General features: G+C 34.7%; 5 protein-coding genes and 2 pseudogenes across 7 annotated transcripts; 4 read left to right on the top strand and 3 right to left on the bottom strand.

The window, feature by feature from the left end:
- Positions 1-4,269: 4,269 nt before the first annotated feature.
- LOC120133997 (transcription factor GTE7-like) lies at positions 4,270-37,636 on the top strand. Of its 2 annotated transcripts, XM_039150481.1 has the most exons (4): positions 4,270-5,930; positions 6,026-6,272; positions 30,536-30,541; positions 37,625-37,636. In XM_039150481.1, exons 1-2 carry the CDS (start codon positions 4,488-4,490, stop codon positions 6,257-6,259), a joined length of 1,677 nt encoding a protein of 558 aa, XP_039006412.1. In that variant the 5' UTR covers positions 4,270-4,487; the 3' UTR covers positions 6,260-6,272; positions 30,536-30,541; positions 37,625-37,636. The 2 variants fall into 2 exon arrangements, with proteins under 2 accessions (XP_039006412.1, XP_039006411.1); XM_039150480.1 differs by lacking the exons at positions 30,536-30,541; positions 37,625-37,636 and adding an exon at positions 6,324-6,689 and having other exon boundaries at positions 6,026-6,230.
- On the bottom strand, positions 10,472-16,294 carry LOC120133852 (annotated as a pseudogene).
- On the bottom strand, positions 17,135-19,222 carry LOC120133851 (zinc transport protein ZntB-like). The gene is made up of 4 exons (XM_039150355.1): positions 18,472-19,222; positions 18,253-18,332; positions 17,431-17,695; positions 17,135-17,346 (listed from the first exon to the last, which is right to left on the bottom strand). The coding sequence occupies exons 1-4, from the start codon at positions 19,220-19,222 to the stop codon at positions 17,135-17,137; spliced, it is 1,308 nt and encodes a 435-aa protein (XP_039006286.1).
- On the bottom strand, positions 22,092-24,209 carry LOC120133996 (L-type lectin-domain containing receptor kinase IX.1-like). Of its 2 annotated transcripts, XM_039150479.1 has the most exons (2): positions 23,777-24,209; positions 22,092-23,686 (listed from the first exon to the last, which is right to left on the bottom strand). In XM_039150479.1, the coding sequence occupies exons 1-2, from the start codon at positions 24,186-24,188 to the stop codon at positions 22,122-22,124; spliced, it is 1,977 nt and encodes a 658-aa protein (XP_039006410.1). In that variant the 5' UTR covers positions 24,189-24,209; the 3' UTR covers positions 22,092-22,121. The 2 variants fall into 2 exon arrangements, with proteins under 2 accessions (XP_039006410.1, XP_039006409.1); XM_039150478.1 differs by having other exon boundaries at positions 22,092-24,209.
- On the top strand, positions 32,442-45,434 carry LOC120133850. The gene is made up of 4 exons (XM_039150354.1): positions 32,442-32,894; positions 33,972-34,142; positions 35,492-35,745; positions 44,999-45,434. The coding sequence occupies exons 1-4, from the start codon at positions 32,442-32,444 to the stop codon at positions 45,432-45,434; spliced, it is 1,314 nt and encodes a 437-aa protein (XP_039006285.1).
- Positions 45,435-51,052: 5,618 nt separating this feature from the next.
- Positions 51,053-52,568, top strand: LOC120134397 (protein FLOURY 1-like). Its single transcript, XM_039150829.1, has one exon. The coding sequence runs from the start codon at positions 51,342-51,344 to the stop codon at positions 52,239-52,241; it is 900 nt and encodes a 299-aa protein (XP_039006760.1). The 5' UTR covers positions 51,053-51,341; the 3' UTR covers positions 52,242-52,568.
- A 2,979-nt stretch (positions 52,569-55,547) lies between these two features.
- Positions 55,548-60,226, top strand: LOC120133847 (annotated as a pseudogene).
- Positions 60,227-60,948: the final 722 nt, after the last annotated feature.

Genomic DNA, 60,948 nt, shown 5'->3' with positions numbered 1-60,948 from the left:
GGATTATAACTAAGTAAAAGAAATTATGGATTATTTTTGAGTGTGTCATAAAATATCTTAAAAAACCTATGAAAATCTTAAAATCTCTGTACGGAAAAACAACAATAAAAATATATACATATATAAAAAAGGTGATATCAAAAATATAATTTACGAAAGAAATATAACACCATTAAAAAAATACAATTTTATGATTAGATTTTTCCTCCCAAAAAGCTAGCTTCTCATCTGTATAATAAAAACATAATATGAAGTTTCCCCATTCAAAGCACTTGCACTAATGAACTTTTTTTTACATAAATAATAATAATAATGAACTTAATAAAATATTAATCAATGCCATTATATAAAGTTCATACAGCAAAGTCTTTTTCTGACATAAATAATAATAATAATAATACTCTTTTTGGGGGTTAAAACACAAACCTTTAGAATGTAGTATTTTTTATTTTACTTGTTACGAAGCCTTATACACATTTTTTATTTTTTTATTAATATGATGTAAGTAAAATATAGTATTTGTCTAAAGATAATTCTAATCCATTTAAAATTAATCGCTCGTACCATTGACATTGTCGGTGCTCAAATGCAATACCTCAAAGAACAACAACAATTCATTCACCACTGAGATCACAGCGGTTCATGCCACAATTTTTATTTAAATATACATATGATATCTCTCGAGTTATCATTTAAAAAGGCTTAAATATACAAAATGTGCCCAACTTATGCTCGTTTTTTTTATTTAGTGTCTAACGTTTATTTCGTTCTAGTTTGGTGTCTAACATTTCATTTTGTTACTCAAAATGGGTAAACCCGTAACAGACCGTTAGTTTTCTCCGTTAAGTGACACATATCACAATCTCGCAATTTTAAAATTTGTTTTTTTAATATTAAAAATATTATTATATTTATAAAAAGCTTCATTTCTTTTAAATTACAAAAAAAAACTCAAATCCATAAAATTCTCAAATCCTAATACTAACCCCCGACTGCCGCTCTTTCCGGCCACGATCACCGTCGTCAACGTAATCCTTATCATCATCCTAGTTATAAGTCATTGTAGTTGTCGTCGATTGGTCGTCAAAATCGCTTGGGATTGCGATTTTCACCATACGGTTCGCGGGGTATAAAATGTCGATTCACTGTTGATCGATCGTTTATCGGTCACAATTTCAAAGGGATTTTGGTCACTGAGTTGAGGTAAGGTCGGGTGGAGCTTCGTCGATGGCAAAGGGCAGTGGTCGGTGTGGATTTAGGGGTTGAACTGAAGGTTTTCAAAGTTTTGGGGTTACTTCAAAATTTATGTGTTTTTTTCTATATAATATATAATTTTATTTTTTAAATTTTATATACTTTTTTTTAAAATTATTATATTTTGACATGTTTCACTTAACGGAAGAAGTTAATGGTCCATCACGACTTAAACTATCTTGATTAATGGAATAAAATATTATATACTAAACTGAAACGAAATAAACGTTAGACACTAAATTAAAAAAAAAGCATAGATTAAGCACCTTAACGGATTAAATTAATAATCCATCGGCTCCAATTTGACAATTTATTAGTATTTCTCACGTGCAATGTAATAAAAATTTGAACACTTGAGATCGTAACGCGGATAAAATTCCTGATTTACCCTTCCAAAGTTTAGTTTCCGCCAATTGCAATGTTGATCCCCACCAAAATCAACCTTGGGACCCACCAGTTTTGCCCTTACTCTCTACTAATTGCTTGTCAATTCGGTGTCGTTTTGCACCCTAAAATGTCATTTCTAAATTATTATACAACTACTTTAATTCATACATAACATTTAATAATTATGTGATTAATATTTTAGGTAAAGTATACAAATGATATCTCAACTATATGACATTATTTTATTGAGTTTTTTAACTATTAAAAGTAACAAAATAGTTCATCAATTAGATGATGTTGTTTTGTTGAGTCACTGACTATTAAAAGTTATAAAATGGTAACCTAACTATTTATATGTTCCAAACTAATCATTTTTCTTTAAAAATTGACGGTCGTCTAAGTTGAATGTTAACTTGTTGATTAGGATATGATAAAATTATATTTTAATGATGTTTATTGTAACCGTTGTTGCTTCAAAGCACTGACTTGACGACATAATGTTTCAAGTACTATCTCAACATCATAATATAAACGAAGAGACGATCTACAAAATATAACTCAAACGGTTTTGAGATCTGATTTTATCATATCATAGTTAACAAATTAACGTCCAACTCAAACAACCGTCAATTTATTAATAAAAAATGAAGAATTTGGAATATATGAATAGTCAACTAGCCATTTTATAACTTTTAATAATCGAGTGACTCAATAAAACAACACTATAATCAGATGGTCATTTTATAACTTATAATAGTCGATGACTCAACAAAATAACACCATATAGTGATGAGACCATTTATATACTTTATCCTAATTTTTTTTATGATTTATCTTTATTTTAGGGTTTATATATAAAATTCATCGCAATCACTCTAAATATATCATATCCAAAATACTATATAATTAATATAATATATGTCGGTTCTTATTTTATACACCAATAATAAAATAAAAAATTATAATCTTATTATGCATCTCTTAATTTATTAAATTTTTTAAAAATGAACCATATTATGACATCACAATCTCACTTGTCAATTTTTTTTATCTCAATGTCAATACATAAAATAAAATTTTATTACATGTTTTAAATTTTTGATACATTATGAAACTACTCTTCACTCATAAATAAAAAATATTATGCGTTTAAATATTTTCATTTCACATTCTCTTATATATTATACTAATAGTAATACAATTAAATTATATATAATATCAAAGAATTATAATTTAAGTTATAACATTAACATAATTAAAATTGACTGTAAGTGATTGAGAAATAATTCTCAAAGAATTTTTTGGTAGCAAAAATTTAAAATTTAAAATACAAATTTAACTTGTGACTTGAGTTTAGTCAGTGAATTTGAGTTTAGTAAATAAATTTTAATATAACTATATATATAAAAAAATAATGGAAAAGAAAAAAAATATTAATTTTAGTTTAAAAATATTAATAAAATTTTAGTTTTTTGGTATAACAATCAATATCCAATTTATTAATCGATTAATCCAGATTGAGTATTATAGAGACAATGATGACCCTTCTATATACAATTAATATATATATATATATATATATGATTTAGGTACAATTTTACTTTTAATCTTATATTAATTACAATTTAAAATATATATAAAATTTATTCAATTAAAACTTAATTATTAGATTTGATTTGGTGATTTAGGTATTCTTATACTCTCCAATTGACTTGGATTCGAATTTACCCTTGCTCATTTTTATATTTTTGATCTCCTGTTATTAACAACACAATGAGATATATAAATATATATAATATTATAATCGACATCAAAAATATAAGATTTGGCCTAGTAGTAAGTGTGCTCTATCCTCCTTCAGGTTCTAGGTCTGATCGGACGAAAATTCATAAAGTTAAATTAAGAGTAAAATCAAATTAATAGAATATCTAAATAATAAGAACTAAAAATATAATTATTTTAATTTTATTTGTTATAACGTTAATTTTTTCATTAAATATCAATAATAGATAATTGATTGGGATCATTTAAATAATTAAATAATTTAATTAATAAAATTAAAAGATCACTTATTAAATTAAAATCTCCTTACAATTAAATAATTACAACTATAATTTACCTTAAAATATTTAAGAAAAAGGTATTTTTGGAAACTCGGAGAGTAGTTGAACACCTGATTCGAAGACATTTTTAGGGAATGGGGCCGTCTGATTTGCTTAATATAATGATCATCTATCAATTAACATATATATAATAGGTATTTACAATATTACCCTTCATTTTTGGAAAACACACATGCCGTGTGGCTTCCGGCTAAAGCCGGATGGTAGGGGGCCGCACCCTCCACTTCAAAACCCTAAATTCACTCCACATGCACCCCAAATTCACCCACAAATCTACGATCCCCATCCACGGTTTATCTCCTTACACGTGTACACATCTCCCCATCCCCACCGTTCACGCCAGACTACACGGGCAGGTCCCTTGTCACCTTTCAAGCCACTAGCAACCCTTTGATCAACAGAAGGATTTTATCTAACGCTCAGAACATTGCCCTAAACTCAAACGGGCAGACCTCATCGCCTTTAAGAACCGAGCCTAGGCTTCCATAGTTCCTCACTCGGGTAGATCCCAAACCTAATCTTTACATATTTTTCTCCTTTTCTCCAAGAGAAAAAATAATTTACAGGCTTTTTTCGTTTCAAATTCCTGGCCACACTACTTCAGTCGGCGCGTGGCAGTTATTCAGGTGTCGCGTGTTGGTAACGCTATTCCTTTCATGGTTTTGCTCTGTCGATCCGAATCGGGAATCCCTCGCCGGAACTCTACCGGCTCCCGATAATTTGATGGCATCCGCCATTTTAGTGAATCGAAGCGATTCAAATTGGCCATCGCAGCCGAAAGGGAGTATCGCCAAATTCATGGGCAAGGTTCCCTCAAAAGGAACAAAACCAAACCATAACCCTAAATTCAACAAGAAGCGTCAATTTCACCATCATTTGGCTCCACCCGATGACGTTGCTGGCCATGTCGTCGATGATTCTCCAGCCGTGACCCAATTCATAGCTTCTGATGATGCATCGTCAATTAATCGGAAGCTGAGCGATTTTAACTCCGGCGTCTACGTCAGCTTCCGTGTCAGCTCTTATTCGAGGAAAGAGTTGATTGATCTGAAAATTCAGTTGGTTACCGAGTTGGAGCAGATTCGTGAATTGAGGAATCAAATTGAGTCGAATGATTCTTGTGTTAGATCCAGCTCCAACAAGAAAGCGTTATCCAAGAAGAACATTTCTGGAAACAAACGGCCTTTCCCTTCAAATTTCAGCAAAGAATTGCAGAGATTAGACCCTCAAGAGAATGGGAAAGTATCAACGGGTCAATTGATGAAAAGTTGTTCCCAAATCTTGAACAAATTGATGAAAAACAAGCATGGGTACATCTTTAATTCGCCGGTGGATGTGGTCGGAATGGGTCTTCATGATTATTACAATATAATCAAGAAACCGATGGATCTAGGCACGGTGAAATCGAGGATGGGAAAGAATTTTTACGAGTCTCCATTGGAATTTGCGGCGGATGTGAGGCTCACTTTCAATAACGCCATGTTGTATAACCCTAAGGGACACGAGGTTTATGCGTTGGCTGAGCAATTACTTGCAAGATTTGAGGAGTTGTTTCGGCCGTTGAGCTTGAAATTGGAGCAGCAAGACGAGCCACACAAAAGGGATTATTACGAGGAAAAGTTGCAGGCGAGTTCTTGGGATCATGATGAAGCCGATTGGTTGAAGAGAGATGGGGAAATGGAGGATGAGGGGATAATGGTTGATCGAGCAGATTCAGCTAATTTTGTTGCAAGATCTGATAGAAATGGAGGGTTTCCTGGATTTGTTTCAAGCTCGAATCCACCACCGCCACCTCAGTTGCAACTGCAGGCGCCAGCCAGGGTGGCTTCACCGGTAAGGCCGCCACCGTTGAAGCCATTGAAGCAGCCGAAGCCAAAGGCCAAGGATCCAAACAAGAGGGAAATGAGTACGGAGGAGAAGCAAAAGTTGGGGATGGGATTGCAGAGTTTACCGCAGGAGAAGATGGATAATATAGTTCAGATTATAAGGAAAAGGAATGGGCATTTGAGGCAGGACGGTGATGAGATTGAACTTGATATTGAGGCAATGGATACAGAGACGTTGTGGGAGTTGGACCGGTTTGTCACTAATTACAAGAAGATGGTCAGCAAGATGAAGCGGCAAGCATTGATGGCAAACAATGCAGTATCTAATGACAGCCATAGGGTAAGCACTAAGCACATTGTGATTGCTTGATGAGTACACAAACAATTTTTTACTTTATGGTACGAATTTATGGTTGTTCTGATCTGAAAATGCAGGAAGAGGCAACTACCGAGAAGATTGAGGTTCCAATGGAGATGAAGAAGCCAAAGAAAGTTGACGCCGGAGAGGAAGATGTCGATATTGGGGATGAAATGCCAACGAGTAGTTTCCCACCCGTGGAGATTGAGAAGGATAATGTTGGTGCTAGTAGTAGTTCTAGCAGCTCCAGTAGTTCGAGTAGTGATTCGTCATCTTCAAGTGGTATGTCTCTACACGTCTGGAGGTTTTAGAATGAGTGTTCATGGATAAAGGAATAAAAGAGGAAATCCTTATCTTGTAATGTTATTTTTACAGGTTCAGATTCTGGGAGTTCTTCAGGAAGTGAATCGGATGCCGATGATGCTCGATCTTAGAAGGATGAGCTATTGATTTTGAAGCTTGTGAAGTGAGATTTTGGGGGCAATCAAGGGTTGGGGGTGTAGATGAGGGTAGAGTTGGCTAACATACTGAAAAGAATAGATGTGGATTCCAAATAGTGTTGAATGCCTGCAGAATTGAACCATTTCCCCCTTATATTTTTTTGTGGATGTACAGGGTTGGGGGGTCGTTTTAATGTCGTGTGAATTGTAATGGTTGCTCTCTTTAGTGGGGGGAATTGCAGTGAAGAGAGTTTGGTGGAATATGGGTAGCATTGGCATTAACCCTGAAAAAGGGGGGGGGGGATACATGATTCTCGGCATCAAACAATAGAGGCAATTCTACAATTGAATCAATGGTTGTTGGCAAGCATGCTTTGTATAGTTTTGGCAACTCTCAGGCCCTTTTTTCTAAAACATATTTGCAATGGAGGATTGGGATATGACAGATTGTGAAGATTTTGATCATATCTGGAAAGTAATCGATGAACTGCCATCTCAATAGGCTAAATGTGGGACTTCGCCTATGGCAAAATCCATGATTGCAACTTCCACCGAATTCTTACATAAATTTAAAAAGCTGAAATATTTAAATAGCTTCTAATTATAAAATAATAATATGATCATTCCATTTATAAAAACATAAGCATATAGTAATCAATAAAATTCATATATTATTAAATTTTATATTTTAGTTTAGTTTAATTTTAATCTTTTACCCACCAACAACTTGACAACCTTTTAAAGTTGAAACACTGTTATCTGGTACATTTGGGGCTTATAATGTGATGGAAAAAAAGAATTTATCATCTGAGGTATGGGAGGAGTTATTTTCTCAAATAGGATGTTTTGACTTTTAAACAATAACATAAGAAAAATGAATGGAGCAGATGGACCGCATTATCTCCACAATTTTTACCCTCTCATCTCCTTTTTTTTTTCAACACGTTGGTGCTGGGATTTCTATTATTTATTCATTTTCTAAGGAATCGATTTCCTTTTCCTCTTACAGGCATCGTTTTGGACACAGGTCTATCGAGAAATTGAAGATTGATTCTAAGGAATACCAGGTCTTGCATTCTTTGACAGGAACAGACTTAAAACCCCACACTGTTTCTTTTCGAAACCTGAATTTCATTCTAGTGATGAATTCTTAGTGCTCTAAGATCCATTAACTTTGATGAATTAGTTACCCGAAAGCTTACAAGAACCCATAAATGGATTCATTCAAGCCATTAAAACATGAAAATCCAGCGACTTTCTCAGCAAATCTAGTGTCAGTAGAAAATGATGCCAAAGTTGAATGATTAGGCAAATTCACCTTTAAAAGATTCAGCTTTGGAGGTGAATTCGATGGAATACTATTGAAAGATACATTAACACTGCTTTTTCTCCATAATAATCTCTTGGCGTTTTCATTAAAAAAAGGTGCAAAATGTAGAAGATTGCTTAACACCCAGATCAATAATCACAATGAAAACTGAGAATCAAGGAACAAATCCATATTTTTTAAGAGAGAACCAAAAGAAAACAACTTCTTTCTTTTTTTCAGAAAAAAATGAGTGAAAAGAAGTGTTCTTAAACAATGACATGAACTGAAGAAGATTCAAACTAGAAAAATCCATTAATAAATTCAGATAATCTGAATACGATACAACTGGAGAGTTGAACCGATGAGCCTGCTCTCAAGAGATGAAAATGGATTGGAAAGCGGTGATAGAGACAATTTATTGAAAGCCAAGTCAGAAACAAAAGATGCAGCTATCGTTGATTAAGCAGATAAGTTACAGAAAAAGGATGAACAAAATAGCTGAGTTTATCGGGTAAATTAACAACAAAATGCAAAAACTAATTGACAAATTTTGAATCTCACCAGTGGCAATAGTTGGGTTACTATAAGAACAAGCACCATAGAAGGCAAAAGCCAAAATCAGGAATCCTTGGTAAGCTGTTTCCACAAATATTGGTTTACCTTGATAGCTGCCTCTCTCATTTGAGATTCTTCAACTTGCAAGCAGAAACGGTGTCGGGTGTCAAACATTTCAGAAAAGCCTTGGTCAAGTCTACTGATCTTTTCACAACATTTTCTACACTTCTTTTCGGGCATTCTCGTCACCAATGTCTCTGAAAGATGACCCACACTCTGTGAATATCCATCAACCGTACACAAAAAGACAATATATAAATATATATGCTTTGTGTATGATTGTTATATGAAATAAACAACAGCTGTGTATAAAACAGTCAAAATTATTGGGTCAGCCGAAGTGGTTGGGTAGGTGGGTAGGTGGACACCGCAACATAATGTTAGAAAATAAATGAATTTTATTGATGAATTTAATATTTAAATTAAATTTATGTATCTTTTGAATATTATAAATTAAAAGATAATTTTAATTTAAATATTAATAAGATATTTATTCTTTGAATATATCACATTTAAAGGTATTTGTTACCTATTTAAATTTAAATATTAAAATTAATTATATCCTTTTGAATATTTTAAATTAAAATAATATCTATTTAAATTTGTATAGTAAAATGAATTTATATCTTTTGAATATTTTAAATTAAAAGATGTCATTATATGTTTAAATTTGAATATTGAAAGATATTAGTCGGAGGCAAGGATAATTTGTGATCTCTAAGCTGATCATCTAGTTGTTGTATCTTGGGAGACAGGATACCAACGATCTCGAGCACCAAGTGGCCGAAAATATGTCTTAAGGAAACTGTGTAGTGACATGCCTCAACTGTTTCTGATCAAAATATCAATCAAGAAAAGAGTATTTTTCTTTCAAGTAATTTTTATTTATTTATAAAATAATGATATTTGATATTATTTATCACTATTATATTCTTCATATTATTCTCGGAGTTAACGATATTGCTAACATACTGAAAAAAAATAGACTTGGATTCCAAATAGTCTTTAGATGGTAAGAAATGAAGCTTTTTTCCCCCTTGTATTTTTGTGTTGATGTACAGGGTGTGGTGGCGGGGGGGGGTGGCTCTTGTGTGAATTGTAATGGTTGCGCTCTTGGTTGAAAGGAGGATTTGAGTGAAAAAGAGGTTGGGGGTTTGGTGGAATATAGATGGTGGGGGAAATACTTTTGTGTTGGCATTAACCCTGAAAAAGGGGATACATGATTCTCAGCAGCAGCAGCAACAATAGAGGCAATTTTACGATTGAATCAATGGTGGTTGGGAAGCATTCTTTGTATGGCATGGCAACTCACTCAAATTCCGGACCTTTTCTTGAAAAAAAAAAACAAGGGAGATTTCGTAACATGCAAGGGAGGTTGGGAAATGATGGATGACAGATTGAAAGTGAAACCTATACAGATTTTGATCATATCTGGAAAGTAATTGATGAACTGCCAACTCAAAAGCTATAAGACAGGGACTTTGCCCAGGCCATAAATCATGATTGCAAGTTCCACCGAATTCTGATTTTTTTTAAAAGGTGAAATATTTAAATAGCTTCTAATTATAAAAAAAAAATGTCATAAAATGTGATCGTTCGATATAAAAATATAAATTAAATGATTTTTTTTATTAAAAGAATCCTTATAATCTTCACGTTAACATCAATAGACGTTGGAGATGGGATTTCTTCAACTTTTTTCTTCTTCTGAGAAATCAATTTCCTTTTCCTATTAGATCTATCGAGAAATTGTTCTTGAAAAACCAGATTTTGACAAGGAGGACCTTAAAACCCCACACTTTTTTTCTTATCGAAACCTTAATTCCATTCTAGTGATGAATTCTTAATGCTCTAAGATCTACTAGTGATGAATAATATCTCTGCAAGCCTAATTGTTTTTGTTGTACATAAGTTTCCTGTATTATACGCATGGAGACGTGTTTCAGCAGAACATATAAATAAAGAAAAGGAGGATGCTCAAGAAAGTCCCTCAGTTTATTGGGAAAATTAAGCCTGCATGTCAACAAATTATCACCCACTGTGACCAATAATGCTAAAACTATTTCACAATTTTTGAATCTCACCTATCTATGGGGCTTCAACAGCAAATAAGCCATACGGAGTTGCATGGCTACTGTGATAACAAGCACCACAGGAAAGCCAAAGCCAAAATCAGGATTCCTTGGTAACCTGTTTCCACAAATATTGATTTATCTGATAGCTGCCTCTCTCATTTGAGATTCGTCAACTTGAGAAAAACGGAACCGAGTTGAGACTCGCAAGCAGAAAAGGTGTCGGGTCCCAAACATTTCAGAAAAGCCTTGGTTAAGTCTACTGATGTTATCATCTGGAACATCTTTTCATAACATTTATGCACTTCGGTTTTTCTAGACTTCTTTTCGGGCATTTTCGTCACCAATGTCTCTAAAAGATGACCCAGACTCTGCAATACTTCAATCACCAAATCAAGAGCCTCGACCCGTCGGAAGTCCGATTCTGCATTGCCACAGTTTTCTAACAGAAAGCCTAAGAGTTGATGACCAATCCTAGGATTTCTTCTAAATATTTCTTTCAAGAACCCAGTATGTTGAAACTTTTTACTCTCAAAATACCCTTCTGGAATTGTTTGTAAGAGACCAAAAACTCCCTGCAACTTTGCATCTGATAAATTTCTTGCTTCAATGATCTTCAATATCCAGTATGTTGAATTCTGAGCAAGCGAAACAACCATTTTGTATCTGTTCAAAGAGGCTGTCAGCTTCTTCTTGGATACAGTGCTTGCGGATTTCTTTCTCTTGAATGGTTTTGATGCCAACTTCAAGTTTTTCTCCAACAGAGATTCAAGAGTAGACAGCGGCACGGATTCATTCTTCGGCAACTTCTTTTCTTTGAATACCTTTCTTTGAATAATTCCCCATATACGCTGTCCGAGTTGTTCACTGCCTTCTGTAGTATGTGGATTCACAAATGCCTGAGCCAGGTTCGAGTAGACTGTCAGGACCTGAGGCTTACCTGAATTGGAAAGATCATAAACATACAATTCTAAGAATATTGTACATAAAAAAAAGAAACACTTCTTGAATGAAGTTCAGATCACAAAAATTAAAATTTCTAAGCTCGCACAATAACAAATAGACGAAACCGATAGAAAATGCCACATAATGAACTTGGCAGCAAATAATCATCATAGGAGGCATCTCACAGTTCACAAAAGGTAAAGTGGTAACACTTGCCTCGATTTTCATGCAAAATTTCCAGAAGTGAAAGAACTCGGAGTTTGAAGAGGACAAGCTGGGACTGAGCAGTTTCTCTACCTGCCTGATTCTTTTTCTCTTTAAAGATCTGAGCAAGATAAGTGTCCATGCGGAACATAGCATCATCATCCATTACTCCATCAGACTCATCAGAATCTTCAGGAGGATCTTTATCATCCTCCTCACCGCCATCTACTGCCTCAGAGTCTTCCGATTGTTCGTCAATGTCAGCTGTTTCATCAGTCTCAGCTTCATCTTCTTCAATTCCGGGAAGGTCGTCATCATCATCGTCATCATCGTCACTGCCTGCTTCCGGATGTCTACCAGGTTTTAAGTCTTTCTTAATTATCCGCAACATCCTCAGCAGTCCATCATCAGTAACATCGCAACAGAAACATCTGAAAACCTATATATAATACATGCCAAATAAAATATAAGTGATTTTTTGTTAAGACACTTACGAGAAGAAAAAGGAGAAAACTCCAAGTTGCTCTAATAAAATGAAGATAAAATATTATGAATAGAGTCAACAAGTGGCAGCAACAAAGATTGAAGGGTGAAATAAAAAAATTAATGAATTGCAAAACCAAATAAAGCTGGCATTGATGATCTTTGACATCACTTAAAAGTGACTTGAATAAGTTATTGTTGCGCACTTGTTCAATAGCAGAACGCATAGGGGCCGATGACTGTGGCAGCAAGGAAAGTAAAGAATCCACAAGAACATCCATCAATTCTGGTGCTGCATCACCATTTGACTCGTCTTCTCCAGATGAGTTCGGGATCATCAGGAGCTGCAGAAGCTTTCTTACAACATATGATAAGCTCAGAGGCTGCATCGCACAATTCTCCAGGTCGGAGAAGCACTTGGAGTATAAATAGGATGAGCAAGCACCTCAATGCATGCAATTTACTTGCATCATTGCCGAGACCGCAATTCCTTTCCTGCCATTATTTAAGCATTTAGAAACAGTATATAATTGCAAAAGTAGGAAACAAGTTCATAACTAAAGTTACAGATTCATTACACACAAGATCAACAGTTAAAGAAGCATTCCTATTGTAATTCACCAAGGATAAAGCCATTTTCCTCCACATCAATATACCACAAACCAAAGTGCTAAAAATATATTTACAAGGGAGTAACAACACTTACCTAACCGTTGCGAGACACCACAAGAAGGTATAATACAAATCGTTTGAGAACTTGGATCTATTAAAGAAAATAACCTCAAAATTGGGAACATGCCAAAAGCATTTCTTTTTTTTATCGTAAATGATGAGATCACGCTTACCTCTTTATAAAGTTTACTCTCCATTTCTAGCAATTTTGTGACTGACAGTTTATCCTCATCACTCAAAGTTCGAAATAAAAAAACTGAAGGAATATTGCTTAATGTGCTAAGGAACCGCATGAAGTAGGAACCAAGGTCATTTGGCTCAAGTGCATTAGCCAAAGATCGTAGCTCTTCTACCTTTCGAACGCTTGCCAGCAGTGATTGGAGTTGTTCTATGCAAATTTTGCAAAGAGCAATTGAGGTTGTTGTTTTCGGCCATCTAAATTTCTCCTGTAGTTCAAATGAAGTAACTTCATTACCAAGAGATGCAGAGAATAGACCATGTACAGATAGAAACTTCAACATTTCCCTTTGCAGTCGGAATTTTGCTTCAGGGTCCTTTAAATGTTTCAGAACACTGGGAAGTGACTCTATGACCCAGCCTTTCAAAAAATCAGCATTCCCCACAATTCCAACAGAATCCTTGTCCTCAATTGAACCAATCTCAGAATTCTCATCGGTTGTTTAACTCTGATCTGAAGGCTCCTCGGAAGCATGATCTTCATCCAAAAACAAGTTAATCAAGTTCTGAACAAACAGCATGCAACCAGTCTCTGTTTTGAACTCCGCCATCATATCTTTGATTGTTTTTGTTTTCGTAATGCAATCAAATTTTCCACTGCTGTGGCAACAGTAACAGCTGCTCGTCTGACATCGTCATTCCTAACCCAGTCTAATAATTCTTTAAGAAAATGCTGCGCAACTTTATAAAGCCAGGAATATTTTGTTTAAAGTATATCCATCAAGCACTGAATAACTTTGGAGAACAAAACAATCGGTATAAAAGAAGACGGTAATCTAGGCAGGAGAAGAAGCAGAATATCAAATGCTAAGTGTTTACGATCATGAGATGACAATAGGAGGGATCTTTCAATAACAATATCACAGAATGTTTGGACATTATTTGCAATTTCTTCTTCAGAAGGGCTAGATTTGCGACCCTTTTTGTGTTTTTTAAGGAACTAGAAGCACATGCTGCATCTTCGGCCTGCAGAACAGTATTAGGTAGGAGTATATTTACCAGAACAGGCGACAAACTATGGACCCGGGGTTGACAAAATGTAGATTCCTGTCATGTTACATACCAAAAAAACTTTAGAACATATTTAAACCTTAATTTTCTCAATAACGATGTATAGATGCATAAAAAATTACCTTCAAGCAGTTACTAATTGAGGATAAATAGTCAGCAGAGAAAAGTCTGCTTGGACTGAATGGAATTGGAAAAAGTTTGCTGAATTTGTCAATGGATGTTTTTTCATGAATTCTACCAAAAAAACTTTAGAACATATTTAAACCTTAATTTTCTCAATAACGATGTATAGATGCATAAAAAATTACCTTCAAGCAGTTACTAATTGAGGATAAATAGTCAGCAGAGAAAAGTCTGCTTGGACTGAATGGAATTGGAAAAAGTTTGCTGAATTTGTCAATGGATGTTTTTTCATGAATTTTTAAAGCTAACAGCAAAGCATCAGGATTTCCAACATCAACAGCTTCTTCAAACCACTGAGGAACTCCGGGAGCTTCAAGAATATGATCCAACAATGCTTCAACAGGCAGCTGCAACATGTAGAAGTGTTCCATAAAGACTGAAACATATACTTAACACATTGAACGCATTCATAAATTGCAATAACAGTTTCGATACTGTAAATGAACCTTGACAAGACATACATACAAATGAGAATACTTGGAACCACCAGTATGATGATCGGTAACCAACAGATGTATACAGTTCTTGGAGGTTATAAAGACAAAATAAATGAACTAGCAAGAGCATAAAAAAAAAAAACAAAAGCAAGGGTATTAGAAGGCCTTGGCACAACATCCATCCAAAAGAGTAAAAGAAATTATTTATAATGATGCACTTAGAAGCCATTGCAACCAGCACATAGTATTAATTTTGGCATAAAATTAAAAATAAAGAATAAATAAACCCCCGACATCAAACTAGGAAAAATATTAAGTTAGCAAAGGTTCAGAATTATTACAGATCCCCCACATCCTGGCAGAAAAAAGTATGAACATCACGACGAAAAACTCTTATCACTTAATCAGAAAATACCTTTTCAACAATTTCTAAACTGATGGAAACTGAAGACTCCTGCAAGTAAGGGAGATAAGAGCACTCATAAATTCACTCATAAATTCCTTGATGATACGAGTATCTTACCAGAAAACCACTCTTTAGTGAGTCTGCCAGATCGGGTAATAGCACCATATGCAAATAAGCAACCCAGAAGGCAATCCCTTACTTCCTACAGAATCAAAGCTAGTTATTGAGCGCAAGGCTCTTAACCTTGTGGTCGTGGGATCGAGTCCCACGGTGGGCAATTCATAATTCTGATTGCCGGAGGTCTCCCACGGAAGCTGCTCTCAACCTGACGTTGGGGCAGCCTACTATCCTACCTCCCATTACCCCATTACACATGGGAATAGGGTCAGCTAATTAAAAAAATTATTGAGGAAAGCAAGCCTACCTGACCCTTCATTGATGACGAGACCTCCAATAAATTAACTATAAGTTTCAACAAGGAGTCCACTTTGATGCTAGGAATTGTAGCTACCAAAGCAGTCAAACCCAATGCAAAACCCTGTTTAACACACTGCAAAACAAGTTGAAAAACATAATATCAGCCACAAGCCAATTTAAGTTATTTTATTGATGACCAATTATACTGTGCAAGATAACAAGTACACTTCAGGTGCTGGATGTCAGACTATATTCAAAAGATAACTTAGGTGACACAAGGAAAGCATATTTAAGTTGATTGTTCGAAGTGTTCTAGGTAAGGTTGCTGTATTTTTCAGACATGGGTAAAGCAAAGCAGCTAAATGCAAATTGAAAAAAATAGGAAAGCTATGACTTCCACAGTTTCAAAACACCCTCAGCCAAGTCCTTATTCTCGAGCCTATCATATGCCTTCTGAACCTCCTGCAACTTTGACACCATTGTTCGGGGACATGTTCGGGGATATGGAACTCCTGCTGAGGCCAAGTCCTTAAAAACGCTGATATGGAACTCAGGCAAACTACTACTAGGTGAAGAGGCCACATGTTCGGGGACATCATTCCCTTTCGATTCAACAACCACTTGTTTTGCCCGAGCCCCGAGGCTCCTCATTTTCTAAAACCGAATGCCTCCTCTCCTTGTCCATTTGTTTCCTCTTCTTTTTCCTCTCCATTGGCTTAATGGAACCAGCAGCAGCAGAAGATGAAGCAACCACATCTCCCATATCTGCATCTTTTTTGTTATCCATGTTAATTTTCTTACCAGAATGCACCAAAACCGTATTATCCGTAGCTAAATAAGTTTGACCCTCAAGAGCTTCTACCTCAGATTGAGTACTTCTTTTCTTGCTACACATTAAGAACCCAATATCTGAAAACCGACCGGAATTATAACATGGGAGACTCGAATATGTGAGTTTGAGTCTAAGACAGCTCGTGCTTCGATCAGATGAAACCAGGCCACCGAAAGAAAGATCAAGACTCGATGAAGTAATTGGCGAACGAGATTTGCATTGTCGCCCTCGACAAGAACATTAGGCACAATTACAAACTAATAATAAATTAAATGCATAAAGTAACTTCAGTGGTAAGAGAGTGTTATTATTCCTTTTGTATTTGAGCAGTTGCGTCCATCTAATGTATGTATTATCAATAATTAAAAAAATTATAAATAGATATACTTTATAATAACCTCATATTACTAGAAAAAAAGAAGAAGATAACAGTACACAGAAAAAACATCAAATATACAAAACAACCGAAATGATAATTCACAATTAGCATCGAATTTAAATTGCAATAAGCCTTAAAAAAGTTATTTGTACAGTTAATTTTTTTTAATTTAAAAATCACATTTACAGTTAAACTTTCAAAAGAAAAACGTCGTGGCATAGGCATACAACAGAACCGGGTTTCATGATTTCATCACCTCTAAGCTTAGTTTGCATAAGGTTACACTTAACAAAAAAACACCACTTTTTTTTTTTGGTCAGCTCCCGAGTCAACAGCCTCTTTCATGGATTCCGACGGTTGTCCACATAAATGATGTTAGGTAGGGATGGGCAGAAGAGATTTTAGGGAATATAATCGTACTTTCAGAAATTTTAAATTACCACGTATTTTGGATATATTTTTTAAAATTTTCTGCTGTTTGCATTCATGAAATATTGTAATTTTGTATCTCTATAATTTTAATATAAATTTCTAAATTCATACCCTAACATAAAATACTGCGTCTGTTCATATATGATTTGAAGTCCCGTTTCTTATACCAAGTCGTTACTTTGGTATAGAGAGGCGGAAAAAGGAAGCATAGCAGCACCAAGAGCAACACTACTACACAAAGAATCATGACATTGATGAAACCGTCTTTTACTTCGGGCTTATTCTGCATGGTCCACGGAACTCCACCCACATTCATTCCGAACACTGAAAAATATTCAACGGAACGCAATGAATTCAACTCGTATGTAGATTGTCAGGGAGTAATGTGGATAAAAATCGAGGTATTACCTCCGGTGATGACTGATAAAGGAAGGAATACGATGGAAAGGAAAGAGAGATAATAGAGTTTTTTGTTGATTTGCTCCGACTGCCATGTATCCAAACCAGTCTGAATCGTGGTGACACGGTTCGATAAAAATCCGACGTTCTCTTTCAGCCTCCTCAACCGTTCAATCAGCCCTTCGAGGGACTTGATGTCTTGGCTTAAAAACCATGGTTTGGACCAACATTTTTCCTTCAATAGGGGAAATACTTGCACCCCGTGGACAATCACCTGAAATTTGGAGAAACAAATATCAACGAAGAGAATAGCGGTGTAAATGAATCGAGTTTTAACTAATAAGATTGTCTTTGTGTTTGTATATTTATTTATGAAGGTGTTTATGTTTTGTTAGTGTTTGTTGGTTTATTTTTTAAGGTATTCATATCCGTTCGTTTAACATTCACGTACATGTTCATTTAACGTTTGTGAATATGTTCGTTTAACGTTTATCATGTGTTTGATTTAGTTCAAACATTCACCAATATTTAAAATATAAAAATAAAAAGAAAATGAGAACTAATTAAATGAACCAATAAATAAGCTTGTAATCGAGCCAATGAATGAGCTTTGAAAAAAAAACTTGTTCGTGAATATAAACGAATCGAACACATATTTGTTTGTGTTTGTTTATTAAATGAGCATCAAAATTTTGTTCATTATCATTTATTTAACTTAATAAACGAACAATTAACGAATAATTTATTGAACACTTCGATTATTTACGCCCATAAACGAGAGTTTAATTGCACAACCGTGGATTCTCATAGAAAGAGGCAAAGATAAATTACCTGCAGGAGACGTTGCAAATTTAGATGCATTTTGGGGAATCGTCTATCGTCTAGCATCTCTATCTTCAAAGCAAATCCACCTGAGATTAAGCAGATCTTCATCTACAGATAGCTTCTTTGCCAAGATAAAATGTGCAGTACATATTTGACATGAAAGGAATCATGCAAGTATTTATTCGAATAAGGGGTTGAACAAATTCTGTTTATACAAAATTTTACCTCTATCCAACTCAAGCTCCACTGCTTCTAGCTCCATCTCGAGTTTCGTAACAACATCCTGTAGGTGATCGACGTGCGTGTCGATGATGTGAACCACAAGGTTCGAGATGGATTTTGGAACTGGATTATCGGCCTCCTCGGAGTGATTCATTGTGAATAAGAACTCTAGTACATGTTCTTTAATAACAATCCCACTCCCTCCCTTCTCTCTTCTATTATTATATGAATTTTCCACACAAGGAATCTCCGAGAGAAGAGATTGACCTGTCGGCGAGAAGCCTAGTCTCGGAACACGTCCCAGGGACACGGTGATCACGGAATTCTCGGTGATCCTCGCGGCTATTCTAAATGTAAAACTACTGCAAGCAGGGCCAGGTGAATTAACCCGAAAGACGAGTGCTCCGTTGACATGTCCGCAAAATGGGCCATTGCTAACGAGTGAGAGAATGTCTTGGAGGTTTAAAGGTGGACAAAGAACATCTATAAGGTATTGTGCGGATAGAGAACACTTTTGTTTCACTTTCAGTAGTTCTACATGGTACCAACAAAACTCATTGCCTTCACCCTCGGTAAGATCCCAGTCCTTGTCGAAATAATTCCCGAGACCGTCGAAAAAATACGCCTTCTGTCTCACCATACCGGGAAAATGTGTCGGAAGCTTGTCCAAGACTGGAAGAGCAGTAGAAGATGACTGCCTAACCAATCCCACCGTTTCTCCATCCCCAGACGGTACTTCCTCAGCTAAATCCATAACTTTTGGCCAATGAAGTTTACAGAATACAATGAATTAAATCAATATTGCACAACTCAGAGAATTTCTAATGCAACCCAATGGGGGGCTTCAGATCATTCAAAGAAAAAACTGCTTCTTGAAGGTAAAATGTAGATTTTTCTTTCTTTCAAGTTTCAAAAAAAGGGTGATACTGATGGCAGAAAATTGAAAAAAGAACAGTTTGAAAAGAACAAAGGAGTAAAGAAAATCTGCCAATACTAATCACAATTATGCTTTAGTCGTGATTAGTACAGGCAAATTAGATAAGAATGAGAAGAAAATTTCAGAGATTAAAGAAGGAAAGAAAGATCTATGCCAAGAACAAATGAGAAGCGGGAAAGAAATAGATAATTCATGATGACGAAACAGGGGAGAGAGCTATATTCATGGGAACTCGATGATTGATTGAGTTATTGCTTTTATTATCTCCTTCTTCTTCTAGTTTTAGACCTTTATGTATGTTTTGACCCAGCAATTTGCAATGGGAGGGTCAGAAACACTCAAGATTTGCCACAAGTTCCGAACTGTTTTTTTTTATGCGGCGAACCGTTCTTTCTTGAATTTCGTGATTTATTTTCATGACGCTTGTAAATATAACGAAAATATAAACTATTTCAAATACCATCAAACTTTAAATGCTGACTCATCTATAAAAGAATTTCTTACACAAAATAACGTCATTTTGAGCATTTTAACATTAAAATAATTGCATTAAAATAACGTCATTTTAGTGAGGTAGCTACAACAATAATAGTTAGTTATGTCACGGTGTACACCTGCCATGTCATCATTTCGTTAAATTATTAACAACGAAATGAAATAATTAAATGTAAAACTATAAGTTAATATTAAAATTGACAAAATTAAAAGTTTGATTGTATAAGCAAGTTTGCACTCAAAATTTGATAGTATCTACAATAATTTCCCTTTAAATTATAAAATATATTTTTATGTGGCATATTTACCTATAATAATTCACATTTATAATAATCAACATATAAATGATCTTATATATGTGACGAGATATTGTTATTAACATATATTATTTCCGCTCAAATCATAATACTAAACTAAAATTTTAGAAAAATATTAATTATTTATTACACATCATATGTAATAATTAAATTGAAAAAAATTCTGAGTCATTCACCAAAAACCCTTGTCATCTGATATTTTAAATGAACTTCAAATATTGTTCAATGATCTAATAGTTAAAAACCTGGATAGTACAATAGGCCCAATTAAGACTTGAGAGGATCAACATATTAATCCATTGATCTTATGATGACATTGACTCAGCTCATTAAAGTAAACACTTTGTCTCGCACAAACGTGATTCTTAAATATTTGATACATAATAAAATTAACATGGGATAAAGAATTTGTAATTCTAGATTAATTTAAAAATAATATTTTATATAAATGTGAATAGTATGATTATATGGTAATGAATTATGTTTAGTATAGTTATATGTGATATAAAAATGTATGACATCGGTAATAATGATTGATATTTATATGAAATTAAAAATGTATTCATTTTTATTAATTTGACCTTATAAATATGATTAATTTGTATATCTCTTTTTTTCATGGTCACTGCCATTTTCTTTTCTTCTTTATCTTTGTGGTCGACGGCGATACTAGTCTTGGTACTGATTGCCGACAGTCGATATTCATTATTTTCCATTTGTTTTATTATAGCGTATCTTTGTTTTTTTATTCTTAATAATCATGCATTTTTGACACGTATTCTTCTGCCTTTATGACGCGTTTTTCTCTACCTATATGGCAAATTTTCAGTTTTCTTTTCTCTGTCGTTGTTTTCGTTTATTTTTTTAGGGTTAGATTTGACATCGCCACGATTGATCAAGATGATGCTTATTTATTATCATGATGATCTTCCCTATTTTGGACCATCGAATTGAATTTGGATATGCGATTTGTGTTAATGGATAGTATTTTCACATCGTTCAATTCTGATTTGTGGTATGTTTATGGTCTTTCAATAGTTTTATTTTTTTTGGTTCGTTTGCCGATGCAATCAAATTTATTTGTATTTATCTCTTGTTCGAGTTTATTTGGTTAGATTTTTTAACATTTTCCTTGTACGATCAGTTTTCTTGTGTTTAGGAAAATATTCTTATTATATATTTAGTTTATAGTTGTGTTGTAAACCTTCATTATAATTTGTATATTTTTAATCTTTATTAAAATTGCCATCTTCTCTAAAAAAAATAATTAATTTGTCTTTGTGTATATATGTTACATTCATATATTATTTATAATTATATATTTTTTAAAATATTTATTTTTAACAATTAACAATTTATTATTTTATAGTTTGTTATATTTTTTAATTTTTAATCTTGTTTTAGTGTTTTTAATAGATATACAATTTTTAATAATTTAATAATTATTTTTTTAGTATTTTTATATTTACCTTTTCTGTTTGAATATTTTTATATTTAAAATTTAAAATTTAAAATAATTTATTTCTAAAAAAATTAAATAAGTCTTTGAAGTTTCTAAAAAAATCAATTAGCCACTGAAACTAGATCAAAAAATTAATTTAGTTCTTCTGTCATGTCATCATCCATCGAGGACTATACGTCGGCACCTTGAATTGTCACATCAGTATTATAATGATCAACGTTAAGTTATATTAGTTAAAGAGTTAAATTGATGTATTTTTTTCAGTTTAAAGGTCACATTGAATAAAAAAAATAAGGATCATATTTATTTTTTTAAAAAAAATTGAGGATCTCAGGTACAATTAAACCTATAATAAACTATATATAAAAAAAACACTTTTATTATTATTCACATTTAGGAGAAACATAAAACTTTTACAACAAGCAAATGAAATGAAATTTAATCAATCTCGAGGAGCAAACAAAAGAGATGCAGATGGAGAAGAACTCGAGGTTGAAGTAATCTGTGATGAATTGGTGCTACCGCTATAACTGCTGTGGCTTGAAAATTGGTTTAATGGGGGAACATTAAATGGAGGAGCGTAATACGTCGGCACCGGCATCTTCGACGGAAGAATCGGCAATGGAGCTTCAAAATTAAGTGCATGAATCGCTTGCTGTATTGACGGCCTCGAATTCTCATCTGGGTGCGCGCACCAAAGCCCAGCGACCATCAATTGCTCCATTTCTTGCTTTGCAAATTCTCCTTTAAGCCTTGGGTCGCAAGCTTCGAGCAATTGGGCTTTTCCATAAAGATCCCAAACCCACTCCACCAAATTCACTTTACCCTCACTGGCTTTCGGTTCGATCGGTTTCCGTCCGCAAGCGAGCTCCAAAGCAACGACGCCGTAGCTATAAACATCTGATTGTTTGCTAGCTTTTCCAGCCATATGACATTCTGGGGCAAGGTACCCCATTGTGCCAGCCAACACGGTGGTTTGCGACCCTTTCGAATGATCCACGAGCCTTGCGAGACCGAAATCTCCGAGCTTGGCGTTGAAATCAGAGTCCAACAAGACGTTGCTTGATTTGATATCTCTATGCACCACACATTGTTGCCACCCTTGGTGTAAGTAAAGCAGTCCTGAGGCTAGTCCTTGAGCGATTCTGAACCTTAATTCCCATGGCAATAAGCTGTTATAGTGGAAAAGGTGAGAATCTAGGCTACCATTGGGCATGAATTCGTAGACGAGGAGGAGCTCTTTGTTTTCGTGGCACCAGCCGATGAGTTGAACTAGATTTCGATGCCTTAATCGGCTTATGATCTTTACTTCAGAAGCATATTCCTTTATACCCTGTTTTGATCCACTTGAGACTCTTTTGATAGCAACATAGGAGCTTGTGTCCTTTAAAAATCCTTTATAAACACCCCCAAATCCTCCTTGCCCGAGTTTCCCGACATCTTGGAAATCATCAGTCGCATGAACCAGTTCCTTGTATGAAAACTTCCTCGGTCCGGTCCCTCTCTCGAATTCATCATCTATTTCCTCATCAATGGCATCACCATTGTCTTTATCTTTCGAAATCTTGTTCCTATAAACAACAGCAAGCCAAACTAAAACCATCCCAACAACAGAAGCACCGGTGATCCCAAGCCCCACGGCCAAACCTGTTCTGCTTTTCCTTCTTTTGCGGTTATGTTCCGGTCCCGGTGGTGCAGTAGTAGTCGTATCAATAACAATATCCGAGCTTGAACTGAAATCCCAAGAAGAAATTTTATGTATGGAGGATGCATTTCCCGTGGCCGCTGAGAATCCGAAAGTTACCTTTTCAGGCAAGTAAAGTCTTAAATCGATGATAGCACTAAGGTGTTGCATGACTGTAGTATTATTTCTGAATCCAGTGAAGGAAACGCTTAAATTATGAGTCCTAGAATCATAAATAATCCAGGCTTCATTTGTTCTCCCTCCCCTGATATCGCTCCACCATGTTACATTAGTCACTGATTTCATGGAATTGACATCGATACCTACATGTTCATGCTTCGGATCAAAAGCATTCTGATAAATATCGAACTCCACCGCTACGAATCTATTGACAGTTGTGTTTAGCTGCATACCGTCACTTGCAAGGCCGAGATTTCCACCTTTCGTGACATTATCGGGGATCCTCGAACCTTCGGGTGCAAGAAAGAATGCAATCCCATCTCCATAAGAAGATCCGTTTTGTGAATTGATGACGAAGGTGAAATGGGTATTGAAATCCGTGAGATTCCTAGAGGCTTCATCCCATAGGAGCAACGGTTCGTGGTACGTAGCTCGGCCAACACTCGCGGTCATCTGAATATCTCTCTGGTTCGCTGTAAGCTGAATGACCTGGCTAGCAGGGTAAGCATTTTCGTAACTTATGTTGTTGTTGTTGGTAGCGAAACTCGTGAAGTTGAAGGATATTGCGTTCGAGAATGGATGAATCAGGGAAAATAAAACGGCGATGATCGAGAGCTTTACGGTTTTCGAGCTGCCGGTGGCCATTAGTTGCAGGAAATTAAAGTTGTAAGGTCTCCTACTTCACCTAGTATTGTAATCTGTTGAAGAACAAGTCGTGGTATCAATTTGTCTCTTTTATTTATTAAAATAACCACTAGTCTTCGTACCTAAATCTGTGGTCATTTTCATTAAGACAAAATGATCGTGTTCTTCGATGTTCAAAAGTCAATTTCCGTGTGCTACCATTATGATGGTTGATGCAACTGATTCAGAAAATATAAAACAATGGGTGGTCTTATTGCATGTTTGATGAATGGTGATTGTGAAGGACCCGTGAAAATAAATGTATATTATGTGTCGGTGGGGTCTAGAAGGACAACTTCAAAGCCTTATTCCAAAAGAAAAGAAGAAGAAGAATTGCAAAGGCAAGCATAACAGGAGGGTAGATCCAGAAGATTGTTCAAAGAAGGAGGGCTCTATATGATCAACGCATAAGAACAAATCTTACAACTTTCCGAATTGGTATGCTAAGCAAGAGAGTACAATATTACAAGTAGCCTTTTACCTTTAAAACATACAAAATGTATGAATTTGAAGAGGAGGCTAACAATTTATAAAAAAGAAAAAATGGATACCTTTCGATCACAAGAGAGTTTATTTATGCAATTCAGATCCATTAATGATTTTATCTTTATAGAATCTTGTTCAAAGAGATATTCACTGTCATACTTTAGGTACAAAAGACATGAATCTGCAATCTAACTACAACACTAATCGCAGGTACTCCAAATACAATATTTCCTTTTTAAGTAATCTCCATTGATTATTTAGCATTTACTGTAAACATAATCTTCAAATCTCTCAACACAACATACAATGATTTTCAAATATTTCGATTTGCGTGTGTTGGGAAAGAATAAAATAATTAAATAAAATTGATCTAATTTATAATAAGACATGTCATTTGGTGAATAGATTTATTATAATAAGTAATGTGATTTGATGAATAGATTTATTTTTTAGTTTAAAGTTGCAGTCATCCAGTTATACTTATTAATTTTCATCAATGTTTTTTTATAAAAAAGGTTTTAACTCTTCCTCAAAAGATCTTAACCTTTTGATTCATTTCTCCTCCTCTATAAATAGGTTAATTGAGACACAAATCTTAGACACAAGTTTAGAACTTTGGAATATGAAAACATAGAAAACTCCTTCCAAATTGGTTTTTTTCATTGACAGAGAAATCTAAGATTGTGTTCAATTGATCACTACTGTTGTGATCATTTGTTGTTGTATCTTGGGACACCGACGTCCAACGTTACTTAAAACACTGAGGCGATGACGGATTTGTCTTAAATAAATTATTCATACAGATCTTAATATAATTCCTCTTTTGTTTATATGACTCTACTCATGTGACTCCATATCTAAATACGAGTAAACAAGTTCATTTACTTTAATTTTGTATTTATTTTGCTTCATTCAATTTATATAATAATTTATCATTATTATTCTATTTCTCGGATTAATATTTTGTCTACTAATCTTTATATATATTATATTATTTTGTGATTTTAATCTGAAATGATCAAAGTCTTTTTTTAATATTTCAAGTCGATTATGTTTATAATATCAAATATTATTCATAATTAAATCTTAAATCATTATTTCTCAATATAAAATTTCAGCATTCTAATAAACTACCCCTAAATGACCCAAAACCATATAAACCCTAAAAAACAAACGAACATACCATAAACACCTAAACCCTTAGAAACCCTAACCCTCATAACCTTAAACCATCCAAAACCTCTAATTTAAAATAAAAACAGAATGAGGTAAATTTGAGAAAGACATTTTTAGCCAAACATGTATTTCCTCTTTTCTAATTGTTTAGGTTACATAAGACGAATAGACGCTCAGTTAAATGATTTTCTTCGAAATATATGGTTGATAAAGCACATATTTATACTGCATATAGCGATGAACAGAGGAGGTATCGGAACGATTGCACTCTTTGAAAAATTTAAATTCTCATATAGTTTAGATATTTTTTATATAATTTGTATTGATGATCTAATTCCGTACTCATAGAATTTTATAATTGTACACTCCTAAATTTCTAATATAATTTTTGAAATTTTTTACTTCTATCATAAAGTCATATGTTTGTCTCTGCTTATGATATAATATTATTTTAATAAAAATATCTTTAAAAGATGCCATGTTCATAAAAAATGATATATTTTTTATGCAAATAAAAACCATGTCAATTTTATTAAAAAAAAGAAATATTCAAAATTACAATGAAAGTTTACAACTAAACATAAACTAAACACATAATTAGGATATATCCTATAACCATTGACATAAAAAACTAGTCACTTGTGATCATACATGGATCATATATAGAAAAAGTTAAAAATCTATAAAAAAAAAATTGAACAAAATATAGATACAAACTTATCTGACTGCATCAACAAACAAATTGCAACATGAAATCAAATTACTGAAATACACCGACAATAAAAAAAATCAGAATCGAGAGCGTTGTGAGGAAACTATCTCCAAACACAAGTTGCATATCACAATCTAATATGAGAGTCTAAAGTATGAAAGATCAATATATTGATAATTAAACATCATCTTAATCAATAGATACGACATCAAATTCGATCATGAGGAAATTAAGTAAAGATAACATCTAAACCAATCGATAAAGAAAACTAAAATCGTGTTTAAAAATAAAAGAAAACGTGTCATAAAAAATATGTTATAAAAAAGATTATTTATATAACAAAAACTAAGATATAGAAGAGAAACAATAAATGTGACACACGAAAAATAAAAGCAATTCACAAAGAACACAGTTAAATAAATGAGTTTATTATTAGTGAGTGGTCAAGAGAAGAGATGGATTTGACTTTGGCAAATAAATCATTTAAACTATTTTGTGAAATGCACCTTGATTACGCTAATGGCTTCCCAGGCGTCCCTCTCCCATTAACATTTGGAAAATACAATGGCATTTCGCAGTAAGTTCGTTATCTTCCACCTAACTGGGATTTGCTTATCTATCCTGCTCTCCCCTCCCAAATAATTGTTGAATATTGTTTTTCAACAATATTTTCTTCATGGGCGGCTAGCATTAATGGGGGCTGGGGCTGTTAATTTTTTCCCCAAATTTGCATCACACTTTGGTTGAATTTGGTTAGGGATAATTACCAAAATTTAGTCCCTAAACTTTAGGATATTTATAAGATTAGTCTTTAAGCTTCAACTATAAATACCATATCTCATTTAACTTCAAAATCATCCCAAATCATTCTAGCTTTCTCCCAATACTAGAGAATTTAGAGAGTTTCTTGATAGTTGTTTTCTCCTTTTTTTATCAAGAGAGAATTATCATTGTTTTCTCCTTGGTCGATCGAGAGAAATTGTAATTCCTATTTTCTCATAGTGAAATTCTTCTACCGTTGCCTGTGGTTTTTTTACCCTATATTATTTAGGAGTTTTCCAAGTAAATTCCGTGTCTATTTTAACTTTATTTTTATTTTCTCAAATTATCAGTTGTGATTTTACTCTATCTGATAGCAGTCTTCCGCAACAATTGATATCAGAGTCAGATTTGAGTGTGTAAATATATATTTATTGTCTTTGTGGTTGCCACCAAAAGGTGGATCCTCCAACATAAGAAAGTAAGAAGGTATTACCCATTCTTTGAAGGTTCCAGAGAACTATTCACGATAGTGAAATAGTGAGAGCTATCCATAATAGAAGCTATGTCAACGAAATTTGATATTGAAAAATTCAATGGGAGAAATTTCTTATTGTGAAAATTGAAGATGAATGTTATCCTGAGGAAAGACGGTTGTCTAGCAGCTATCAGTGAAAGGCCAGTAGATTTCACAGATGACAACAAATGGATCGAAATGGACGGGAATGCTATGACAAACTTTCATCTAGCATTAGTGTAGACCCCATATTTTGTCCTCATCCCAGCAGCCCATACCTCACCCAGCCTGGCCACCAAGCCTCCACTAGTCCTTGTCTGCCTCCACTAGTCCTGTCTCCCTCCACTCACAATAAAAAAAATTGCATATGATATTGTATTTAAATCAACAAGTGTGATTAGTTTATTATGTTAAATCTGTAAATGGCTATAAATAGCCGGATGAAGTTGTACATTGAAAGAGAGGGGGGGGAATTCCAGACGTTTTTTTTAGAAGCAATAAACTACTAGATTGAAGGTTGTTTTCTATTTTTTATTACAGTTTCTTTATTTTTATTATTATTTTTTATTTATTTTCTGTTTTGAATTTTTAATAGTTTTTATTTATTATTTTCAATAGTTTTTATTATTATTTTCGAAATGTATGTCATTTTAGGTGTTTATAATACTAATATATTCACACATATCTGAAATTAAAAAGTAATCGAATGTTTTTATTTATTTTTTTAAAACCTAATCGACCCAACTAATAGCATAAAATAATATATAAAAATAAAAAGAGTCGAAAAACTTACCTTTGTCGAAGGAGTGTCGTCAGGTGGAAGATTCGACTAAATTGTAAGGGATTTTCTCCCCATTTTTCTCAATAAATCAAGGCAACTAAACGAATTTCAGATATGAAAACAAAAATAAAGAAATAAGGAAGAGATGGGGTTCTGGAGATCCACGGGAAAAATAGAATTTAGGGGAAGGAGTTGCTTTATTTTAATTTTGGTAAAACCACAAGTTAACTCCTCCTTATTTCATAGCTTTTTGTGTTCTAGTCACTAATTTAGTTTAATACTATTAGATCCCTTCTTTTCCATGTTACATTTAAATCATTATATAGGGTCAAATCACTCCTAAGTCCCCCTAGTCTAACCATATTTTAATATTGGTTATTATGCTTTCGAATACTTTATTTAGTCATTATTTTACATTTGGCTTAATTATTGTTTGGTCTTTTAATTTTTTTTTTCACTATTTTAATATTTTAAATTTCTATTTATTTAATTTTTTTTTGCAGCTTATTCCTAGAATTAATTTGATCCATGAATTTTAATCCTTTCCAATTTAATTTTTTTTTATTCGAATTTTCCTTTATTCTTTTTTATTTACTCTTTTTATTTCGATTTTAATACTAACTCTTTGTGTTTGTTGTTTTTAGTTTTTTACTTTATTTATGATCTTTTTAGGATATTTTAATCAATCAAAGGTAAGTAATTGAATCGAATTTTTAAATTTTAATTTTTGCAATTAAGACAACCGATAAATTAAATGGTACCGAAAGGACAGTTCAAGGGTGCTAATCCTTCCTTGACTGTAACCGACTCCCGAGCCCTACATATTTCTGGTAAAATGCAGATCAGGTAATATGGTATCCGATCAACCTAAATATTTTGTTTAAATGATCGGTGGCGACTCCAATATTTTATTAAGTCGAAGCCCAATTCCGGACCCACCCGAAAAGCGGTCGCGACAGCTTGGCGGCTCCACTGGGAACCATCAAGTGAGTCAGGCCATAATTAATTTTTGGTTGTCTTTTTATGCGAAAATGGTAAATTTAAATTTTAATTTATTTATTCGATTCCAATTATTATCTTTGAATATTTTTCAAATAATAGTTGTACTAACGTTTTTTATGTTTTCAGATTTTTCAAAATTGTCATCTCATGCTCTATACCCGAGCTCCGAACCCTATTTAAGTGGGTGAAAGCGACGCCTTCGTGAGAATTTATTCTCCGTGCGGGCCTAGCAAGTAACCTTCGGGATTCATATACCTTATGTCTTCGTGTGAATTTATTCACCGTGCGGGCATAAGGGAATGTGTCCTCTCGAGTTAACTTGGTCCATACAAACCTGTGATGGGTTAGGACTAAGGGTCTGGTAAGCCCAAGGGGGCACCAGCAAGGAGAACTCGGGTACCATTTTAGAACTTAAACCGAGAGACCATGGAATTAGAGCCTACCCCGAAACCACATTCCAAAACCTAGGATATTTTTTTACCCTAACCATGTTTTTTGTATTTTTTTTCTTTCGTCATTTTTTTTATTTGTTTATTTTTTTTACTAACTTTTTTTGCCTTTGTGTTTGTTTTATAGCATTTGCATCATAACAAGAGGCTATTGATCCCTAAAAATAGTTTGTTACACAAGAAATAATCTAAATTAATGGACAAAGGTGTTGTAATACAAGATTAAACGCCGAGGCACGACTATGGTCCGAGAAGACGCAGAAAGAGAAGGGAGATAGTCTTCAGAGTAACTATGTATCAGAGCTGGTTAGCTACGCATCTGTCAGCCTGAAACAGAAAATGTCCAAGAGCTGCGGAACATTTGGGACAGTTGGAAGATGACAAAAGCAGAAGTTTAGCCAACGATATGGTGATATTGCCCTCTTACTACATGTCAAGACTGATGAGCCCCTGCTCCGAGCATTGATTCAATTCTGGAACCCAGGATATAGTTGTTTCACCTTTAACCGGGAGGATATGGTGCCCACCATCGAAGAGTATACTACCCTATTGCACTGCGAAAGTATCAGACTAGAGAGGGTATATATCAAACACATCAAGAGTCAACCTTTCAAGAACGGACTGGCTAAGATTGCAGGGGTTGATGAAAAATGGGTAACTGATCGACTCCGACACAAAGGTAATGGGGAAGGAATCGAGTGGATCCACATAAAGCAACTAATGAAGAACCACCCTGATGAATGGAAGACTATAGACCTTTTTGCACTGGGTCTGTATGGTTTGATTATATTTCCGAAGATCCTTGGGTGCATTGATGCAACCGTTGTAGAACTATTTAAACAACTTCCAAGGCGAGTCAACCCAGCACCGACCATTTTGGCCGAGACCTTTCGGTCTCTTAATCATTGCAGAAGAATTGGTGGAGGAAGGTTCATTGGGTGTGTTCAGCTTCTTCAAGTTTGGATTCACAACCATTTCTGGAAGACTAACGGGGTCGCCTACCGCCGATTTAGCACCACCTATTCACCTTTGGGAGAGTTCATCACTATAAAATGGCATGAAGGTGCTACCAAGGAAAAGTGGATGAAGGTATTCACTCATCTTCAGGACCGAGATATTACCTGGAGAGCCCCCTGTTATTCCTCAGTGACATTCTTTACCGTGTGGGGATTCTGATACTATGACCTTACTTGGACTTTGGGGCGCAGTTGGGTATGCTCCGTCGTTAGCACTTAGACAATATGGGGCACGTCAGTTCATCCCGGCCACATACGGATTATCTATATCAGAGTTTGTGTACCACGGTGATAACTATAAAAAGATGATCAAAGAAGTAGCTGACTCATGGAAAAAATTGTTCCGAATGGATATTGTAGCTGCAAGAGACATGCTTACTCCGGATTATGTAGAATGGAGAAGATTGAGAAAAAATGACAACATCCCGGTTCCAGACTGTGAAGACACCCGGACCATGGAGGAACATCTCAGGTATGTCCCTTCCGAACTGGAGATAGCCAAGACCGAGTTTGAAGCTATGAATAATGAGCTGAAGCAGAAGGTAAGGGAACTTGAAGTTGAACGATACCAATGGAAGTTAGACGCCGATACTCAGAAAGATCGAGCAGATAAACTGGGGAAAGAACAGAAGAAAATCCATTTCGAGCTTGAAGACTTGAGAAAGGGGTATCAAGATAAAGTCAAGGATAACTCCAATTTGAAAAGAACTTCTGAATACTGGAAAGATGAAGCTCATATCCTAAAAAGGAAGTTTGAGGGGTATGATGAGAAGCTGAAGACTACTCAGAGGCGCTTAGCAGGTAGTCAACATCATAACCAATGCTTGAGAATCCAAGTGGCTGATCTGGAGAAACAACATGAGAAAGATGGCAAAACAATAGCTGAGTTAGAAGCCATTCTTGATGAACTCAAGAAGCAAGCAAGCTCAGCAAAGGGTGAAGGCTAGAGACGTAGTCATCCGAGATTTCCTGGATCAAGTACAGAAGGCAGCCTGTCATCTACATGGCTTGGCAAGGGAAGCCGGAGTGGTTCGACAGAACATTCAACCAGTAACAGATGAAGGAAGAAGACTTGTCAATCTTTTAGAAGATGTTCGGGGTCTGGAGGATTTAGTCCAGATATACCTTTGATTGTTTTTATGTCTCTTATAAGATAAAACGCTTTTGTTTAAATAAGGATTATTTATAATAACAAACACTTTTCTGGATCAATGCCTCTAAATTGCATACATCATGCATTGCATACTTTGCATTTTATATTTCATGTTTATTTTTTATATTTTCCATGTTTTTACATTCGTATTAACTAACAGAACATGTCTCAGAAAGAACAAATACCAAGAGCTCAAGACACACATCATCCGCACAATACTCGAACAAAAAAGAGACAGATGGAGGCCAGAATGGAAAAACTCGAGGAGAACATGTCAAGATTGCAAAAAGAACTGGAAGATAAGATGGCCCAGAACAATCAAAGTACCCTAGAATCCATCAAGAAAAACCAGGAGTCCTTGGTCGATCAAATCGTGGCCAAGTTATCAGGCTTACAGCAGGCCAGTGCGCCAAGGGCAGGTTCATTTGAGGGGTTAACTATACCGCCAACCTCACAGGTGGTTATCTCACCCGGAGTATTACCCGAGGACTCATCCGCTACTAAAGGGAAAGTTGCATTACCCGGTGACTCATCCTCTACCAAAGGGAAAGCTGCATCTACTGTTAAGATACAAACTTTTGCAACCATCCCTGACAATCATCCGGATAATTACCATGTCCCGGATTTTGATGAGGAGGATAAAGCTAAAAAGATGGAAGAGAAAATCAGGATGTTAGAAGACCAGATGAAATGGTCAAAGGGGACCAGGACTATTATGGGGTAGATGCAATAGAGTTGAGTCTAGTTCCAGATTTGGTACTTCCACCAAAATTCAAGGTCCCTGAGTTTGAGAAGTTTAATGGGAACAACTGCCCCTCAGCACACATCACTATGTTCTGTCGGAAAATGACAGGATATGTGGGAAATGACCAACTCCTGATCCATTGTTTCCAGGAGAGCCTGTCCGTTCAGCTATCCGGTGGTACAACCAGCTCAACCGAACTCATATCAAGACATGGAAAGACTTAGCCAATCTTTTTGGAGCAGTACAAGCATATCAACGATATGAGACCAGACCGGGTTATGCTCCAAAGCTTGGAGAAAAAGCATAACGAGAGTTTCCGACAATACGCACAGCGTTGGAGGGATTTGGCTGTGCAAGTTCATCCATCCTTGGATGAAAAGGAAACTAGAAAGTTGTTTGTACAGACCCTGAAGGCACCTTACTTCGGGCACCTAGTGGCAATCACATCAGGAAGTTTCTCAGATCTAGTTATGGCCGGTGAAATGATCGAATTAGCCATAAAACAAGGAAAAATTGAGGGAGGTGACTCCAGTAAGAAGTCTCTCGTGAAGAACAAAGAACGAGAGATCAATAATGTCAACACCTACAACCCAAACAAGGGTGTTACGATCTCAAGTTCAAATACCACTGCAGCTGTACCATCTGGTACTTCTAAACAGAACCAGAGAGAACCAAGAAAGGAAAGGGAAAGAGAGCAATTCGATCCCATTCCCATGACATACAAAGAGTTATACCAACAGCTCTTTGATACTCACGTTGTGTCGCCTTATCCTATGGATCCAATAAAGCCCCTTACCGAGATGGTTCGACGAGAATGTTAACTGCGAATATCATGGTGGTGTACAGGGGCATTCAATCGAAAATTGTCTCACATTCAAGAGGCTTGTACAACGAATGCGAAATAAGAATTGGATCACTTTCAACTCCGGAACACCAAACGTCGCCCAGAATCCCTTGCCAAATCATCAAGAGACTGGAATTAACGCAGTCACCATCGAGAAGGGCAAGAGAGTCAAATTGAGTGTTTCAGAAGTTAAAGCTCCTTTGGTTTGGGTATGGAGCCAAATGGTAAAAGCAGGGCTTCTTGCACTATATCCAGATACAGCAGAAATGAATACGGTAACCATTGTTGTTACCACAATGAAGAAGGGCATAAAGTGCAAGATTGCCCAGAGTTCAAGACATTAGTCCAACTCATGATGGACAGAAAAGAGCTGGAGTTTTACGAAGAAGTTCAGGATTCCCCGGAAGCAGACGTTTGCGCTACCGGAGAATCATCAGAAAGAAGATTTGGTAGGGGAAGTCCATTGGTAATTACCCCTAAAGCAAAGACGACGACAACAACTCAAGCAAAGGTGGTGATCACAGCACCTCGGCCTTTTCAGTACAAGGACAGTCGACAAGTGCCATGGAAGTACGAATGCCAGGTGAGTACTTCCAAAGAATGTGATAGCAAAGTGGGGCAGAGACCACTTGAGCTTTTCAAAGAAGATGTATTGGCTATCAATGAACCTATAAAGGAGGAAGAAGTTAAAGAATTTCTCAAATTCTTGAAACATAGCGAGTACAGTGTTGTAGAACAGCTTCACAACTTGCCAACGCGCACTTCAATGTTGGCACTTTTGTTAAACTCAGAGGCACATCGGGAGGCACTGTTGAAAGTCCTAAATCAAACGTTCGTGCCACAAAACATACCAGTCAGCAAGATGGATCGACTGGTGAACAATATTCAAGCTGATAATCTCATCTCATTTTCAGATGATGAGATTCCATCCGGAGGAAGAGGCCGAACAAAGGCATTACACATCACTACATATTGCAAAGGGCATGCCCTACCAAGTGTATTGATCGATAACGGATCGGCCCTAAATGTGATGCCTTTGATTACATTGAAGAGGCTGCCAATGGATACCTCTCATATGAGAGCCTGTCAGAACGTGGTCCGAGCATTTGATGGGACCAAAAGAGAGGTAATTGGCAAGATTGAGGTGCCGCTAACGATCGGACCGGCCACCTACAATGTTGAGTTTCTAGTGATGGATATCATATCTTCCTATAACTGTCTTTTGGGAAGGCCATGGATTCATCAAGCAGGTGCAGTACCATCCACTCTGCATCAAAAAGTTAAGTTTGTTATCGACGGGGCCTTAGTAATCATTAATGCTGAGGAAGATATCGTGGCAAGTGTGACCACGGATGCCCCGTATATTGAAGTAAACGATGAAGGTGTAGAATGCTCATTTCGCTCCTTAGAATTCGTGAATGCCACATTCGTAGCAGAAGGAAAAATGATTCCTAAACCCCGACTATCCAAGTGCACCAAAATGGAGGTCAAGCAAACCTTGGGACGAGGCGCTAAGACTGGAAGAGGGTTTGGGAAGCATTTACAAGGAAAGATTAATCCAGTCATTCTTATTTCAAAATTAGAGCAGTTTGGGCTTGGTTTTCAGCCCAATTATCATGAAAAGAGGAAGGAAATCCAGAAGAAACGGGAAAGAAGATTAGCCAGGTTGACTGGAAGCGAGTTTCAACGGGAACCAATGGTATTCCCACCTCTGTATCACACATTCAAGTCAGGTGGTTATGTATTTGAGACCACCTCATCCGATTTAGAAGTGGCTTTGAAAGATTTGAATATCAATGTCGTGACTACAGAAGATGCGGACAACGCCAATAAATCTGAAATCTACCCTCTGCCACCTGGGTTTGTGCCTAGCAACTGGTCGGTGGAAGAACTACCTGTGGTTTACAAGAGTCTTTCAGAGTAATATTCGAACTATCCCTATTTGCCTATACCCGGGGCAATAGGTTATCTTTTGTAAGGGTGAATAAACATTGTTTTAAATTCAATAAAAGATGCGAATTTTCTTCATGTCAAACATTTTTCTTATTTCATTTCTTCTGAAACCATTTTTTCAATACTCCATTATATTCTCTTTCAAATTTAATTTTTGATTGTTTCGTGTGGGATATTTTCCTCTCACACATACACATTTTCTTTCCTTCAGGTCCCCAGATAACGATAATGTAGGCACTGATGATCCTGATCCGGAGGTGGATTTTGAATCGGCCATTTGTCTTGGGGAATTCGATGAATGCGAAAATGAGGAAAAGTGCAACTTACCTACCGAATTATTGAGAATGGTAGAAAGAGAAGAGAACCAAATACTGCCACATGAGGAAAAGATCGAAATCTTCAATCTGGGCACTGACGAGGATAGAAAGGAGGTTAAAATCGGTACAATTCTTTCAGATGAAGCAAGACAAAACTTGATAGTCTTACTTCAAGAGTACAGAGATGTGTTCGCTTGGTCATATCAAGACATGTCGGGACTAGACACAGATATGGTAGTCCACAAATTGCCTATCAAACTAGGATGCAAACCCGTGCAGCAAAAGCTGAGGAGAATGCGACCAGAAATGCTCCTTAAGATCAAGGAAGAAGTCAAGAAGCAATTTGATGCTGGTTTCCTCCAAGTGGCCAAATATCCGGAATGGGTGGCCAACATCGTGCCTGTGCCAAAGAAAGACGGGAAAGTACGTATGTGTGTCGATTACCGGGACCTTAACAAGGCAAGTCCCAAAGACAACTTCCCTCTGCCACACATTGACACATTGGTGGACAATACAGCCGGGAACGCTTTCTTTTCATTCATGGATGGATTCTCAGGATATAATCAGATCAAGATGCATCTTGAAGATATGGAGAAGACCACATTCGTCACAATGTGGGGAACTTTCTGTTATAAGGTGATGCCCTTTGGATTGAAGAATGCTGGTGCAACATATCAGAGAGCTATGGTGACCCTGTTCCATGATATGATGCACAGAGAAATCGAGGTTTACGTCGATGACATGATTGTCAAGGCACAGACCGAGAATGAACATGTCGAGAATTTAAGAAAACTCTTCCAAAGATTGAGGAAGTTCCAGCTGCGACTGAACCCGAGCAAGTGTACCTTCGGGGTAACATCTGGGAAGTTGTTAGGATTCGTAGTCAGCAGGAAAGGGATTGAGGTTGATCCTGATAAAGTTAAGGTTATCCAAAATCTACCTCCACCACGAACACAGAAAGAGGTCCGAGGTTTTCTGGGCAGATTGAACTACATAGCACGGTTCATATCTCAGTTAACCGAAAAATGTGACCCAATCTTCAGACTTCTTCGAAAAAATAACCCCGGAGCATGGGATGAAAATTGCTAGATTGCATTTGAAAAAGTAAAGGAGTATTTATCTCACGCTCCAATCCTGATGTCCCCTATCCCAGGCAAACACATGTTCTTATATCTATCTGTATTCGAGAACTCAATGGGGTGTGTCCTGGGTCAACATGATGAGTCTGGAAAGAAGGAAAAAGCCATATATATTTAAGCAAGAAGTTCACCGATTGCGAGGTCAGATATCCTCCTATCGAGAAGGTTTGCTGTGCTTTAGTCTGGGCTACAAAGAGACTCAGACAATACATGTTGTATCACACTACATGGCTGATATCTAAGTTAGATCCTCTAAATACATGATGGGTGTACCTGCTCTATCTGGAAGGTTAGCCCGATGGCAGATGCTATTGTCTGAATTTGATATCGAGTACGTAAGCCAAAAAGCAATAAAGGGAAGTGCCATATCAGATTTTTTGGCAAGCAGAACCGATGAGAACTATGAGCCGCTAAGCTTTGACTTCCCAGACGAAGACTTGATGGCTATCACCTTAGAAGAGGCAAGTACTTCTACCTACAGTTCCTGGAGAATGCATTTTGATGGTGCATCAAATGCATTAGGACATGGCATCGGGGCAATACTGATTTCCCCAGAAGGGAATCATTACCCATTCACTAGCAAATTGAATTTCGATTGCACCAACAACATGGCAGAATATGAGGCTTGTGTTTTGGGAATTCGAGCTGCAATGGGGCAAAATATCAAGACCTTACGGGTATATGGAGATTCAGCCTTAGTAATCTATCAGCTCCGTGGAGAATGGGAAACCAAGGATGTAAAGCTGGTAGAGTATCGGAAGCTAATAATGGATCTACTCGAAGAGTTTGATGAAGTCACATTCCACTATGTGCCGAGAGAAGAAAATCAAATGGCTGATGCCTTAGCTACCTTGGCAGCCGTATTCAAGGCTGGTGGGGAGTCTGAAATGATGCCAATTGACATGCAATCGTATATGTACCCGGCTCATTGTTACCAAGTCGAAGAGGTGAAAGACATTAAGCCTTGGTACCATGACATTTTGTAATACATCAAGAATCGGAGTTATCCAGAGGAAGCCACCGAGACTGACAAAAGAACCATTAGAAGGATGGCAGCTGGATATGTCCTTAACGGGGATGTCTTGTATAAGAAAAGCCATGACCAAGTCCTATTAAGGTGTGTAGATGCAGAAGAGGCAAAAATGATAGTGGAAGAAGTACATAACGGAGTTTGTGGAACACATGCAAATGGGCACATGATGTCAAGACAAATAATGAGATGCGGATATTTTTGGTCAACACTGGAAAGTGATTGCATCAACTACGCTAAAACATGTCATAAGTGTCAGATTTACGGAGATAAAATAAATGTTCCACCTCATCCACTTCATGTGATGACATCACCATGGCCTTTTTCTATGTGGGGCATGGATGTTATCGGGCAAATCCATCCGAAGGCTTCGAATGACCACCGTTTCATTCTCGTGGCAATTGATTATTTCACCAAGTGGGTAGAGGCTGCTTCCTACGCTAGTGTTACTCAGTCCACTATTTGCAAGTTTTTGAAGAAAGAAATCATATGTCGGTATGGTTTACCTGAAAGAATCATTACTGATAATGCTACAAACTTGAACAACAAAATGATGAAAGCTGTTTGTGAGCAATTCAACATAAAGCATCACAATTCTACTACCTACAGACCAAAGATGAACGGAGCAGTAGAAGCAGCAAACAAAAACATTAAAAAGATAGTGGAGAAAACGACTGAGACCTACAAAGACTGGCATGAGAAATTGCCTTTTGCTTTGTTCGCTTACCGAACCTCGGTACGAACCTCGACTGGGGCAACTCCATTTTCACTAGCTTATGGAATGGAAGCAGTACTACCCATTGAAGTAGAAATTTTGTCATTACGGGTCTTGACAGAGGTCAAACTGGATGATGCAGAATGGGTACAATCTCGATACGATCAGCTGAACCTGATAGATGAAAAGAGACTGAAAGCCATTCATCACAGTCAAATCTATCAGAAACGAATGATTCGGGCACATGACAAGAAGGTGCGCCCGAGAATATTTCGTGAAGGAGACCTAGTGCTAAAGAGAATTTGGCCAATCCATAAAGATTACAGAGGAAAATGGATGCCAAATTGGGAAGGACCTTATGTCGTAAAAAAGGCCTTTTCCGGAGGAGCCCTTGTCCTTGCTGAAATGGACGGACCAGAACTGCCACATCCTATCAATTCGGATGCAGTCAAAAAATACTTCGCTTAGGATGAAAACTCGAGATGGCATCCTAAGTCGAAAAAGAAAAAGAAAAAAAAAAGAACAAAAAAGAGAAAAATGTTTAGGGTGAAAACCCGAAAGGGCACACTAAATAGAAAAAAAAAGAAGAAAAAAACAAAAAAAATAAGGTGGGTTCAAGATGAAAACCTGTAAAGGGCGTCTTGCAACCAAGGATGGGTCCAAGTTGAAAACCCGAAAGGGCGATTTGGATATTAATTCAAGAAATCCAGACATCCTGGCATCTGAATCCTCTACAAGATTAACGAGTCGGAGAAAGGTTGCACTTTCCTGAACATTGTCGCATCTTCAAAGATCCCTCGGCAAAGGTTGCGTTCAAGGTCACTTAACGGCTTATCAGTTCAACAGTACCCACATTATCAAGATCTAAGACATTCATTCACACTTCATCATATATCATTTTCCAAATGTTTGTCATTTGTTCTTTTCCCTTATGAATAAAGACAATCTTTTCTCTAAATCAATTCCTTTTGAGCATCTTGGGTTGAATTTAAACCTAATGATTTATTTACTTTTGCAAAAGATAATTGTATATTACTGTACAAAGACTCTTTGAAAAGTACAGGTACTCGGAAAGTCGATCAAGGCTCATGCACATAATTGAGATGGTCGATAACCATTTTCCAAATCAAGGATAAAAAATATCAGATTTAAATATTTGAAGAATTCAAGATCGGGAATTAGAACTTCAAGATTCCAGAATCAAGACACAACAAGACAGGCAATCGGAGATCGAGATTTCTCTCCAGAACCCAAAATAGCATATGTTGCATATGCATTTTAGGCATACCTAAGAGCATTGCATCCATAGCATCGCATATATGCATAACTTTGCAGGTTCTAACTAGAGTCAATTTCAACTTCACAACGAAGGATATTGGACTCGAAACATCCACGATTTCAACTTCACGACGAAGGATATCGTGCTCACAAACAACATTGGATTTCAACTTTACAGCGAAGGATATCCAATTCAAAGCTCAACTCCACAGCGAAGGGGCTTCCCAGTTTCATTCAGAGCCAATTTCAACTTCACGACGAAGGATATTGGACTCGAAACATCCACGATTTCAACTTCACGACGAAGGATATCGTGCTCACAAACAACATTGGATTTCAACTTTACAGCGAAAGATATCCAATTCAAAGCTCAACTCCACAGCGAAGGGGCTTCCCAGTTTCATTCAGAGCCAATTTCAACTTCACGACGAAGGATATTGGACTCAAAACATCCACGATTTCAACTTCACGACGAAGGATATCGTGCTCACAAACAACATTGGATTTCAACTTTACAGCGAAGGATATCCAATTCAAAGCTCAACTCCACAGCGAAGGGGCTTCCCAATTTCATTCAGAGCCAATTTCAACTTCATGACGAAGGATATTGGACTCGAAACATCCACGATTTTAACTTCACGACGAAGGATATCGTGTCCACCAGCAACATTGATCTTTTGATTGGATTTTAACGTCACGACGAATGATATCCAATTAGATGCTCAACTTCACAACGAAGGGGTCATCCACGATTTCAACTTCACAGCGAAGAATATCGTGTCCACCAGCAGTAATGCAACCCACGATTTCAACTTCACGACAAATGATATCGTGCTCAACTGATTGACTTGATTTCACAACAAATGAGTCATCAACAACAAAAGGGATTCATTCCTCAGCCCAGTTACAGCATAACTCAAGGCGATATGAGCTATATGTCATCAAAGACCTTCGAGTTCGATTTCATTCAGCTCATAGGCATATCAAACGCATGGTAGCAACAAGGAACTACCTTCTGGAAGAATTTTCAAGCCGAAATCTTCAAACCAAGAAGAAGACCAAGGCCCAATTCTAGGCTCAGGCTAAAGCCCAATTACAGTTACTCCCCAACAAATGTATCAAGTCTCAAAACAAAAAAAAAGTATCGGACAAAAACTGGTTGTCTTTTTTCGTCTTTGCCCTATTCTTGTTAACACAAGAATGTGCAAAGAGGGGCAGCTGTAGACCCCATATTTTGTCCTCATCCCAGCAGCCCATACCTCACCCAGCCTGGCCACCAAGCCTCCACTAGTCCTTGTCTGCCTCCACTAGTCCTTGTCTCCCTCCACTCACAATAAAAAAATTGCATATGATATTGTATTTAAATCAACAAGTGTATGATTAGTTTATTATGTTAAATCTGTAAATGGCTATAAATAGCCGGATGAAGTTGTACATTGAAAGAGAGGGGGGGAATTCCAGACGTTTTTTTAGAAGCAATAAACTACTAGATTGAAGGTTGTTTTCTATTTTTTATTACAGTTTCTTTATTTTTATTTTTATTATTTATTTATTTTCTGTTTTGAATTTTTAATAGTTTTTATTTATTTATTTTCAATAGTTTTTTATTATTATTTTCGAAATAGTATGTCATTTTAGGTGTTATAAATACTAATATATTCACACATATCTGAAATTAAAAAGTAATCGAATGTTTTTATTTATTTATTTTAAACCTAATCGACCCAACTAATAGCATAAAATAATATATAAAAAATAAAAAGAGAGTCGAAAACTTACCTTTGTCGAAGGAGTGTCGTCAGGTGGGAAGATTCGAACTAAATTGTAAGGGATTTTCTCCCCATTTTTCTCAATAAAATCAAGGCAACTAAACGAATTTCAGATATGAAAACAAAAATAAAGAAATAAGGAAGAGATGGGGGTTCTGGAGATCCACGGGAAAAATAGAATTTAGGGGAAGGAGTTGCTTTTATTTTAATTTTGGGAAAACCACAAGTTAACTCCTCCTTATTTCATAGCTTTTTGTGTTCTAGTCACTAATTTTAGTTTAATACTATTTAGATCCCTTTCTTTTCCATGTGTTACATTTAAATCATTATATATAGGGTCAAATCACTCCTAAGTCCCCCTAGTCTAACCATATTTTAATATTATGGTCATTTTGCTTTCGAATACTTTATTTTAGTCATTATTTTACATTTGGCTTAATTATTGTTTGGTCTTTTAATTTTTTTTTCGCTATTTTAATATTTTAAATTTCTATTTTTATTTAAATTTTTTTTGCAGCTTATTCCTAGAATTAATTTGATCCATGAATTTTAATCCTTTCCAATTTAATTTTTTTTTATTCGAATTTTCCTTTATTCTTTTTTATTTACTCTTTTTTATTTCGATTTTAATACTAACTCTTTGTGTTTGTTTGTTTTAGTTTTTTACTTTATTTATGATCTTTTTAGGATAATTTTAATCAATCAAAGGTAAGTAATTTGAATCGAATTTTTAAATTTTAATTTTTGCAATTAAGACAACCGATAAATTAAATGGTACCGAAAGGACAGTTCAAGGGTGCTAATCCTTCCTTGACTGTAACCGACTCCCGAGCCCTACATATTTCTGGTAAAATGCAGATCAGGTAATATGGTATCCGATCAACCTAAATATTTTGTTTAAATGATCGGTGGCGACTCCTAATATTTTATTTAAGTCGAAGCCCAATTCCGGACCCACCCGAAAGGCGGTCGCGACAATTAGCAGATGAAGTATTGTCAAGCATCGAGGAGAAGAAAACAACTAAGGAGATATGGGATCATCTCACCAAATTGTACGAGGTCATATCGTTGCACAATAAAATTTTCCTTAAGAGGAAATTGTACACTCTCCGTATGCCAGAATCTACTTCAATGACGGAGCACTTAAACACGCTGAACACTTTATTTTCTCAGCTTACATCATTACGATATACAATAGGAGAACAAGAACGTGTTGAACTTCTACTTCAAAGTCTACCTGATTCGTATGATCAACTCATCATCAACTTGACAAACAGTAATGTCACCAGTCTAGTCTTCGATGATGTTGCAGCTGCTGTTCTACAAGAAGAAAATCGACGCAAGAACAAGGAAGACAGACAAGTAAATCTACTACAAGCAGAAACGTTGACAAAGATGAGAGGGAGATCAACAGAACGTGGCCAAAGTAGTAGTCACAAACATGGTAGATCGAAGTCGAGAAGCAATAAGAATTTAAAGTGCTACAATTGTGGAAAGAAGGGTCACTTGAAGAAGGATTGTTAGAGTCTAAATAAAAACTCCAATCCACAAGGCAATACCGCAAACACTGCAGATGATAGAGATGCTCTATGCTGTGAAGCGTCAACCACCGTGGAAGGTAGAAAAAGATTTACAGATATATGGCTCATTGATTCAGGAGCAACATATCACATGATCTCAAGAAGAGAATGGTTCCATCATTATGAACCTGTCTTAGGAGGATCTGTGTATAGTTGCAATGATCATTCCTTAGAGATCGTTGGCGTGGGAACCATCAAATTGAAGATGTATGATGAACAATTAAAGTTGTTCGAGATGTGCGGCACGTGAAATACTGAAGAAAATTTTATTATCCTACGGATTGTTGGATAATAATGCAAGCAAGATTGAAACACATAAAGGAATCATGAAGGTGTTCCATGAAGCGCTTGTGGTGTTGAAAGGCGAAAAGATAGCAACAAACTTGTACATGTTGAAGGGAGAAACTTTGCTAGAAGCAGAAGCCTCTGTTGCCTTATGTAGTTCAGATTCTGCAATGCTATGGCATCGGAAACTTGGACACATGTCAGAACAAGGAATGAATATCCTTACTTTGTGTGAGCATTGCGTAACAAGTAAGCAGCACCTGTAGAAATTCAACACATCAAATTCTAGAGGCAAAAGTGTTTCAGAACAGATAATGGAAGAGAATACACAAGTGAAGAATTTGATGAATTTTGCAGGAAAGAATGCATCAAAAGACAGTTCACAGTGGCAAACACTCCTCAACAAAATGGAGTGGCAGAGCGGATGAACAGAACCTTGTTAGAACGAACAAGAGCAATGTTGAGGGATGCATGCCTAGAAAAATCATTCTATCTTTCTCCTAATACTAGAGAATTTAGAGAGTTTCCTGAGAGTTGTTTTCTCTTTTTTATCAAGAGAGAATTATCATTTTCTCCTTGGTCGATCGAGAGAAGTTGTAATTCCTATTTTCTCATAGTGAAATTCTTCTACCGTTGCCTGTAGTTTTTTACCCTATATTATTTAGGGGTTTTCCACGTAAATTTTGTGTCTCATTTAAATTCATTTTTATTTTCTCAATTTATCAGTTTTGATTTTGATCTATCCGATAGCCGTCTTCCGCAACAATAATCATCTTAGAACACAACTTCTTCCTTTTCTTTTTTCATATTCTTCTTTCCATAATTTGGATCGATTACAAGATAGTATCTATTGTGGCATAAGAACTTGGTGGAACTAATCTATTGGTGCCATGAAAAGAAGGAACTACTCCTTGTTTATGAGTTCATGACTAATGGAAGCTTGGATTCACATCTTTTCAATCCAGAACGGTGTTTAACATGGACGGAAAGGTATAAAATTGCCCAAGGATTGGCCTATTCGTTGCATTACCTGCATTTCGAATGTGAACCGTGTGTGCTACATAGGGACATAAAAGCAAGCAACGTTCTGTTGGATTCAGATTTGATTGCCAAACTTGGAGATATCGGTTTGGCTCGGATTGTGTCCCATGAGAAAGCACTGCAGAGCACAAAAATCGGAGGGACGTTCGGGTGTATGGCTCTGGAGTATGCTTTAACAGACCGAGCTAGCCAACAAGCAGATGTTTATAACTTCGGGATAGTTATTTTGGGGATCGTTTCCGGACGAAAGTCGATATTGCCCAACGTGGACGAGGATCGAATATACACAGTGGAGTGGCTTTGGGGACTCTACGCAAGAGGAAAACTTATCGAAGCAGCCGATCCACGACTAGAGGGAAAGTACGACGAGCAACAGATGGAACGGTTGATGATTCTCGGGTTATATTGCGCTCACCCACCCGCATTGCGGTTCCCGGCCTTTGATGAAACAAGTGATTAGCATGCTTAATTTCGAGGTCTCGCTGCCGGTTCCGGATTATTTTTTCGGTTCATTTAAGGGCCCTATACTTTCATTTTTGTAGTCCTATGGTGGCACCGCTGCTTTGAGGAGAATCTGGAATCAGAAGAGAAATTCAAGCAGTAATGTTCAGAAACCATCAGCAGAATCAATATCAACCAGCATTGCTTCTTCTTCTTCTTCTTCTTCTTCTTCAGCTGCTTCCATTATGATCCAGGACGCGCCATGAATAAGTGGATCCTTCGTTTCATGAATGTTGTACTAAATTTTTACTTTCATTTTCACTTTTGATGTCGGTTAAAGTTAAAACACATGTACAAAAATAATGAATGATTATAATATAGATTAACACTAATTTGTGCATGTAAGATTTTATGTTAAAAGATAAATTTACAAAATTCTAAATAATAATTTTATAAAATTTTAAAAAAATAAATTTATAAAATTTTAAAATACGAAAAAAGATTAATAATATAAAATACATTAACTTGTTTGTGGCGGGTGCACCATCCAATCTATGTCAATATTTTTATGTAAATGAATATGAAAATAATCAGTTAATTCATTCTTAAGTTTTTTCTCCAAGTTTTTTTTTCTCTTCGTCGTTTCACTCCTTTTTTTTCTACTTTTATTTGACCGGTGATTAAACCAATTTTGATGTTAGTTGTCGACCGTTGATATTTTTTGTTTTTCGCTTATTTTTTATATTACATCTTTGCTTACTTTTCTATTTTTAGTTTTAAATAATTCTACTTATAAGACATATTTTTATATCGTTATGCACGTTTTTTTAATATCTTTTTGTACATTTTCAGTCGTTTGATTGTTTTTTTTTCTTCATTTTTATCTTTTTCTTAGGGTTGGATTTAATGACGTTTCGATTAATCAAGATGACACTTATTTGTTATCTTGATGATCTTTCCTGCTTTGGACCCTCGTATTGGATTAGGATACAGTCAGATCTATCAATGCAGTCAGATATGTTTTAATAGTTTTCATCTCTTTTTGTAGTTCATATATGCTTTGGAACCTTTGATATGTGGGTTGTCGACGATCTTTTAATAGTTTTCATCTATTTTTGTAGTTCATCTGTCGATGCAGTCAGATCTATTCGTATATACTTTTCTTTGAGTATTTTGATTGAATTTTTAACCTTTTACTTACTTGTATAATTTCAAATGACTAATTTTACGTGTTAATAGTTATAGAAAATATTCTAATTAAATATTTAGTTCACATTTATAATTATAAACATTCATTGTAATTATTTTAGATATTTTTTTAATAGAACTCATGACTTTTATTAAAAAAAATAATTAATACGATGATAAAAGTATTCATATATATTAATATTACCATATTCAATCTTTAAAGAATAGTTTTTAGTTGTTTATTACTTGAAAGGTTACATAAAATATTTTAAAAATATAAAGTATTTATTATAATAATATTTATTATCATCTAAAATAAGAATATTTTTTATAACTTTATAAATGAGTTGAGATTTGGTTAATGACACTAATTTAATTAAACGACAGATTATTAATATTATTAAAGTTAAATAAAATGATACTTGAAGCTTATCTTTTTTTTTTTTTTAAATGAACCAAACTTTTAGAGTAATTATGATATTTGAATAAAAGTTAAGTTATGAAATTCTTCATTATCGAGTAATTTCCTTCTTTTTTCTAATTTAAAATCTTAATAAAAAATAAAATCATTCTTACCAATTCCTCTTTCAAAGACAACGTTCCAGTTGACATCTAACTATATATCTACCCTATATTTAAATTAAAAATCCCACAATCACTTCGACTTATCCTAAATTATTTAACTAAACTGACATTATCACATAAAATGTTGTGGCATAATGATTGGACATTAAATCGTGGTACGTCATTCCTAATTTATTTATAAATATTAATATTAATTTTATCTATGGTAATTTAATTTTAATCAACCAAGGTGCACCATTATATGATGTATCAACATTAATCCATTAGAATACAATAATCCTTTAAATAAGAAATTAAGTTTTTTTACAAAATTAAATATTCATTAAAAATATTAAATTATAGACAATGTGAATGCTAAACTTTGTTTATATTATATTATAATTACCATCAAGTTTCGAGGAAACAAACTAGTCCGGTCGAAACCAACAAAACTTTTCTGGGGAAAGTTCAACTGTCGTTTTGCATATATATAGAGGGTTTTTTCTAAAAATTTCACCAGTAAATTAAATAATTAATCAAAGACATATTTTTTAATAATCTGAATTGATTATAAGGTAATATATATTCAAAGTTTTTTAAATTATTGATAGCGCGTATACTGTACAAATATGTTCGAATCTGAAATCTCTAAAAAGAACAACATTTCATTTTCTCACTAAAGTCACTTAATGAATTCATATTTTTAATATTTTTGAATAAATAAAATGTGTAATATTTTTTAAAATTTTATTTATAGAGTTGAGAGTTTTATGTTAATATACAAAAGTATATTTATATTAGATATTAAATACATGGTTAAGTTAGTATTTCGAATTTATTTGATATCAATTCAATTAGAAAAAAAATGGAAATATTTTTCTTTCTTTAGGAATCATCCAACATAGGACTCAAGACCTAAAGTCAATCAAAATTAAAGTTATATATCTTATCAGTATACGTAAAATTTGATCGAAATATCTATTTTTTTAATTGATAATAAATATTATTGTGATAATATTTTTTATCTTTATTTAAAATTAAAATGAAATAATAAAAAATTACTAGTATAAAAATTAAATACGTATTTAGTAAAAATAAAATATTTATTTATCATTCTAATTATAATTATTCGTTATGTAAAATTATAAAAAATATTTCCTTACATGAAATATAAATACTTAATAGTCAATAGAATAGGTTGGGATCCGGCCTGAAAAGAATGCCAGCACTGAATTTCTTGCTCCTATTGCTTGTCCTCGACGGATGATAAAATGTAATTAGGAGTTTTAAATAATTTTTTTTAAAATATGTAATAATAGTAAAATATTATAATCATTAAAAACAAACTCACAAAAAAGATACAAAGTTATTGTAAGACTTTTGCATGAACTGGTTAATATTATATCGTTGGATAAATTTAGAAATGGATCTAGAAGTATTTGGGTGCGGTTGAATGTTTTAAAAACTTTAAATTTTTACATATTTTAAACAATTTTTATATTTTTTATTGATGACTTAATTTTATTTCTTTGAAATTTTATAATTATGCACCCTTAAAATTTTAATATAATTTCTTAAATTCTCATCCTTAAAATAAAATTATATGTCCATCCATGAATATATATATATATATGGTTATTCTTTATTTGTTTAGATATATTATTATAAGTTCAAAGTTATTTTTAATAAATATATATATATATATATACACATATGATCTTAGTACACCATATAATTTTTTTTTTAGTTTTACACATATTTAGTATCGTTTGACGAATGAAAATAGATGACTGGGATTAACAGTATAAAATGAGAATATGATCACTAAAAAAATGAGTTAATCTCATCCATATATTTTCATTCATCTAACAATTTTAAATTTGTGTAAAACCAAAAGAGTTTTGCATTGTGTAACTGGATCCTAACCCATATGACTATCTATTTTGACTCATCCAATGGTCTTAAATCTGTGTAAAACTAGAAGAATTTTATATTGTGCAAGTGGATCATAACTCATGTATATATATAGGGATGGAACCATAATACCAACTCAAGAGAGCAAAGTATAATTAACAATAAAAATTGAGATGAAAACAATCCAACTAAACTAAAACCAAGAGGTATAACTATCCATTTTTATGAGATACAAGATGAAAGGTTAATTTCATAAGAATCACCTCATTTTGGGTACCATCCATCGCATATCGAGACCACCTTAATCAACAGATAGACAAAGATTAACACTTTTTTTCTCATCTGAATGTGCCCATATGAAGCTCCTAGTTAAACGTTCAATTTCCAAACAGACACCTTTCGAGAGGTAACAAAATTTACATAACATGAGAAGGTAACATATTCAACAATCAACACAGATTTAACGAGAGTTACCTGATCCACGAACGAACCTATCACGAACTTTCTGAATTAAATAGTCATAGGTTGCACGCATAACTCTCTTATGAAGCAACGCAGCAGCCAACACCCATATATCTCCTTAAATTCTCAACTTGTGAGAAGTAGAAACTCCCACTAATCTCACTTTAGAGATGTTCTTCCACATTCCGAGAGAAGAAAATAGTGGTTTTGGCACGACTTACTTGGTGCCCAGAGCTATCACAGAAATCTCAGAGAACAAGTTGAATCACATCTAATTGCGTCAAAAAGACCTCACTAAAAATGATTAGGTCATCGACAAAAAACAATTGCGAAAGCCAAGGTCACCACGTGAGAATGTGATCGGTCTCCAATTTCCATCATCAACTTTCGCTGAATAGTCAGAGTTAATCATTCCACACAATACAAATAAATAGGGCAATAAAAGATCTCCTTGACGAATCCCAAGTGTAGATTTAAAGGTCTTAGACTGTGCACCATTTCACATAACCTGAGTAAATGCCGATGAGACACAATTTTCATAACAAGTTGACGGAAGTGATCGGGACAACTCATATCATGTAACGTATAATCAATGAAAGACCATTTGAAACGATCATACGACTTTTCCAAATCAATTTTAATTATCATCCAACTTTTATGTCATGTTTTTTGATCTATCGAGTGAACAATTTATTAAAATTTAATTTAATTAGCCGACCCTTATTCTCATATGTAATGGGGTAAGGGGAGGTAGGATAGTAGGTTGCCCCCAACGTTAGGTTAAGAACAGCTTTCGTGGGAGACCTCCGAATTATGAAATACCATCCGTGGGACTCGATCCCACAACCTCAAGGTTAAGAACAATTTACTAAACAATAACAATATTATCAGATATGCTCCGTCTCATAACGAAATTTATTTGACTCTTATAAATTGATTTACGTCATGAAAATAGAATAAAAGCTTAAAATAAACTAAACTAAAAATATAATAAAAAGTCAAAATAAATTTTTTAATATAATACAAAAATCAAACTAATTATTAATCCATAAAATAATTTCATTTGATTCTTTACATTGAAATTACTATGCATATAAAAAAATGGTTAAATATTGTGTTATAAAATTTAATTCAAAATCATTTAAATTAAATAAAAATATTATAAAAAAAATCGAGTCAAACAAATTTCAAACCTAAAAGAAATTAAACACTTAAAAGCCACTAATCCAAATGGATATGAATAAATCCGATAACAATTTATTACTGATTTATTTATTTATTTATTGTAAGGATGAGAATAAAAGGGTATTTAATGATTGAACAGAAGAGGAAATTCTGTTCTAACATAATATCTTTTTTATCATGAAACCAATGGTTTGGTTGAACGAAATTTTCATTTATTTTTCACTGTGAGATATTAATACATCAAATCTTGGCCGACTCTCAAACCACGTGAATTTCCTACTAAACCCAGCCCCCATCGTTTTCTTAGCTTCTTCCCCTTTCACAATTCCCGACAGAATCCACACTGTCAAGGATACTATTAAACAACTGCCATTACTCTATGCCGAACAAATAACGATGGCTCTTCTTGTACGTTGTAGAAGGTCAGTGGTACCCAAATCTCATCACTCCGTTTGTGCATTGTGATTTCTTCTAAAAAAGTTAAAAACTCTGGGTGAAATCTGAATCCCCTGTTTGGTTGCTTTTGTTGCAATTTTTTTTTTCTTTTAGTCTTTCTAGAATTTGTTTTAAAAGGGTATATTGATAAGAGTGGAACGAAGGTAATTGAACCCACATGCAGATTCTGGGTCGGTTTGTTTTGTTGGTGATTGCCTGCTCTGTTCTTGAGTTGCATAAGGAGTTTTTACAGGTTTTTTTAGGGACTTTTGTGATGGATTGTGCTTCATGCTTGAGGTTTCTGTTTCCAGGAAACGAGTTTTCTGGATTTGGGCTTTTGGTTTTTGGTCGTTTCTCCCATGTTTTCAATGTGTTGGGGCTGGTTTTGGTGATAGGTATGGGGTTAAAGGTCTTGCAATTTGGTTTGAGTAATAAGGGTGTACTTCAATTTGTATGTGATGCTATAGGGAAATCGAATGATTCGAATTCGAAACATGAGTTGTCGGAGATCTATGATTCAAATATTCGAAAACCTGGAGATCATTGCAAAGAATTTGTCAAGAAAGATACCAATTTCGAAGCTAAATATGCTATAGAAGATGTAACTGATGAGAATGAAAAAGAATGTTGTCCTGAAGACGAAGAATTCGATGTAATGGCATTGAGGAAATTGGTTAAAACCGAAAGGAGAAGAACAAAAGCCTGTTATCAAGAGCTCGAGAAGGAAAGGCTCGCTGCTTCATCTGCAGCGGACGAGGCGATGGCCATGATTTTGCGCCTCCAGACCGAGAAAAGTTTGGTGGAAATGGAGGCTAGTCAGTTCAAGAGAATGGTGGAACAGAAGCACGAATATGATCAACGAGTCATTGAATCACTGCAATGGATTGTGATGAAACATGAATCGGAGAGGAGTTCACTGGAAAAACAACTGCTGTCGTGCAAGCAGAAGTTGAAGCTTTATATGAAAGATGATGAATTAGGCCAACTAGAACTCGATGCAGGCCTCGGCTTTTTTCAAGATTCTCAAGAACATGGTATGGAGAATGCATTACTTAGCTCACTTGAAACTTCAACTTAATTGTTGCAAGTTGTTCATGATAGTTCATTCTTAGGGTTGAGTTGAATGGTACACATTTAGGTGCTAAAAATGATGCCTTTTCGAGTTCAGAAACGAGTTAAAACACTAGAGTTTAGCTAAATATGAACACCGATTGCAGTTGTGCAAGCAGAAGTTGAAGCTTCACATGAAAGATGATGCATTAGGCCAATTCGAGAACTCGATGCAGGTCTTGGCTGTTTTTACTCAAGAAAATGGTATGTAGAATGCGTTAATTAGCCCTCTTGAAACTTAAACTTTGGTATTGAAACTTGTTGATTATAGTTAACATCAGGGTTGTTGAATTGACTAGATTTAGGTGCTCAAATCAAACGCTCATGTTCTCAAGTATGGAAAATGGGCTAAGAATACTTCTTTGTTCTCAGGAAGTCTGATTCTTCAGCTCATTTTTCTCACACAAAATGTAGCTTCATATCCTATTGAATTACCCCTTTGGTTCATCATAACTCTTAGCATTTTGTTAATGTGTGGTTTAATATGCATTGGTATATGATTTGATTAATTTCCCCCATTTTAATTTCATTTCATCAACTATTAATTAAGAGTAGTTAAGAGCATCATTGATGATTTCATAAACTATCGAGGGTGTCATTGATTTCATCTTTGCATAAAATCCAGTTTTATGAGGTTTTCTCGACATATATAGATATATTGATTATATAAATAAATATATGAATATTTATTTCAGTGATAAAAATAAGTGTTATTCTTTCTATACGTTTCGAGTTTGAGCAATTGTGTCTACTGGATACGTATATGTTCGTTGTCAATTGACTATTTTTTTAAAATGATACTACTTTATAATCACTCGCACTATATATATATATATATATATATATATATATATATATATATATATATATATATATATATATATATATATATATATGTGTGTGTGTTAAAACATTTCCATGTAACCATTTTTTCCAAAATAAAAAAAAAAATCTAACAGAAAGGTGGATTAAGGTAATGGGCGTATCAATATTAGTAATACTTTAACGAATTGACTAAATAAATGCCATTAAATCAATTGATACCAACACAGGAAAAGAAACAAACTAAATGACATGAAACTCAAATGAAATAATAGGAAATATAATATTTAATTAAAAATAAATTTTAATTTATTTGTTTTAAATTATTCAAATATTCAATTAAAAGAAAATAGAAGAACTTTTACCGTCGCCTATTGATTTTTTTTATAGACCCACTATATAAAATAAATCTAAAATAGTTTATTAAATTTAAAAAGGTATAATGTTAAAAATACTCCTGACATTTAATTGAGTATTTATTCCCTCCCCAATTTTAGAGTTTAGTTTTGGTTAATTCAGATCAATTCATGCCGCATATCTGATTTTGATATAAATCTTCGAGCAAAGATTTTTTACGTCTCGAATTCAAAATCTTCTTAAGCGATATCAAACTGGTTATTGATTGAACCACTTAACCTTTATCAGTTTAATAATTACTATTTGCTCATGGCTTCTCAAGCTTTTTCCATTCTCATTATTCTCCTTTCTGCTGTATCTATGTTTGAACTATGGTTTTTGTTTTGTCATTGCAGATGCTGCTGGTTCGGTTGGAATTAACTATGGTAGAGTGTCGAACAACTTGCCATCACTGGACAAAGTCGTGCAACTGTTAAAGTTTCATGGCATTACGAAAGTGAAGATTTTCGATTCCGATCCAGGGAATTTTGAGCGGTATACATAGATCAGAAAGTGAATATTGACTCCCTTCAAATAGAAATGTGATGAATCCCATGATCATCAACACTACAAAAAAGAAAAAGTATAAGCAACAAATTATACGTGAGAAGTAGAAGAATCGATAACATATATCATCATTTAGTTTATTATAATTAATTTAACATATGAAATTTAATTATATTCTTTTAAAGAAATATTTTTACTGATGTAGTACGTACATCAATATTTTAATATTATATCAATGAAAAACAGTGAGATGATAGATGGATTTTACTGGTTTCCTCGTCCATATAGGATTATGAGAAAAATGATTTTTTTCATATAAGACATTCACCGTATTATTTCCTGAATTATGATTATTGCTATAGTATCAATGGGAAAAAATCAAGATTACCATGTAATTTTATTTTTCCGGTAGAAGACATCGTGCAATTTTAAAATCTTTTAAGACACGAATAACACCTGACGTCTTCACATGATTATTGTAGCATTCGCTCTATATTAATAAATAATCCTGAAATTGAATTATTTTGGGAATTCTTTTTCCAACCTATTTTCTCAGCCATTTTGCTGGATTTTACTATAGAAGTTAAAACAGTTAATTAATAGTAATTTTTAAGATGCCGGTCAAGGGATCTTGCCATTTGTCGTATGTCCTTTAATTACGTGGTGTTGTTTTGTTAAGTTTTTTTTTTTAATTATAAAATGATCATTGATTACTTGTATATTTTTAATTTATTTTTTTTATTAAAAAATTGACAATCGTTTAAGTTAGATGTTAATATGTTGACTGAAATAATACAATCTGATTCTAAAACCATTTGAGTTATATTTTGTGAATCAACTCCTTATTTATATTATGTTGTCGAGTCAGTGCTTAAAATATTATGTTGTCGAGTCAATACTTAAAAGCACCGGTAGTGTTAGTAGACATCATTAAAATATGATTTTATCATATCTTAATCAATAAGTTAACGTCTAATTCAGATAATGATAATTTTTTAACGAAAAAATACGAATTTAAAATATATGAATAATCAAGTAAATAATTTATAATAATTGATAGTTAAATGACTTAATAAAATAATATTTTATAATTGAATTATTATTTTATAATTTTTAATAATTAAAGTTATTTGTGTATTTTATATTTAAATAGTGACTGCATTGAACTGATACTGAAGCAACCAACCAGATCAACCATCTTCATCAAATTCACAGCAGGAAAAGAAAATGTTGCTGCGATTCTCCCTTCAAAGAGGTAACGGAATAGTTGAAAACAAAATCAATTGCAAATAAAAAGGCTATGAATGAAATTTCTTTTTTTTAGTTTTAATTGATTTCGCGGTTTTCTTTTTGCAGTGAAGAATTTAAGGGCTTTAAGGCCTCAGATTTTGAGTTCAACAAACTTTCGTTTCTCTACAGCGACTTAATCCTCTTTAAATCAGCGAAATCCTCCTGTAAGATTTTTTTTTCCATTCTGCTATCAGAAAATCAAGACTTTTGGAATTGGTTTTGTTGAATATCTTTACCAATTGATTGATTGTACTTTACACAAAGGGTTCCTAATCTTATTGGAGGTGCTTTTGTTGATTCAAAGTCAACATCAACCATTGATGTTATAAATCCTGTGAGATCTCGCGTCATTTTTAAATATCTATAAATATATATTCCAATTTGAATGTTTATTATATTTGTTGAGTATATATATGTTGTTTGGGAAAACAGGCAACACAAGAAGATGTTTCACAGGTTCCTTTAACTACGAATGAAGAGTTTAAAGCTGCAGTTGCTGCAGCAAAGCAAGCTTTCCCATCTTGGCGCAATACCCCAGTCACAACTCGTCAGCGTATCATGTTCAAATTCTTATCCGTAGGGGCATGGTAATGAGATTAGTTCAGGTCTTTATTTGCTTTTTTAATTTTGGCATTTAGCTGACAAATGCATTTAATCTTTTTTTAAGGATAAACTGGCCAAGAATATTACAACTGAACAGGGCAAGACATTGAAGGATGCCCATGGGGATGTTTTCAGGGGGATTGGTTGGTTTCTGTATTCTTCAATATTATTGCTCTGGTTGATTGCAAAAACAGTTTCCCTTGACATTGGTGAAGAATAATAAACTTTGTCATTGTTTTTCTTGTATATTTTCTCGACATTTTTGTATAGAGGTGAGAGAACATGCTTGTGGAATGGCAACACTGCAAATGGGAGAGTATGTCCCGAATGTATCCAGTGGAATTGATACTCATAGTGTTAGAGAGCCACTCGGTGTTTCTGCTGGGATTTGCCACTTCAACTTTTCTTCTTTTTATCCCTAAAAGTTACAATTTACATATCTTTTGCTAACTAAGGTATTCACCCTTGGTGGTTAAATTTGCTCAATTAACTTGTGCTATTTCTCAATGTACTTGTTTGTTGTTCTATCAAATTGCTGGTTTATGAAACTTAGTAGTCTTCTAATACTCATTAATCAGCATTTCATTCCAATTATATTTCTTTATCGTTTTAGCAACTCGTACCGTACACGTAGGATTTTTGCTAATACCGATTGTATATTTTACTAGCTTACTTTTGTTTCTTCTTCCAAGTTTTGGTAGTGAACTCTTACCTGCTCTTACAAGAAGACCAAATTTCTCAAATGCCTAAAAGGGTAAAGTTGGTAATACTCATTTTTATGCTTTTACTGCAGATGTTCCCCGTTGCAGTTACATGTGGTAATACCTTCGTTTTAAAGCCATCGAAAAAGGATCCTGGTGAGTGCAATCTCCTAACTGTTATCATGTAGAATCCAGGGTGTTTTTGTCTTTGTTGTGCTAATGTACTGAAATGTGTTGATCCTTAAGAGGACAAAATGTTGCCATGTCTAGTTTAACCTAGGCTGGCCGTTCAAGATCTTATTTGAAAGTTGATGTTCTATTGGTAGACTTGGACTAAGTATTCCTTATAATTTCCATTGTTTACTACCCTATCCTTTTCAGTTTCATGGACAAAGGAAAAAATATGTTCTACTTCTGTCTAAATCTCCTTTTTTAAAATTTTATTTTTATGCTTTTTCCAGGGGCATCTATAATGCTGGCAGAGTTAGCAATGGAAGCTGGCTTGCCTCATGGTGTCTTAAATATTGTTCACGGTACCAATGTATGTTCTTCAGCAACATGAATTTATGAAGTGCATTATTTTTGTTTCTCCTTTTTCTCACTGTGATATTGAATTAATGATTTTTCCAAAAATGCAGCCGGCTTGGTGTAAAATGGAATTAACTTATGATGTTCAGTGGTTTGATTACATTTTATTATATATCCTCACATAATCTGTTGTGGAAGGACATTGTTAATGCAATTTGTGATGATCACGATATTAGAGCTATATCATTTGTTGGTTCCAATACTGTAAGTATGCCTTTTGTATCCAAAGCACAGAAATGATTATCTCTCTGTTACCACTTCTCAGACCATTTCTCAGATTTCATAATTGTTTGGGATATAAATATAAGTTCACTTGATTATTATTGCGGTTGTTGCTGTTAATATCACTGGTTTTTGTCAAGATTGCCATGTCTATCTTCATTTTGATGGGGATGGTTTTTAGGTCTAGTTTCTGTCCTGAACTTATTGCAATTAATGAAAGGATCATTGCTGTTTTGCATAGCAGTTCAGTTTGTTGGTTATATTTTTGATGCTTTTATTTTTCTTTTGCAAAGGATGGCATGCACATATATGGAAGAGCTTCTGCGAAAGGAAAACGTGTGCAGGTAACTGTGTATATTTTCCTTGGTCAATGATATGCAGTTTATATCGTAGTGATAGGATCACTTCCCTTAAAGCCGTCATATCTCAGACCTGTCAAATTTTCAGTTTGCTACGTCTGTGTGTTAAGGTTTGAGTCTTTCCCCCTTGCCAATCGGTAATATAGGTTGAAAGCTCAACTACTATGACTTCTAAAGTTGAATTAATTTTCCTTCCTAATTACCTATCTCCTCAGTCCAATATGGGTGCCAAAAATCATGGCATTGTCATGGCTGATGCAAGCAAGGATGCTACATTAAATGCTCTACTTACTGCTGGTTTTGGAACTGCTGGGCAAAGGTGGATGGCACTTAGCACAATAGTCTTTGTTGGTGACTCAAAACCATGGTATTATGTTCCCCCCTGTTTATTATCTTGTTTATTTCTTGTGAACTTATGATTAACAGGGACCGGGTTTGACCTTTTTCCAGGGAGACTAAGCTGGTAGAACATGCCAAAGCTCTTAAGGTGAATAGTGGAACAGAACCTGATGCAGACCTTGGTCCGATAATTAGCAAACAGGTAATACTCATTTCAGACATTTCCCACCATTTCCTGATTACTGGTAGCACGCAACCAATTACCGTGATAAAGATAGTAGAAATTTCCAACTTTCTTGTTTGAACAATTTGAAATGCTGCCTCCTCCCTTCCCCACCAGAAACGTATGACAGGGTAAAATCTATTATTTACCCTAGGCTGATCCTTATCAAGGTTTCAAGTCAATCACAGGGTTGTCTAATGAAATTTGGATCTGGCCCTCCCTGCGAAAAGGTTTTAGCCTTAGCCAACTTGACCCCATCTAGGGACGAGGGCTAATGATCACATATTCTATAGATGATGATACCTTTTAATGTATTTGATTCATTCTTCCCCATCTGTTCCAGTCCTTGATGTTTTTACTTTCATTGGAATTCTGCATTGACAGGCTAAGGAGCGTATATGCAGATTAATTCAATCTGGGGTTGACAGTGGTGCCAAACTACTACTTGATGGGAGAAATATAGTGGTATTTAGTTTTCTGCCATATTCATATATTAGATACTTTCCTGGCATCATATGGCTGATAGTATTTTCTATCTTTAAGATTGTATAATCCTAATATCATTTATATTTTGGAACCACTTACAAATGGATTTGTTTTGGGCCTTCCGGAAGTGGAAATTGTAGGTTACTTATAGAATATATAATTTAATTCTGAAAGACTGATTTATTGCTATAATCCAAGTGATTTTGCTGGTCTACCTAAGATCCCTCCTCGTCCATCTTCTCTTTCCTGGTTGATTTATGTTTCTGGAGTGGCTTAGTATGGTCCTTGTTGGGTTTTTGTTTCCCTGTTGCTAACTAGATTTCAAAAAGTTCAAAACTTGTTATTAACTTTCTATGAGTGACACGATAGGTTCCAGGATACGAGCAAGGCAATTTTATTGGTCCCACAATTTTATCCGGTGTTACAGCTGACATGGAGTGCTATAAGGTATTAATTTTTATTAGGGCTTCTAATACGTTGTCTAGACTATGCTCCCAAAAGTATGTGGAAAAAGTGGATAAGCGACCCTTGAACCTTCATTGGAAGATACTTGATTCCTCTATTTTGGCTTGTGCGGGAGGAAATCTTTGGTCCAGTTCTCATTTGTATGAAGGTAACCGACTTAAATCCCTATTTCTAAGCTAATCAAACTTTTATTGAAGCATTGTCAATTGTTAAATGCTCTTCCTTTTTGCACCCAACGTTCAGGCTGGCAGCTTAGAAGAGGCAATTAACATTGATAATAGAAACAAGTACATCCTGACTCAAAGCCTCTTTCTTCTGCTTCGTCTACGTTACATATTCATGTTTGTTTTATGTGCAATTTGTGTTCTATTACAGATATGGCAATGGTGCTTCTATATTCACTTCATCTGGTGCAGCCGCGAGGAAATTCCAGACTGAAGTTGAAGCTGGGCAGGTAAAACTATGGACAAATCGCATACCCATACGACAAGATTTACTGCAAGGTCATTTCTTTTGCAGTAACATGTTTCTCTGCTTATATCTAGGTTGGCATCAATGTTCCCCCTTGTCATTTTTCTCATTCACTGGCTCTAAGGCATCTTTTGCTGGCGATCTTAATTTTTACTGTAATATACACATCCTCGTTAACATAGTACTTCAACTTGCCATCCGTTACTGTCGCCGAATTCTCTTGACTACTTCCTAAGCTTGAAGCTTATCCTCACTGCAGGCAAGGCTGGAGTCAATTTCTACACCCAAATTAAAACAGTGACTCAACAATGGAGGGATTTACCTGGCGGTGGTGGGGTTTCGCTTGCGATGCCGACATCTCAGAAGTTGTAATCATGCTGCAGGATTGTTCTTTGGAGATGGTATGCACTCTATCATAAACTAATTCTGTGTTACTTTGTATATTTCAATGTTCCGAACATGGGGTTTGAATGTAATTGGTTTTGTTGGTAATAATTATAATAGTGTGATGAAATCAAATTCCATGGGAGTTTGCAGGTGGGGTTGGACACTAGTTTCACACCAATGAAACTAATCCATGATTAGGTCATATTAGTATTTTAATTAATCTTTTTAATTCTACGGCTTTTGTTCTTTAAGTTATCAGTTTAATAATTAAATCGAAACGTTTTTTTCATTAGCTAATCTGACGTTTTTAGTTTTACACATATTTAAGACTATTAGATTAGTGAAAATAGATAGTTGAAATTAACAGCAGGAAATAAGAAGATATTTATTGGAAAAAACAATGAGTTAATCTCAATCATCTATTTTCATTCATTAGTTCATTCAACAGTCTTAAATCAATGTAAATTTGAAAAAATTTACAAAGTAAGTGGATTTTACAAAAGCAAATATTTATTGTCTATATATATATAATAATAATAACATAATATTTATATAATTATCATATTTTACTTAATATATATATATATATATATATATATATATTTAATATCCTTTGATTTATAAGTGAGGAATATAATATATAAAATCATAATTTGATTCTTTTTTTATTATATGTAGTGACGTTAAATCGTTAACATAATTTATTTTTCTTTGTGATTCACTACGTAACATACTTTATTTTTGTTTACTTTATAATAATTTTGAATTCTATATTATTTTCATATCAGTCCAATACAATCATAATGCTTTTAAAAT

The sequence above is a fragment of the Hibiscus syriacus genome, unplaced genomic scaffold (assembly GCF_006381635.1).
Source record: "Hibiscus syriacus cultivar Baekdansim isolate YM2019G1 unplaced genomic scaffold, ASM638163v2 tig00110597_pilon, whole genome shotgun sequence".
In the NCBI taxonomy this organism is placed as follows: domain Eukaryota; kingdom Viridiplantae; phylum Streptophyta; class Magnoliopsida; order Malvales; family Malvaceae; genus Hibiscus; species Hibiscus syriacus.
This window is presented reverse-complemented; position numbering and strand designations above follow the sequence as displayed.

Excerpts from the sequence above, each read along its gene's own strand:
- LOC120133996 (XM_039150478.1), bottom strand. The coding sequence starts at position 24,188 with ATGGCCACCGGCAGCTCGAAAACCGTAAAGCTCTCGATCATCGCCGTT.
- LOC120133850 (XM_039150354.1), top strand. The coding sequence starts at position 32,442 with ATGTCTCAGAAAGAACAAATACCAAGAGCTCAAGACACACATCATCCG. Across the intron at positions 34,143-35,491 it reads ATACAGCAGAAATGAATACG|AGGAAGGAAATCCAGAAGAA; the intron begins GTAACCATTGTT and ends TATCATGAAAAG. Across the intron at positions 35,746-44,998 it reads GGGTTTGTGCCTAGCAACTG|GGACATAAAAGCAAGCAACG; the intron begins GTCGGTGGAAGA and ends TGTGCTACATAG.
- LOC120134397 (XM_039150829.1), top strand. The coding sequence starts at position 51,342 with ATGCAGATTCTGGGTCGGTTTGTTTTGTTGGTGATTGCCTGCTCTGTT.
- LOC120133997 (XM_039150480.1), top strand. The coding sequence starts at position 4,488 with ATGGCATCCGCCATTTTAGTGAATCGAAGCGATTCAAATTGGCCATCG. Across the intron at positions 5,931-6,025 it reads TATCTAATGACAGCCATAGG|GAAGAGGCAACTACCGAGAA; the intron begins GTAAGCACTAAG and ends CTGAAAATGCAG. Across the intron at positions 6,231-6,323 it reads TGATTCGTCATCTTCAAGTG|GTTCAGATTCTGGGAGTTCT; the intron begins GTATGTCTCTAC and ends TTATTTTTACAG.
- LOC120133851 (XM_039150355.1), bottom strand. The coding sequence starts at position 19,222 with ATGGATTTAGCTGAGGAAGTACCGTCTGGGGATGGAGAAACGGTGGGA. Across the intron at positions 17,696-18,252 it reads ATTTGCAACGTCTCCTGCAG|GTGATTGTCCACGGGGTGCA; the intron begins GTAATTTATCTT and ends TCCAAATTTCAG. Across the intron at positions 17,347-17,430 it reads TTTATCAGTCATCACCGGAG|TGTTCGGAATGAATGTGGGT; the intron begins GTAATACCTCGA and ends AATATTTTTCAG.